A 72,089-nucleotide genomic window follows, 5' to 3' on the forward strand; every position below is an offset into this window, starting at 1 on the left:
CCGTATAGTGGACCTTAGTCCTATATAATATTTATGTACCTGACCGGTCTCTACCAGCCTGGTTAACAGCCGGTATGGTTCTCAGCCCACCCGACTGCCCGTATAGCCCGATTGATCTCAACCAAAACGGGGTAACATGCACACATAACACATAGCAAGCACATGCAACCCATATTAGCACATTGGGAAGGGGGAGAAAACGTATAACAAAACCTATGCGTGATCCTTCACATTTTAAGAATAGTCCTAAGGGGTTCATACTTCTTTCACCTAGGTCAACGGGATACCAATTCAACTAGCATGCAATATATAAGACTCATACGAACTACGAACGGTACCCGAAAATCAAACTAGACATAGGCACGATAGACGGAGTCCGTTGGGACACCACGGGGGTCGGGGGAACATCAAATAGGGAAGCCGGGGTCTCGAAGGGTGGGAATTTCCAATGGGTAGCCGGTGGGTGGGGGTTCACCCGCCGACTGCCCGCCGGTATTTACTGTTCCGGGCAGCGGGTGCCCGGCGGGCAGCTGCCCGCCCGCCGGCTGCCCGCTGCCGGAGCTCCTGTTTTTGGCCGCGGGTAGGTGGCGGGTCCCCTACCCCCACCTACCCCCCACTGACTCTTTTCACCAAAAACGCCCGAGAACCTTTGTGGAACCCGAAACCATGCTTAGACACTTTCAAACGCAATTGATAACACACGTAGACAATTAACGGATCAAAATCAAGAAACAAACGACACATAACCTATCATGCTTTTCTTAACATAATAAACACCCAATCATTCGAAATCCCACCCAATATACCAAGAATAATACCATACAAATTCCACGATATAACCTAGGGTTCTAATTATTTTTAAATCAACAAGAACACAATTCATCTTCCAAAATCAAGATTCGGTAGGAATATCATATAACTATCAAGAACCTCATATAATCATTAAGAACATCAAGGACACTATGTAATTATCAAGAACGTCATATAATCATCAAGATCACCATAATTATCAAGAACCTTTCATCATCAAGATCTCCCATGGAAATCATCCCACCAATCATTAATAATAATATCACAAATCATCAATACACAATAATATGGGGAAATCCTAAGAGGGGAATCATAACTAAGAAAATAGGTTTTGTTGAGACATGGGTTACCTCTTAGCCTTAATTAATTCCTTGGCTATGAAGGGTCTTTCTTTAAGCTTTCTTGCTTTCTTGATTTCTTCTAAGGGAATTCTTGGAGCTCTTTGGGTGGTGAGACGTTATTGTGGTGGGGGTTCTAGGTGTCTCTTAAGTCCCTTATTTATATAATTAGGAGTCCTAGTTAGGAACTAATATTATAGGCTTGCTAATTCTATTCCTTTTGGTACTAAGGATTGGGTTTGGGGATAAGGGCCCGTGGACTATGGTGGGCCTTTCCTAATTAATTATTGTGATTTAATTCTTTCTTTTGGGTAATTGATTAAATGATTTAATTGATTTTAGGGATCGTAACACGGGGTGTTACAATACCTACCATGGACCCTGTTCTAGAAAATGAAGATATATTTGCAGACAATTACACGAGAACAGAAGTCTTAGAAGAAGAGAATGGTGATCTCAATCAAGAAGCCGAATCACCTGAAGAAGAAGGGATGCAACTTATTGATACAGTTGTTCTCACAGATCCGAATAGAAGTCCATTCGGATCCCCTCAAAACTTTGTGCAGATGAATGATCAAGATGATGACATATTGTCATCTCTATTTACAAAAGTGGCCGAATCCAGTGATGTTGTTTGTCAAACAATTGGAGAAAAATTGGTTGAACAAAACCAAAAGCTAGAACAACAACACACGGATACACGAGTCAATCTGAAGGAATTAATGGAGCATCAAAATATTTTGAAGACTCAGATTGACAAAGCAGAAAGAATCTTGAAAGGGGAATTGACGAAAGGATTACTTGAAGTAATTCAACTCATGAAGAAAGAACGTGAAGCTGCCGAAAAGATTCACAACGAACGCCACTTGAGACAGATCAAGGCAATTCAAGATCAAGAAAGCCGAATCAACAAACTTGAAGTTGAGCTCGCAGTTACAACAAACAAGCTGGATAACGTACAAACCGTTTGCATTGAAACGCACAATAGTGTTGAAACTGTGAAGGCAAACCAAGACCGAGATTGTAAGACTCTTGCATTTTTGGTTGATAACGCCAAAAGGAGGGAAGAAATTCTCAGTCACTTGGCTTTGCAGCAACAAGAATTTATTCTTGGAAGCCAACAACAGCCAGTAATATCCACTCAAGGTAGAGGCCGAACCTGCGGACAATCCTCACAAGGACCATCTCAGATTGGTTTTGCTCAATTCGTGAATCCTAGTCTTGGTACGAGTACATCGAAAGTTGCTGAAACTCGTAGCTGGTTCGAATGCTCTAAGGGTACCGCCACTCAGACAACAATATGGACTAAGGAAAATCTACCAAGCATGATCAAGAAATGGCCTGCAGCGGATCAAGCCCAATGGATCTCGGAGAAGAATAAAGAAGAAGAAGGCAAAAGGAAAAGAACTGAGATGTGGTATGAACTTAGAGATTTCACTGGAAATATGGGCATGAATCTTGGAGAAGAAAGAAGCTTCGAAGAATGTGTCTTATGGTGGGAAGCCGGAGTTCTTCCGGGCAACAATATCAAAGAAGCTTTTGGACATTACATGGCCGGACAACTTACAAAGAAATTTCAGAATGCAAAGTTCAAAGATGATTTCTTCAAGCTCAGAGAACATGTCAAGGAAATTTTGAAGAAAGACTCTGGTGTGAAGAAACCCAGAAGGTAATCTGAAAATTCTCATAAACTGATATTTTCTATTTTCGAACCTCTGTTGCGTTTTTCTCAATATTTTCGAAATATATCAATAATAATTTCCCATGGTCTATTTTGAGTCTTTAATTTTGTTTGTTTAATGTAATTAGACTTTTGTGAATTAAAAGACAATAAATATGTCAAACGCATGACAAAATTAAAAATTGATGATGATCAAAATAAAAATAATTCAAGATGCGTTTAGGAGCTTGTCTAAAAATTAATTCACAAGTTTCTTTTGATTGTGTCTAGGAATAAAGTGTAATGGTTTTGATATTCCAAATATGTATTCGTAGATCCCCCAATTTTATTTCTTAGGTCTAGTAGAGTCTTAGTCCATGATCGGGAAATTATTTAAATTGGAAAAGAGAAAAACAGAGGAAGATGCATGAAAATAGAAGAAGAATATATTAAGCCTAAAATCAAGAATTTTTCTGGAGAAAATGACAAATTAAAGAAGAAGATGAATGATACAATATTCACGTCAATGCTACTTAAAGAAATATCCCAGAAGAATTTTCGTGAAAGAAAATTAAGATTGGAAGAATGCATGAAATTAACTTGGAGACCAAGCATCTATGGAAAGAAAGGAGTACATCAAAGAAGATTGGAGATTTAATCAGTAGTTGTACGGACGAAGTGGATGATGCTTGATATGTTATGCGAAATGGCTCAACTTTGAATCTCACCATCAACAATTTTACAAGGTAAAATTTGAGAAGCCAAAATTAATTATGTCTGCTGCAATTGCACTGGGGAGCCGATTTCATAGCATTGGGAGCTGATTTCATAGGAATTGAAATTGGGAGCTAGTTCGAAGCAATTGAAATTGGGAGCTAGTTGCCAATGTAGAATTGAAATTGAAATCAATTGCAATTGGGAGCCAATTGAAGTTGTAGTATGGGATACAAATTCAAATTTGGGACCGATTCGAAGAAGGGAGCCAATTGAAGTTGTAGTATGGGATACAAATTCAAATTGGGGACCGATTCGAAGAAAACATGGAGATCAAATTGAATTGAGATAAAATTCAATACCAGGAGAAGTCTGGAAGCCAATTTCGAAGGGAGCCAATTGAAGTTGTAGTATGGGATACAAATTCAAATTGGGGACCGATTCAAAGAAAACATGGAGATCAAATTGAATTGAGATAAAATTCAATACCAGGAGAAGTCTGGAAGCCAATTTCGAAGTCAAAGTCTAAAATTCAAATTGGGAAGCAATTGAAAGCACCAGGAGAAGTTTGGGAGCCAATTGCAAGTCAAAGTCAATTGGGAGCCAATTACAAAGGAGAAATTCAAATTGGGTGCCAATTACAAGTCAATTGAAATTGGGTGTCAATTACAATAGAGAAATTCAAATTGGGAGGATGTTCAAAGCCAGTTTGAAGTCTGAGAACACCCAGACGTGAGAATGAAGAAGATGAAGATGAACTTACAGTGAAAATATTCTCACAAGGAAAAATACTAGTTTAACTAGTATGGGATTAAATTGAAGAATATTTTTAAATCCCAAAGATACAAAAACCACTTCGGAGCTAATCAGAGAAGTCGTTCTACACCCAGATATTCTCACTCTACGTAAAACCATAGGAATATCAGATGAAGTTTGGGAAACCATTCGCATGAAGTTCAAGCTCTCAAACGGCTAGCTTATCCTTTCTAACATCTTTGCAGAAGATAAGATAAGATCTCTGACAAAAAGATACAAGATTTCAAAAATGAGAGCGTCTCTTTCCAATAAGAGCGTCTCTGATGAAGATATGAAGACTTGAAGATAACGAACTCACGAACAAGAGAGCAGAAAATACGAACTCATCAAGGAGATCGAATAGAGCAATTAAGCTTAAAAGAGAATAGAGCAAAAATCTCATTTGGTACAGAGCATACCAAAAATCTTCAAGTGAAAAGTGAGAAAAGAAAAAGAACTCAGAGAGCTTCAAGAGAAAAATATTCTGAGAGTTCTTAAAACAGAGCAAAACAGAGCAAAAATATCAAGTGCTTTACTTGATATATTCAAAGAGAGAAAACACTCAGAGCTATCAAGAGAAATCATTCCAGAGTGTTTACCTTCATCAAAGAGACCTGCGCATCATTGAAGATCATCTACAGAGTCTCAGAAGTTGGAAGCAAGACAACACTTGTTTTGGAGCAAAACAAGAGAAGGGAGGAAAGTAGCACGGAGCTGTGAAATCCTGGATTGTCACACGGAGCTGTGAGATCCGAAGCAGCAGTGTCGGAGGCACTGGGCGTGATTAGTGCGGGCTTTGTGATCAAAGCACTAGATCACGGGATACGTTTTTACCGGAGTGTGGAAGACGGGGGGAAAGTAACGCGGAGTCGTGAAATCCTGGGATAGTAGCGAGGCGACGTGAAACCCGAAGCAGCAGTGTGGTGTCACTGGGCGTGATTAGTGCGGGCTTTGTGATCAAAGCACTAGATCACAGAAATTCATTATATCTTGGAACCAAGGAGTGGTAGATATAGTGAATTGCTCTTGGAGATAAGAGCAAGTGGAGTAGGAGGATTACACCACCTCGCGAACCACTATAATTGTCTTGTGTTCTTTACTGCTTTCTTTACTTACTACTCTTTACATATTCGCTCTACACGAGATATACTGCTCACACAATCTCACACACACTTTATGTTTATTTATTTCCGCTGTGCACCATACTCTAACAATCTAGTTAAGAGTTTTGGTTTATCTCTGGCTTAGCAATTGTTGTGCTGTGCGAAAAAGTGTGAAAGTCTATTCACCCCCCCCCCCCTAGACTTTCACCTTACCTCTTTTGGGACCAACAGTGGGAGATGCATGCGGATGGAGCAGCGAGTTGCCAACACTGTAGCGGCGGAGTCATGCTGATCACACCCGAAGGGTTTAGGCTCTACTATGCTCTGAGTTATTTATTTCAGACGTCCAATAATGAGGCCGAGTACGAGGCAGTACTGGGAGGTCTGCGACTTGCCAAGATGTTGGGGGCGGATCACCTGCGGATCAAGACTGACTCGCGCTTGGTAGTGGGACAAGTGTTCGGATCCTGCGAAGCGAAAAATGCCCGGATGGCCCAATACAAAGAGAAGACAGTGGAATTATTGAAGGGATTTGTTGCCCACGAGATAGAGTACATCGCGCGGGCCGACAACACGGAGGCAGATATACTATCAAAGATCGCCTTGGAAGGTGTGCCAGACCATCTTGTGAGAATTTGCCAGAAGGAGGAACTACTTTAACCCAGCATAGAGGAAACAACCAGTGAGATTCAACAAGTGACGACCCCGGGATGGGATCGTGACAAGAACCTCGAGATGTTTTGGATAGAAGATATCCGTCGCTACAAGGAAAAAGGGGAACTGCCAGATGACCCCGCGGTCGCTGTTCGAGTTCGCCGCAAGGCTCCTTCATTTGAGATCATAGATGGGCAGTTGTATAAGCGATCATTTGGGGGTCCTCTCCTCAAATGTCTGCTCAGAACAGAGGCGGAAAGGATAATGGACTAGGCTCATCGCGGAATATGCACTGCCCATCAAGGCGCTCACACTCTCGCCCGAAAATTAGTCGTCCAGGGCTATTACTGGCCTACTATGATGAGGGATTGCATCGAATGGATAGCCAAGTGCGTGGTATGCCAAACATTCTCCCGGAAGGATACACGACCAGCTACCATTTACACGCCGGTCACCATGGTCATCCCATTCGCAAAATGGGGTATCGACCTGCTGGGTCCCCTGCCAGTCGCCCCTGGACGCTTAAAGTTTTGTGTAGTAGCTATTGATTACTTCACTAAATGGGTGGAAGCCGAGCCGCTGGCAACCATCACCGAGTATCAATGTCGACGTTTTTTATGGAAAAAGGTGATTTGTCGATTCGGGCTACCCGAACACATAGTAGTGACAACGGCTGACAGTTCGACTGTCGACCCTACGCCAATTTTTGCCGACGACACAGCATACATACGACACACCAAGGTGTCAGTTGCCTACCCCCAGGCTAACGGGCAGGTTGAAAACGCAAATCGCACGATTGACGATTGTATCCGAAAGAAGTTAGAAGAAGTCGGAGGAAACTGGGCGGATGAACTTGACCGAGTCCTATGGGCGTATCGAACTACCCAGTGACGAGCAACCGGTGAGAGCCCGTTCTCCTTAGCATATGGCTTCGAAGCCAAGGTACCCGTAGAGGTCGTCGAGCCAACTCACAGAATCCGCAACTATTCGGATGAAGGGAATGAAGAAAGCCTCCGAATCGAGAAGAACTTTTTGGAAGAACGGAGGGAGGCCGCGCATGCCCGCATGGTGGATTATCAGCAGGCTGTGAAGAGATACCGAGATCGGCGAATCCGGCCGCGAACCTTTCAGGTGGGCGACCTCGTGCTGCGCGATCGACAGGCTAGTCAACCCACGGAGGGAGGAAAGTTCGCTGCCAAGTGGGAGGGGCCCTACCACATTGCCGCTGTGGTCCAAGCTGGCACGTACAAGCTAGAAACCCTAGAAGGAAGGCCCGACGATCGGATCTGGAATGTAATCCACTTAAAGAAATACTACCAGTAATAGGTCAGTCGCGTGTATTCGTCTAAAATCCGACTTTGAATAAAAAGGCCTACGATTTTTGCATCTTGGTGGTAGTTTCTAGGCCTAAAAGAGTCGCCTCGACTGAGGGACTCGGTGAGAAGAGATAGGAAACAAGGGCACTGACCCTTAGACGTTTCCGAGAAAAAGCCTACAGGAGTCGCCTTGACTGAGGGACTCGGCGAGAAAAGAAAGAAATGACGGGGCACTGACCCTAAACAGTTTCTAAGTAAGAAAAAACCTAAAGGGTTGCCTCGACTGAGGGACTCGGCGAGAAGAGATAGGAAACAAGGGCACTGACCCTTAGACGTTTCCGAGAAAAAGCCTACAGGAGTCGCCTCGACTGAGGGACTCGGCGAGAAAAGAAAGAAACGACGGGGCACTAACTCTTAACAATTTCTAAGTAAGAAAAAGCCTAAAGGGTCGCCTCGACTAAGGGACTCGGCGAGAAGTGATAGGAAACAAGGGCATTGACCCTTAGACATTTCCAAGAAAAAGCCTACAAGAGTCGCCTCGACTGAGGGACTCGGCGAGAAAAGAAAGAAATGACGGGGCACTGACCCTAAACAGTTCTAAGTAAGAAAAAGCCTAAAGGGTCGCCTCGACTGAGGGACTCGGCGAGAAGAGATAGGAAACAAGGGCACTGACCCTTAGACGTTTCCGAGAAAAAGCCTACAAGAGTCGCCTCGACTGAGGGACCCGGCAAAAAAAGAAAGAAACAATGGGGCACTGACCCTAAACAGTTTCTATGTAAGAAAAAGCCTAAAGGGTCGCCTCGACTGAGGGACTCGGCGAGAAGAGATAGGAAACAAGGGCACTGACCCTTAGACGTTTCCGAGAAAAAGCTTGCAAGAGTCGCCTCGACGAAGGGACTCGACGAGAGGAGAAAGAAACGACGGGGCACTGACCCTAAACAGTTTCTAAGTAAGAAAGAGCCTCAACGGTCGCCTCGATTGAGGGGTTGGGCGAGTTAAAAGTAGAGAGAAGGCTAGGGTATTGACCCTTGAAACTTTTTCAAAGAGAAGCATACTAGGAGTCGCCTCTATACAAGGACTCGGCAAAGAAAATTCTAGCACATGAACAGAAACGGCATAAGTTAAAAAGAAAAGATACGAGAAGAGCACCAAATGAAGATTTCATTCATGAAAGTCCGAAGGGAGGAATAACCCTTACAAAAAGGTTTATTATAAAAAACCTAAACTACAGAAGAGGGTACATCAGCGTCTACTTCCTCGACTCGCTCCTCTACCGATGATCCAGTTGGAGGAGCAGGCGAAGGGTCTTCCGCTAAAGGCAGCGGCTCAGTCAACACAACCGGATCCACCACTGGAAGGGCCGCCAGAGAAGGATCAACGGTCGCAACAGCCGCCTCGGGGGCTGGTAAAAGGTCCAGCACCGGCTTGAAGCCCCAACCTCAGGAGTAAAAGTTAGATCCCGGGCCAGAAGAAGGCCATGTATCTCCAGCTGCGCCTCACGGAAGCCCAAGCGGTAGTCACGCTCGCCGAGATCCAACAAGAAGTCGTCTCCCTCTGGAGTCGCCAGCCACTCTTTTGCTAGCACCTCTCGACGACCCTCGACCGCCGACTTCACGTCCACCACAAAGGCGGCCGACTTCTTGTACTCAGCAACGGTGGCGGCAGTTGCGGCGGCAGCCTTGTCTCGCACCTCCTCCAACTGGCGGGTGACCCTTAAGAGCTCGGCTGTGTGGACCTCCCTCGCCTTGATGAAAGTGGCCTGTTCTTCTTGACGAGCCTCCTTCGATTGGCGCAGGCGATTGCCAAGGGTTTGCAACGTAAACTTAAGCGCCCGCATCCGCTTCCTCATCTCCAACTGGAAGGTGAGATTCTGGGAAAGAGACATGTTAGTAATAATTCAAAGTAAAAAGAAGAAGTTAAAAGGTAAAAACAATGAGAGCTCACCCGGTAGGACTGGCGCAGAGAAGCCTCCAGGATGTACTCATCCTGCATCTTGTTCGCCGCCTCCAAATCCTTGGGGAGGAGAACGTGCTCGGCCCATTTCTGAACCGAGTAGTCGCCCTGCCATATTCAGGCGTCCTCGTCGAGCTCCAAGCTCAGCCGGATTTTCTTCGGCGGGGGTGCGTCCGACTGCTCCAGCGGGCGCTTGGAGCTTGGGCTCTCCGTTGGGGCCGGAGGCGGAAGCCTGGAAGGAGAAGCAACAGGGGAAGGCGACAAGTCCACCACATTCCTTGGTGGAATCGGAGTCGCCCGGAGAGCTGGAGAAGGGAAAGAGGAGGAGGCTGCTGCAGTACCGGCCGAGCGCTGCGTCAGTCGACGCCTCATTTTCTCTGCACGGTCGGCCATGGCTGGAGTCGGAGCTTCAGCTTCGTCCAAGCTCGTGGAGTCGGAGTCGTAGGGACCTGCAAAGATTAGAAGAATTAGCTGTCGCATAGAGAAAAGAAGCGAAGAAAGAGAAGGATTTATGAAAGGCTACCTGTGGTGGCCGCCCCAGTTGGCAAGAGACCCCATTTCGCCATGGCCCGCACCCGGGACCAATACTTGGCGGAATAGGGCCCCATGCTCTTCAAGAACTCGGCGCCATGGATCGCGTCCGAGGAGAAGACAGCGCGCCGGGAGCAAGGCTTGAAGAGAGCAACCGGCCACATGGTTGGAAAGGTGAAGGTAGAGAAGGAAGGACAGACGAAGAAAAAATAGGGCTTTCAGTCCTTTATGGAATCTGGAATACCATCAAAAAATTGACGCCCAGGTCAGGCTGAAATTTGGACGAACCCTGGGGAGTGTAAGCCGACCTTGTTCACCGTGAACAAACACCGGAAAAGATCCAGATCGGGCTCACAAAGCCACCAGTGACAGAGGACGACGAAACAGACGAGGAGACGGTGCGAGTTGGGTACGAGTTGACCCGGGACCAAGTTGTAATGCGAAAGAAGAGGGAGAGAAATGGAGAAGGTGGCACTCGAAAGCCAAAGGCCACCGAGTGCAGATGGACGCCAACGCAACCCTCCGGCGGGTCATAAATCAACCGGCTTTCTGGTGGAAGAACGGTGGCTGATGGGCCCAAAAGGAAGCGGGCCATCTTGAGGTCCGCCTCAGTAATCAAAGACGGGGACCCCGCCGGGCGGGATATGGGGTCAAACTTACCCCTCGGCCGCTGGAGACTGTCTGGGAGGGCCGCCACTGTCGTAAGTGGGGCGGACTTAAAGGAGTAACCGCCCGAGAAGAAGAAGGGGCCGGTTGAGAAGAAGATGTCGAGGGAAGGTCAGAAGGAGCCTCCATACGACGAGGAGAAGAAGAAGAGGACGAAGTAGAAGAAGAAGAAGTCGAGGCGGAAGATCCAGCCGAGCGGCGGGAAGATGAAGAGGAAGAAGACATCACCAACCTAGGAAGTCTCCGGTGAAGACGAGAAGAAGAAAAAAGGAGTCGCAGCTGGTCTGAGTTCTTAGCAAGAGTTTTTGAGACGAAGTGCGTGAAAGAACAATAGAAGAGGTATTTAAACTTGGAAGAATTCCAAGAGGTAGCCACGTGTCAATCATCCATTGGGAGATAGAGAGGGTCGATGGGATGTGATGGGACGGCTGTATTAAATGCCCTCGAAAGATGGAACGACGGTTGAGGCTAGGGTTAGCCTAGGATGACGCGTCTGTAACCCTAGGTCTAGGACAAGTTGAGGTGACCCGGCCTACTTAAGTAAGGCCCATTCTCGGCCACGGCCTCTGGGCTGTCCGGGTACGGGTCAAGCCGACTAAGGGGCTGATCACTAGGCCGAGCCCATCAGTCGACCTAAATAGTTCTGGGCAAGTACAGGACCCGGTTCCAGCCGAGTCCATCCGTCGACATGGAGTAGACACCGACCTCAACCCGTAACAAAAAAAATGAAAATACAGTCGACCAAAGAGTAGTTTGGCGACAACGGTATATAATCCGCTTTCCAGAAAAACCGAGAAAGAAACAAGATGAAATAATTTATTGATTGCAGATAGATAAATGCCTACATCTCGGCCAAGTTACAAGTTAAAAAGAAAGCATGGAAAGGGAGCTCAGGGATTAGACTTCTCTTCTGCCAGACGAGCCGGAGGCGGACCCTCTATGAATAGCTGAGGGCGGAAAGGAGGCGGAGTCGGATCTGGTTCCGGCACGTCGTCCAGGTATACTGCCGGCTTCCCGTCGTCAATAATTTGAAGGGGCCTCTCAAGAGCACTGGGAGACATGGCCGCCCCAAAGAGAGGAGGAACCTCCCACACTTCTTCCTCGTCCAGCGCCGGTTCCTCTACGATTGGCTCCACTCACCGGCCAGTCGAGTCTACTGGAACCACATCCAGCATATCCGGGGGAACGACAACGGGGTCTGAATTGGAGTCACCCACCAAGTGGCCACCGTTGGCCAACCTTTGTTGCCTTAGCTTTTCCAGTCGAGCCTGCTCCTTCTGGCAGATAGAGAAACGCCGATCACCGATTCGATAACTCATGGCAAGAGAAGTGAGATGTGAGGAATTGCTAGAGCAGAAGATGATATGGGAGACGAATGAGAAAAAGCCCTTTTTATAGCCCAACAGGGATGAATATCAAGGAGTAAATCACGGAAGGGAATCTTAAACTGCCATCCTCGGGCAGGGTGAGATAAGGTGCAGGAATCTATGTCAGGGAAGGATCCCATCAAATCCGCTCGGGAAGAGCAAGATTCGCGTTTTGACTGAAAAAGTAAGATCTTCCAAGGATACTGGAAGATTGCGATTGTCAGATCTCGGGATAAGATATTGGCCGACTCGGAGACCGGCCGACTAGTAAGCCTAATCGAATAAAGCAAGGAAAGATAGTCGGCAATCAAAAACCACATCTCTTTTATTCATGGGAAGAGTAGTACATCACGGGGAAGGAACTTTATTACACGAAGACGGCTATATATATATATATATATATATATATATATATATATATATATATATATATATATATATATATATATATATATATATATATATATATATAGGCTTCGAATCCGGTGCACCCCCTCTAATAGATTAGACCATGAGGACTCCTAATATCCATTGATTCAATTTCCATCAATGGTTGAGATTATAAGAGATTAGGGTAGTAATTAATGACATTTTCCAATGTAAAGGATATATTAGTAATTGTAATTCTAATTTATTTATGGACATAATATTATTGGAATCTGTAGCATTAAATTAGGGAGTTTGTGGATGGAAATTAATACTTTGAATTACTACAAAGGCTGATGAGGTGAACTTGGCGTGAACAAGGCTTGAGGAGAAAACGAACGGGTAAGTGCATTTACTTGCCATCGTCTGTGCATACGCTGAATATTGGGGTTTTTTCCGCTGGGATGGTGGGAGGGGGGTGGGGGTTGGTGGACGAACTAGAATATCTGTTATGTGCGTAGCGTGTGCATGTTCAGTTGGTGAACAAACTATTTTTTTTTCTTCTTTTTTTAGGCGGGTGCACCAATGTTTTCGTGTTGATGCGTTTTTTGGGGGTTGCCTTGTTTGGTGTGGTTGTTTGTGCGTAGTAGTGTCTTACCGTGTGCAAGATAGGGTGTGGTTTAGTTGCTAATTGGCAATATTATTTATATTTTCCTGTCTTTCTCATTTAGTTTATTTGCGTTTATGTTGTTAGGTTGATGCGTGTGTGTTGTTTGGTTGGTGCGTGAGCCAAGCGATTCTTGAGCAAGAAGGTTTAATTAAAATTAGATGACCTAAAAATTGATTGAGAACTGGATCCGTGTGTAAATTAATTTAGTTCTAGATACAGACATTTGCTTTGGAACTTTGTGCATTTTTGGCAATGGAACTTTGCATCATGTGGTCCGTGTCATTTTTTTAGTTTTGTTATTTACACTGGTGTGTGCATTTTTATGGTACGGCGTGTGCAAATTTTTGGCAATGGAACTTTGCATCATGCAATGGAACTTTGTGCATATGTGTATTGGGGTGTGTGCGTGTCAAAACATGCAATCTGTACCATGTTAAGTCTAATGTTTGTTAAACTAATAAACAACCAAAATTGCTAGGGGTATGGTGGATGCATGTCGGTTGTATTACGTGTTTGTGTGTGTGTATACATTTTATACATTTTAATTTGTTTTTGTACGAAGGTTGGTGCATTAGATAGTTATGGCGTGTGCAACATCTTAGATTGGGACATGTGGTTGTGGGTGCTAATTTTGGTTTGAAAATGTGTTTTGAAATTTCGTTCTGTCATTGGAAGTGCAAGGAAGTTTGGTTTTTTAGAGTGGAAAAAAAAAATCCTAAAGCAGTAGGGATGTTGGTATTCGGCGGTGTGTGCATGTAGGTCTTTTAGCGCGTGCGAATCGTAAAATGTGAGCTTTACAATGTTAATTCTTTTATGTGGTAACAAGAAGCTATTATTAGGGGTGTTGGTAGATGCATGGTGTTTGTCCATTTTTGAAGTAAAACGAATGTATGCGGAGTATTTGTTTGATTGTTTTTCGTGTTTTTGGTGTGTGCATGTATTTGGTTGGGCTTGTGCGAAGTGTAGATTGGGAGGTGTACAATTTGTTTGTGTTTAGTTTGTTTGGAAAACAATTTTCGGCGGGGGGGGGGGGGGGGGGGGGTGGGGGGTGGGGGTGTTTGGCGGTGTGTGCATGGAATTGTGAGGGCTTGTGCGAATTGTAGTATATGAGCTTTACAATGTTATTTCTAGTGTTGAATAAAAAAAATTGATGGATATGGGTGGATGCATGTTGTTTGTCTGGTTTTGAAATAAATGAATGTATGTGTAGAATTTGTTTGTTTTTGTTGTGCATCAATGAATTTTTATGTGTATGTGTGTGTATATGTGTTATAGATTGTGCGAATTTGAGGATAGGGATATTTAATTTTTTTATTTTTGAAAATAAAGAAAGTGTTAATTAAAAATAGTCTTAGGAGCCAGTATGAATTCGTCTGTTGGATTTTGTTGTTTGTAACAACAAAAAGGATCACTATAATTTAAGATGTGGATTGTGTGTAGACGTTCAAAAGCGTGTACATGGTGCGTGGTGAAGTATAGCGAATGCACAAATAACTGGGTTTTTTTATTGATGTTTTTTCGTAGTTGTTTGTTGCAACCCATCACTTTTGCAGACGCTATAATGGAAAATGTAATCCATGTTAGTGTAGTCATCTATGAGATTTTATAGTAGAGAATAAGTGTGTTAGGGGGCATGTGCTTATATTGATTATGATATGTTTGTAAATGTGTGTTTCTGGTGGTGGGTGCGCATACGTATGAATGTCCGTGCATAGATTGGACCGGTGTATATTGCATGATGATGATGTTAGAATGTAATTGGTTTTGCATTTGTTTAAGAAATAGGTAAAAACACTTACTCAATCTAAGTAAAGAAAATTCCTAAACAAACGAAAACCCAAATTCATTAAAATACCATCGAAGGCAAAAATTACCATTACAGTACTATGCACAAACTGACGTTCAAATACGCACACATCAGTATGGTGCAATTGATGGCTTTGATGCGCATCAAAGTTCGGACAACTACGCACACACCATTGTCAAAAATCAAAACGATCAAATAAGTTGCATCCCCGAAAGAAATGGAATTAAGAAATAGGTAAAAACACTTACTCAGTCTAAGTAAAAACAATTCCTAAACAAATGAAAACCCAAATTTATTAAAATACCATCGAAGGCCAAAACCACCATTACAGTACTATGCCAAAACCACCAAAGCTGATGAATAAATCATATAGATCCATGGTTGAGAATTTTCTTAATCTGATATTGATTTTTACAGAGTTCATAACCTAACACTTTCAACTACATTACTCATCATTGCAATGCTTGAAAGGACCAACTTTAAGGCTGTGGAAATCTTGTTTGGAATGCAGGTGAGAGCAAAGTTGTTGAGTGAAATTAGCAACAGAAAAGAACACACAGTAGACGTCATTATATATTTACATGTACTGAGGGAAATGTGAAAGATAAAAATATAAACTAAAGTGACTTTATCTGCAGAGTAAGTTGAAGATGACAATACAATAGTAATACAGAAGATGCATTTTATTACATATAAATATGAGTAGAATAGAAGACGGGTTTTATTGCATACAAATATGTACTCATACCACTTAAACACTACTTGTACTTGCAGAATTTAGAACCAAGATGTGTGACTAAAAAAAGCTCCTCCTAAGATAAGTATGATTGTCGAATATTCATTAAAGGTTAAGAGAGAGAGAGAGAGAGAGAGAGAGAGAGAGAGAGAGAGAGAAATGCAGAGCATCTTAATAGAAGAAGGCACTATATTTTACCAAAGCAAGCTTGTGAACATAATGAGTCTGCCTAGCTTCTTTAGAAAGTGCATAGAAAGCCATACACAAAGCATTTATTTGCAAATGAATCGGCAAATTTAAGTTAATGTCCTTTCCTGACATATCATGTACAATCTCATAAATAAACGAGTGACAAATCATTAATGTAGCTTTTTGATCAAACAAGCAGGAGAAAGAAAAGACCAAAACAACAAAGAATAATTCTACGGCTTGCTTTTTATATTCCTTTTTGCCTTTAAAATGCACACACATATATGGATCTACAGAAATGATAACAACCCACAATATTTAATTTGTCCTGTTCCAAGGCAAGAATTGGAGAAGAGCCACATCTTGGACAGCATATGACCAAAACAAATAGTGAACAATGATCATAGTAAAGCCTTAAATCTTATATATGTTTCATCAATTCACTTATCGCAAACCACACATGCACAGACTCGATTCATCAAGAATTCTACCTAAGAGCATGCAAAATTCGCAGCATCCCCCCCCCCCCACCCCACCCACCAAACTAGGCTAACCCAAAAAAAACCCTAGAAGCAGTTAAAATCCGCCGCACCCCCCCCCCCCCCCCTCCACCCAAAGCAAAAACGCACACGCCGGAAAACGCAAAAAACCAACAAAAAAACAACAATAACAGCAAAAACTGAAGCAATCGAAGCTAAAAAACCAGAAATTCGAAATACCTGAATGGGAACCAGACGAAGCAGCTCTCTGTCGCTTCGAACGAGTGCTTATAGAACCAGCCATTGGACGGCGCAAGCAGACCGGCGCCGGAGACGCCTTCCCAACTGATTTCTTGCGGCCGCGGACGGAGAACGCAGCGACGGAGAAGAACTGATTTTATCGTCCAGCAAACGCGAGAATCCAAATATTCTTGAGACCTGCTACTTGCTTGCTTCGCTACTTGCTTCGCTTCCAAATATTCTTGAGACCTGCTACGCAAGATAAGGAGGAGAGAAAGCGCAAGGTATTACAGGAAACTGCGGCTGAGATGTGAGGGTTGAAGATGAAGAAAACGAAGGGTTGAAATACTCACGCAGATTCCCAGGCAAAATTAAATACATTCTATAATTAAAGCCATTGCGAAAAAGCCCAAATCATCTGGACCATTCATTTAAACTAATTAAGGGTCAGAAAAGGTGCTCACGAGCTCATCTGCCAAGGGGGTGTGCACCGGATCTATTATATATATATATATATATATATATATATATATATATATATATATATATATATATATATATATAATGTTCCTCTCACAGCTCTCCACTAGACTTTACTCAGCGCCACGCCCTGCCACTGACAGGCCTTGGATGGCATAATCACTTGTCGGGAGAAGAAGGCTCATCTCGAAAAAACATCTCCTCCGATGGGCCATTAGGAGATGGACAAAACGAGTCCCAAAAGGCCGGCGTAAGAGGTGGGGCGACGGGCGCCTCGTCATCCGGGTACAGCTCCAGGTAGCGAGAGAAGTCGGCATCAGTCATCAAGTCGGTCGCCGGCCCATCCAGGTCGTCAAGAGGAATAGTGAATACCATTTTAAAAGCAAGCTGCTCTGGAACTGCCACCTCAACAAATGACCCGTCCTGGGCAATGGCTCGAGCCTTAGTCTGAGATGGGGGGTCGGCCAGGGATGGAGAGTTTGTCACAAGGGGCGGAGCCTCAGTCGGCGGTCGAGAAACAGAGGAGGTAACACCAGAGTGATGCCTTCAGAAAGAAGGACGAGGAGCCTTCTTCTTGCCCTCTTTCTTCAGTCTCGATTGCTTGGAATAGGAGGGGCGAGACGGCGACCCGAAGTCAATCTTTTTCCCTTTTATGGGAGAGCGACCCATGATTGATCAAAAGCGGTGAGGAGAAACTCAACGGATCAGGGCGCCATTTATAGGATCTCAGGAAGGAAGGAAAGAATCTAAACGGACCCGGCGAATCAGGCAAATCACGTGGAATCCGGGCGTTACTCGGCTGTTAAGGGTATGAGATTGAGAGAGATCTACGAAATAAGAGAGTAAATGCTGCTACTTTCCGATATCCAAGTTGGAGGACTGGATATTGGAAAGTGAGGGACTAGTTGATGGGGAGAGGACCCCGGCCCAAGAAGAATGGGGAAGCCCAAAAAGAATAAGATGCGGCCCAAGGGAAAATGGGCGGAAGCCCAGAAGGTAATAAAGCTCGGAAGAAGATCAGACCAAGTCCAGGAGTCGAGCTGACTCCGAGGTCGGGATGAGGACTCGGCGATAGCGACAAAGAGCCGTTGAAGGGCATTTAAGGAAGCATTAAAGAAGCCGGTCAAAGAGACGTTGGGAGGCCCAGTAACGACAGCCCAACGGCCCCCCGGCATAATTAGCAATCAAAGCTCAATTTAATACATTTAAGTTCGATTAAAGGAGGGCCTACTATATAAAGGCCCCTCCAAGATGTAAAACAGGCGAGTCCATGCCCAGAGAATAGATAGACACATTTACTAAAATTATCCATTCCCTTCTATTTTGGATAGCTTTATTGAAAGGTGTATCCACCAACCAAGGTTGTGTTTGACCTCCCTGGGCCCAAAAACCCTAAAACCAACACTGACAATTGTTTCATACTCAACAAATTTTGTGTAATTCCGAAACATAGAACACATCGGATATAAAATTGTGAGTACCATCCTTCAACTGAATAGAGATTTTACCTTTTCCCAAAATTGGCACCTTTGACTTATTGCCAAATGTCACTTCAGACTGAACTGATTCATCCAGTTCAGAAAACAATTCTTTCTTCCCACACATATGGTTACTACACCCAATATCCAAGAACCATATGTTCTTATCTGCAGAAAAACTATCACTGGCCAAAAGTAAGGTTTCAGAATTCTCACCAGACTTTTCAGCAGTATTTTCAGTAATGTTTGCTTGATTTCCACAATTGTTGTCCTCATTATACCAACAATCTACAATCTTGTGCCCATACTTGCCACAATTGTAGCAATGAAATGGAAATTTACCTTGTTTGGTATTACCTCCATCTCTTCCTTGGTTGGAGTTACCACGTCCTCCTCCTTGGTTGAAGATACCACGACCTCTTCCACTAGAACCTCCTCTTCCTCTTCCACGACCTCTACCAGATCTTCCACCTCTTTGATTAGTGCCAGTCACATTAAGGGTGACTTGACTCTTCAAAGCTTCTTCTGCTAGTGGTTCCGATTTTGATGCAATTCTTTCAATATGACTTCTACCATACTTTTCAGCTCTGCAATTGATAAGAGCTTAGGTTTGTGTGACTCTGTGATCCAAGCAACCACATGGTCATACTTCATCGGCATAGTTTGAAGAAATTTTTCAACCACTGCACCATCTTCAATTGTATCTCAGTATAACCTCATCTTATTCACCATATCAATAAGACGAGTGAAATACGTATCTACTATTTCTGTAGAGGTCATCTCACAATTGTCGTACAACCTTCTTAACGACGGCAACTTAGACTTCTGTGCCCGATCGGCTCCTTTGTTAGACACCTTTAAGATGTCCCAAGCTTGCTTTTTTTTTTTTAATCAAATGGAATTTATTAAAGGCTAATAGCCCGAAGGGTAGCAAACCCCCTAAAGTCATACAAAAGAGCCAATTTAGCTTTGAAAGGCAAAGCTGTAAAGGAACTAAAAATTGCGGGCGAGCCTACAGCTAGTCCCTCCGCCGCAAGGGCGTCGGCTACCTGATTCGCTTCCCTATAAACATGATTTAATGAAGATCCCCCGGCAAAGAGGTAAGAGCGAATGTTTGAGACTGTCTCTTTAATCCTCCATGGGATTCGTGCTTCTGTAACGGAAGATAAACGCACCAGCTCAAGAGAGTCCACCTCAATGATGAAAGGGCGCAAGACCATTGTATCACACCACTGTAGTGACCTGCACAAAGCCATTGCTTCTGCCTCCAGGGCCGAAGTGGCTTCCAAGCTAAAAGTAAGACCGGCAAATAATAAACCACGCGAGTCCCGAAGGCAAGCTCCACCTGCAGCTCCAGCTGTCGTGAAAATAACGTCGGTGTTAAGCTTTAGTCTACTCGTTGGAGGAGCTAGCCACTTTACCCAGATCGTGTTTCTTCGTCGTTGCACTGCAAACCTGGCTACCAAACCATCCGAGAGTAGGACAACTCCCAGTATGCTCGCATAGCGAGGGAAAGCAAGGGAAACAAAATAGGATTCCCGTTTAACCCTTTTGATAACACCTTCAGGGGAGAATGCAGAACCATTATAAATGCAATTGTTATACTCAACCCATAAGAACCAGAGGATTAAGCATGGCAGGAAGCACGTAATGCTTCCCACCGCAGAACCTGGGGAAGCCAAAAGCCACCACGAATGGCAAGTCGCGCGAACCGAGTCGAGATTGCCAAACAACCCCGAGAGCCTGCCGAAGTGAATCCAGACCTCTTGAACTGCCGTGCAACTGACAAGGCAGTGTTCGAGGCTTGCACTAGCAGCGGTGTAGAATGGACACATGGACGGCAAGCAGAATCCAAAGCGCTCAACAACATCCAGAAATGGTAGAAATCTCTTCAGCAGCTTCCACATAAAGACTGAGACCTTAAACGGAATCTGTCTCCCCCAGATGCTTGAGGACGACAAACAGACTCCCTTCCTCTCACGTAAAGCATCGTAAGATGTTGAAAAAGTGAAATTACCGTATGAAGAGGGGGTCCAGATTAGCGAACCAGAAGATCGTATGGTGTTTTCTTCAACAAAGTCTTCCATCCCCCTCATGCGTCTGCGAGCGAGAGAGTCCGAGGGCCTAGCATCCGCATCTGAATAACGAGCATGCATGTAGTCGCTCCATAGCGAGCCACCCTGCAGAAAGCTAAAAGAAAGTTTGGCCGAGTAGGATCGCTGTATTGTCGACAAGCTTCGCATCCCCAGTCCATCCTCAGTTGTGGGAAAACAAATTTTCTCCCATGAAGACCAGTGTCTCTTTGGCCGTCCCTCTATTTTTCCCCAAAAAAAAGCAAGCAAATTTAGACTCCAGCGCTTTCTCGATTTGGCGAGGCAGTAACATAGAAGCCATAGTAAACAAATGGATCGCAGACAGAACATGCTTAATCAATGTTAGCCTGCCCCCTGGGGAGAGCATATGGCGCTGCCAACCTGCAAGCCTCCCCTTCACTAATTCCAGTAGATGCTGATAGTAGCAAGGTCTGTTGCGTCCTTTGAATAAACTCACTCCCATGTAACGAAACGGAAGGCTTGAGCGCTGCATTCCCAAAATGTGCGATATTGTTGCGGTCCTTTGGCTACTGCAATGTCGAGAGGTAACAAAAAAAATTTTGGAGTAGTTGATCTTATGGCCAGACCCTGCCTGATAAAGCTCCAATACTTCCAGTAAAGCCTTTAACGACCGCGAGGACCCATTTACAAGGATGATGATATCGTCGGCAAATGCTAAGTGAGAGACCACCGGGCAGTTCAGACCCATGATGTAGGGAGATAGCAATCCCGTGCCCATCTTAAGAATAAGAGAACGGGATAAAATTTCGGAGCCAAGGATGAAAAGAAGCGGGGACAACTGATCTCCTTACTTTACACCTCTAGTCGGTTGGAAAAATCCACAGCTAACCCCATTTACCAGGACAGATAATCTCGTGGCTTCTAGATTATTCAAGACCAAATTTATAAATGTGGCTGAGAAACCAAATCTGGATAGGGCTGCCCTTAGGGAGTTTAATGAGCACGTGCTAATTGCCCAAAAATAGAATAATTAACACCTTGGTGAATCTGTCCCAAGGCCAACTGATCTCGCCGTGTTTGGGCTGCATCAGCTCCTTCGGGTAGACCGGGATCAATAAAGCTCCAAAGATTTTGAGCTTTCAAATGTGTAGACATCATAATTTGCCAATAATTATAATCGAGTTTCCCGTCCAATTTGGGACCCAACCATACAATATTGAAATTTGCAGACATATTTAACTACGGAAAATATCTCGGGGTTGAAAAGTTGACTGGCTCTAATACCAAATGTAAGATATATTAAATATAATATATTTATTATATATATATATATATATATATATATATATATATATATATATATATATATATATGTATGTATGTATATATACATACATACATACATATATATATATATATATATATATATATATATATATATAATATATCTATAAGATATATTAAATATAATATATTTATATATTATATTTATATATATTGAGAGAAAGTGAGAGAGAGAGGAATACTTGCAATACAATTGATGATTAAAATGATTGAATACATAGCCTATTTATAGTAAGAGTTCTACTACATAGACTCCTAAAATTCTACTCCCTCATTAAACTCCCTGAGGTGGCAAATCAGGATTGGTTATTTTCATCATGTGGGTCCACAGAAAAATGTCTACATCAAGAGCATGTGAGAGGGAGTATAAGTTAGGAGTTTAAAATGGGAGTACACCAAGTATTTTCCTTATAGTAAACGTAAATAGGAATAATGCTAAAAACTAGGAAATGCATGTAAGCACTACTCCATGTACTAAGCAACTACATGCCACACACTACTTGATTTAATTAACAACCTAATTAAGCCTTGGTTTAACAACTATATAATAATAATATTATTATAACACAGGGCCATGAAGAATATCAAAAATAGCAATAATTCATCATATAAACCTAAAGACAAGCTCTAACAAGATACACATACAAAATCACACAATCAATCATTCAATCGGAGCCAATCAATAAACAATAGCAAGGAAAATAGGTTTTGTAAGACATGAGTTACTTCTTAGCCCTTAATCAAATTCCCTTGGCTACTAAGGTCCTTCTCTAAGATTTCCTTCCAATTGATTCTCCCTAGGCTCGGTAGAGGGAATTCTTTTGCTAGATTACCCGAGAGAATATTTCGGGTGGCAAAGCTATTCATGGTAGGGTTTCTTAATCCCATATATATATATATATATATATATATATATATATATATATATATATATATATATAGATTCAGGAATCCTAACTAGAATCTGAATAGTAAAGGCCCACTTTCCCTATTCCCAACGGGATTAAAGGTTGTGCTAGGGATAAGGGTCCATGCTCCATTGTGGATCATATTAATTAATTAAGAGAATTATATCCCAATTAAATCCTTTTTAATTATATATTAATAGAATTAATCCCATAATTAATTTAGATTAGGGGACCGTAACACGGGGTGTTACATAATGGCTGATGGAATGGAACACTGTTTTGGGGCAACAATTTTTGTTAAATAGATTTATTGAATGAAATTTTAAGGTCCTGAACTGTTTCTGCCTCTACATACGAATAATACAAAAGACTGAAAAATTCTTAATTGACATATTATTTAATCATCTAATAAAAATAAAAATAAAATAAAATAAAATAAAATAACAAGATAAACCTATAAGCGAAAACGCATGGTGAGTATTACTTCAACCAAATCTAACTTAACTTGCATCCAACAGAAGCTAAAGCATGTAATTATATAAGAACAAAACATGTAAAGGGATAGTTTAAGATTTTACGACGCATAACTGATTTCATATGTTCAAATAAAAGTTCACAAAACAACCACAGCAGTAACAACACATTTGATGCAAACAACTTGGCCAATAATTATAAGAGAAGATTTGTTGATCGCAAAAAATCTTCTCTTGAATTACTGCAACCAGAAACACACAACTGCACAAGTCAAACAGGAAAAAAAGCACAGGACAAAACATGCAAAGAACCACCCCAAACATAACAACAGCTGAATGGACTTTTAACTCAGCAGCTCAGGCTGGACAGACAAGAATTCAGTAAGATATCAAATCCTCGATTTTTTGCCTTTGTCAGCCAGCCCACAATCTTTCTCATCAGATTGCCCTTCAGGATCACAACTAAGGTCAACGCCGAGCTTCCTCTTCATAGGATTCCCAAGCAGCAATGGTTGTGGACTTAAAAGAGTAGCAGGTTCGTGATGCTTTTCTGCAGCAACTGCAGTGGTTTGCGAGGCAGCCGCTACAGCAGGGCAGATGCATGCAACTGCATAAGACACGCTGGATGTTTGGTCAGTGGTACCTAAATTCCTCCTTAAACCCAAGACAAATTCAAGAGAATCCAATTTTTGATGCAAGGTAGCAATTTCGCTTGCATTAGTGGGTGATGGGTGTCGAATCCAACAAATAATAAATTACTTACTCTTAGGAATTGAAATAGTGATGAGTAAGGTCGTACCCTCAGAAATTGGTTAGACTTATTTTTAATCAAAGATTTAATAAAGAATGAGATGAGAATTGGAAATTAAATAGCAACAATAAAAAGGCAAACAATACGAAATATTTAATAATCAATATCAGCTAGTATCCAACTCAAGGAATAATATCAATTTAATTCAAACAAGACAGATCATTGATTCTCAAGACTAAATTACTTTACTCTTTACCAAATTGGTTATGGTTATTAACATGCTCTAATAACCTATCTTTCCTTACTTTGTCGATAATCAAAACAAGCTCTTTGATTACTTCCCTAGCTAATAAACAATCCTAAACAGGCTCTTAGGATTTAATTTACTAACATCATTAAAAGAATTAGAAAGAATACCAATTCTAGCCAACAAACCCAAAAACATGGTTCATTTAAACTAGACTATACATCTTCATAACACGAAATTGAAAATCTATATACAATCAAATTGTGCTATTTGCTACCAATTTTAGAACACTTAAACAATTACGGATTCAAGGTTCTAATTAGCAACTTAATGACTTGACAATTGAACAATGGGCCCGTTGCAACAATTAATCAAGCAATAACTAAAATTCAGGAGATATATAAATAATAAAGTACAAAGAATAAAATTAAGCTAAATAAATCTCACTGGTCTTGTAGAATCAAACTTAAATAATCCTTGAATTGGAAAATTCGAACTCAGCAGTACATTGCAAAAGCGTTTACAGTAAAATAAAATTATTCTGAAAAACTGACTATCTTATACTGCTCATCCCTATTTATACTAGTTCAGGCTCCCTAATCAGCTCAAAATAGCCCTAATTTTCCTAACAACCACAAATTAAAATCAATTTCTTCAACCACATAAATCTTAGAAAATAAATAATATTTAATTTCCTAACCATAGAAAATTAGCAAAGTAGGCTATTGTTGCTCCAACCTCTAATTCAATTAACTAGTTCGTGGATGTAGCTCAATGAAGCCGTCTGCAGCTCGTGGTTTGCCAAAGAAGTCGCCGTTCGAGTTCCATTCGTAGAAGCCGTTCGAGGTTGCCGATGTCGTCGCCTGCAATTCACGGATGACTTTGAAGAAGTCTCGCAACTCTCTAAAGCCTACTGCCTAGCTACGTACAGAGGGTCAGAGCCCATAACATCAAAAGTAAAAGAAAGGAAACTTTAAATGAAACTTAAGCTTTATTAAATAATTAAAACATTTCATGTGGGCTCACTCAACAAAACAATAACTAAGTCCACCTCTTAATGACTTATACAATCTTAATAACCCAAAGAATGTTTAATCATAACCATTAAGCTTAATTATTAAATAATTAACATATAAGTCCAACATATAAAATAAAGTTCAAAAATAAATATAATGTTAAATAAATAAAATGAATTTATTATAAAAACTAATTTAATTAAATATAAAAATAGTACTTATCAGTGGGCATCATAGCAGACACCAATAGCAGTAGCCGGTGCATGTCATGATTTAACATGGTTGCATTAACAGTTGAAGGCCCATCAGAAATTGCAACATTCAGCCTGTACCTGTCCATTCAGATATAAAAAATAACAATGTCACTTAGTCAGAAATCAGAAACTGCAACATTCAGCCTTTGCCTGTACATTCAGATATAACAAAGAACAATGTCAGTTGGTCAGATCTTCAAACCCAGCAGACAGACTTGAACAACAATAACCATGCACAGGTGATTTAATACCTCTTCACAGTAAGACCATCTGTCTGTCCGCATTGTAAACACCTGAGATGTAATCCCTCAGCCGCATTAATTTTCTTGTTGCAGTAGTTACAACCAACATAATATTCAACGGGATGATCAGTCAGCAGTGTCAGCTTCCCTCTAACCCAGGCAACAAGTTTCTAAAAAAAATAAAAAAAAATGCAAACCAACAACGCACTTAGGAAAACAATGACATTTGTTTATGACAAATATAAAACACGTAACCAATACAAACAAAGACAAGATCGGTTGAAAAGGTACACAAAATAACCTGATTTAAGTGCACGTCAATAGCTAACAGAGGGGACTTGGGCTGAGCAACAGGGTCCGCTAACAGGACCAACGAATCCAGATAAGTTTTCCCAACAATCGCGTCATTGATCAGCTGGGCATTTTTCTCCTTCCTATAGTCATTCAATAACCGGCATTGCAACAAACACATAATCGTTCTTGAGAAGAACAAATAAACTGCAAATAATACCAACCAGTTGGATCCATCTCAATCGAGGAATCATATCGCGTCGCCAGTGATAGTCCTGTTTGAATAAAGACCAAGAGTCACAAATCGAATGTCTACACAACTAAATATGCACGTCTGTAAAGGCGTAGCCATAGTGCAGAATACCCTGAAAAGCATTGACTGTTAAGCCCTTTGCAAAGATAACAGGGAATCTGCGCTGCCGAAGTTCGGCTTCAATCTCAACTCCCTGAGTGGCCGCAAAGTCTTGCCACAAAGTTAAAACAACAGGTTTCAATCTGCAAGCAAACCATACCAAAAAAGATGAGACAAACAACACAATAGGTACGAATAAAATAGCAGTATATATTAACCAAAGAAACCAAAGCACAAGGTGAAATACTCAGTGTTCATCACAACAAAGTCATTGATTCTCTCCTGGCCATTTTTTGTGAGTATGAACTGCCTGGGTAACTTGTAAGCAACAATCGCAAGAATGTCTTCAGTTACACAGAGCGCACAACGAAATTAAAATAACTGTGTTAGAAAGCAAGCATGAATAACAAACTATAAACTAAGCAAGGCTAATAAAGCAAAGAAAGAACGGACACCGGTTGCACCATACTTATCATTTCAGGAGACAATAGGCAGTCAAAAAACCGCGAAAACGGGGTTAACTTTGGCACAACAACCTGGTCCATTTCAAGTTCTTCAGCACGATCAACATCTTGTATCATTGTACGTCTTGTTATGCTCCAAAGGTAGTTATATTTAGGGTCAAGCATATTCAAGAGGTCTCTCGATGGCCTCACAGACGCGTTTGAAATAACGTGGTGCCAAACAGTTTAAGCCTTTCATCAAGCACATCAATCTCGTTGTCATACGACATTGCCTGCACTTTATTCCCCTACAAAAAGAAATACAAGATAATTATCAAATATTTTCACTGAGCATGCAAGAGCCAAACAGAACTGTTGAACGGGACTTGGCATCAATAGGAGACAAACAATATGTGCTTGATAATATAATTGTGGCTTACTACAGTGTCCCAAAGAATAATGGGCATGTACTTTTTTCCAGGCGTTGACTTCGATTCTCGAGTATTATTTTTCTTCATGACTAAGACTTTACATCTCCAATTCATAAGTTGAGGAGTAACGTCTGGTATCAACACCAAACTGTCCATGGCCTAAAAAATCATAAACAGAATTATAAAGGAACAAAAAAAAAGAGTAGCTAAGTTGCTGAGGTCGCAGGCAAACTTACTTGTAATAAATGGCACGCACATGTCTATTGATGTCATGTAAGCGACGTATATTTCAAAGGGAGTTATTTTTATTATTTTTTGTTCATGGGTTAACAATAGGAGGAGTTGCGGTTATTCTCTCAGCAGGGGTCAACATTTCGAACCAAATTCAACTTCAGCAATGTACAATATTCCGTAGGAAACAACTGTTCAGGTCAAATACAGTGACAAATGCGTGCAGCGGAACCATACTTCGAACGAAGACATTAGCTCGACCAATCGAATTGACGCGCTATTAGAGTCACGCCGTTTTCACCAATCGATTTGCAGTCCATGACGAAACTGAGTCCACCGCGACGTGACCAAGAGATATGTACACAGACGTAAAAAAACGGACCTCAGTAGAAAGAGCTGGCTTCGTCAAGAGAAACTGACAAAAAGAAAAGCACTAACAGCAAAAAATAAACGCGATCGTAACGCCATCACGGTACCAAAAGTGGCGAGCAACGGAAAACGGACGCGGACAACCAGCAAAGAGTCGAAAAAAAATTGTCCCAGTAAAGAAAAATTTCGGCAAGGTAAACAAGCAACCGAAGGCGGAATAAAAAAGAGCAACGGCAAAAGCGGCGCACACGGGTCCGGATAACAGGAGGTTGTTCCGTACAAATGTCCGTAACATACGGCAAGCTAAAGAACAGGTCGCCGTTTCAGGGAAAAAAAAAACAACAAACGTTGTAAACCGTAAATATACAATGTCGAACGTATAAGTAACCGCCGGCAGCAATAACCACGTAATCAAATAGCGGCCAAAATATTTACACAACCAATCACGAAAGAGGCCAAATCAATTATTTATTCGAAAAAAACACAAACATAACAACGGGTACGTTTTGGTAAACAATTTAATTTGAACATAACGAATAACGGAAAATAAAGGCGCCAACGCACGCAAAGCAAACACTCCGACGGCACACACGAGCAAACCAACGGACAACAACAACTGTATGCTGCGCCGAAGAACCACCGGGCCAAAACGGCACAGCAAAAGGCACCCGCAAGTACCGAAACGTAGCAGTGCGAACAATCTGTAAAAAGTGCGATGACATAAGCAAGAAAGTGCCAGCCAAAACAGCCATGTATTAGTAAGATAGCACCGTTTATAACCATACCAATGCAGAAGTACACAAGCCAAATGCAAAATACTGGTGTACGCAAACGATTCATGTTTGTCTCACAACGGCAGCGCAACGACCATACAACGGGGTCAGAACGTGCACATAGCGTCGAAAAACGAACAATAACAGCTCACTAAACACGTAAGTAAGACGAAAAGTAAATGGAGTAACAGTAATCGTCACGAACGAAGAACACAGCTTGCGAATAGAACGACGGTATCCATGAGACGACAAGGACGGTTGAAGTACCAGGCACAATACATGGGAAAAAAAATGCATGCCATGAACGGCATAGACGAGCGTGCAGAAGCCATGTGAAGGAAAATTGAAAAGCGCGGACCGTATAACAAGCGAGCAGACGCCGACTGACAGAAGAAGAGACGCTCAGTTTGGAAAGATTAACGTAAACGTACACTGTACGTAAAAAAAAAAAAAAAAAAAAAAAAAAAAAAAAAAAAAAAGAGAAGCGAATATCTTTGAGCAAAAAAGAAAAAAGAAATACAGCAGAGTTTACGAGAACGACCAAAGTAAGGGCATATGCAGAACACATGTGATGGATTTAATTAACCCGGGGTAGACCTGAATTATAAACCCGATAAGTAATGGATAGGAAAAATGTGTGTCACGGGGACAACTCTGTATTGATAATATTCGTAAAGGGGTTACAAGACAAATGTGGTGATAATAATAGAAGTAGATGTCCTTAGGCAAGACACTAACTAATCCTTTTATACTAGCCAAGACTCCCAACCGCCCCCATATTCTCGCGGGGCAGTTGGATCACGCGTTGACCGGGTCCATGCGAGTGCCCGGGGCCATCTTGTGCCTCCAGGCCCACGTAGGCCTCTCTCGAGGTCGTAGGCCTTCGCGCCGGCCTTCCCGGGTCGGTTCGCCCCGAGCCCATACTCAATATATCCATCATCAGTTCCCCACTCTCCGAGTTGCGAGTCATCGTCAACGAAGGAGAGTAGCCTGAGTCGAAGGTTGAGCCCAAGCCCGCAAAGTATTGTCCATGCCGCGCCCCCGGGCACCCGCGTTGCGCTCGGGACTTCCTCCTCCCCGGGACACCCATGAGTCTTGGATTCCCCCCTTCCACCAATGCCTAGGGAAACCCACATGCCACACCCATCAACTCCCCTCAACTTTCCCACTTCCCAAAGTTTGACATTTTCTCTTCTTATCTTCTTATCCCATTTTCAAAATTCAAACTTTCCAACTACCCAAAATCTACTCCCATCCTCTCTCCACTTTCCTTACTTAAACCTTCTTCCCCTCCATCTCTCACACTCCTCACTCGCCACTCCCACACACCCTCTCCCCCGTCGGCCCTTCTCACACCGCCCCCTCGCCACGCCACCGTCCCCGTGCCACGCCAACCTCCTCATCGCGGCCCTCCGACTTCCCCAATCTTCCCAACTTTTCCAAACACCCACTCCACTCTTTCCCCCTCTCACCCCTACTTAGAATCTCTCCCTCTCTCACCGCCCACTCCACTCTCTCTCTACCCGCAGGCCTCACCCCCTTACCGTGCTACACCGGCGACCGCCCCAAGGCTCTCCGGCCTCCCCACTCTCCCCCCTTTAGCTCCGACTTCCTCCCCGTATGTCCGCCGAGTTCGACGCCGCCGAGTTTGACGCCATCGATTTTAGCGATCTCTTCGTGTCTTTAGGCGATACCAATCCCTCCATGGACCCTGAGGAGGACATTTTCGGCCCCCCATACGGCAACCGAGGCCCGCACTGGCCTACCCAACGATACCCCGGTCGAGGCTCGCCCCCTTCAAGCCGTGCCCGGGGCCACCGCCACCTCCACTCGTAAGTTAACTCGTTCCGAACTTGACCCCACTATTCCCCGTTCCGTGCGTCCTTATATTACCAAGGAAGACTTGGACCTCGTGCTGTTGTACGTGGGACCCGGCGTGGAAGTCCTCGCCCCCCTCCCGCACGAGAATGTCACCGAGCCCCCGGAGGGCCGATTCTTTGGCGTCCACGTTCTTTCTCTAGCCTCGGGCCTACGGTTCCCTCTCCACCCCTTCGTGGTCGAGTTGTTGAACCTCCATGGGGTCCCTCCGGGACAACTAGTCCCCCACTCTCACTCCATACCAATAGCATTCCTTCTCCGTTGTGAGGACGTCGGGGTCGCGCCCTCCCTCGATCTTTTCCACTCTATTTTTAAAGCCGGAAATTCCTCGGGGGTTAAAAGCAAAGGTTTCATGGCTTTTGCAGCCCGTGCCGGTATGAAAATTTTCAAAGACCCCAAAACTGTTGAATGGAAATCCAAGTTCGTTTATCTCTCCGTAGGCCCTGAGCTCCCCTTCCATGCCCCCGTGTGGAACACCCATTTCCTTAAATATTCCACCCCTCCGGGCACCCCTTCCTTAGCTGCTAGCGCCAAAAAATTCTTAGGAGACAAGGAGGAGCTTAGGATGGAGGCCTTGATGACCCCGGAGAGGTTGGCCGCCTTGGGCTTCATAGGTGGGGCTCCGCCGTCCCAGGCGTTATCGGCCTCCCGGGGCCAACCTGGGCACGAGGCCGCCCCTTCGGGGCATACCTCAGCCTCCTCGGACGAGCTTGAGGCCGAGGGTCACTATGGGGTCCCCTCGGGCGATGCCTTGGCCGAGGGGCCGGAGGACCATGAGTTCGTCTTCTCCGCCACCGAGTCCGAGATTGAGGTTGCCCCATCCGAGGTCGAGGTTGTCCTGCCCGAGGTCGAGGTTGGCGTCGAGCTCCGCCCCGCCATGCCAGGAGGTCGCTCTCGTCCCCTCTTTCTCGTCCTTATATATATTCAGCTGTATGTCTCTTGCTTTTCTTTTTATCACAAACTGCCATATCTGATAAACACTTTCTACTTGCAGGTGGGTCCTCCACGATGGTTTCTCGCGGGGAACTGATACGCCGTGCTGCCGCCACCCGGGGTCCTGCATCCAAGAGACAGAGAGTCGTCCCCGAGGGGACCAGCCGTGCCCCTCGGGTGCCGCCTGCCGACACACGAGCTAGGACTCGAGTTTCCGTTCCTCCTGGCGTCGTGGTTACTTCCGCGCCTCCCGCTTCTGCCCCTCCCAGCGGGCTGGCTTCTATCTCTCTTGGCAAGGCGGCCCGCCTTCGGGACACAGTCTTAGGCATGCTTGGGCCTGGAGCGACGGAGTCTTTTCGGGCAGATGGGTTGCCCCCCATACTTCATGATAGTCTCTCGGTACTCCCCGTTTCTTGACTTTTATGCATTTACTTTGAATGTTTGCACATCTCTTACCCCCTCCCTTTTCAGGTGTTTCTCCGCAGCTCCGTAGCGCTTGAGGAGGTCGAGTTCGCGAAGGCGTAGGCGCAGGAGGCCAATCAACAGGCCGATGACTTGAGGAAGGCTCTAGAGGCCAAGCAGGCAGAGTGCCGCAAGATAGCCCAGGACTTCGAGGCTGCCAAGAAGAGACACTCGGAGGAGATCATCCGCGTCGTTCGCAGCTACAAGAGATCTGATGGTTTTCGTTGTGATGTGAAGGCCTATGCCGACGAGCATTCGGAGGCCCTGGTGACCGCTTGGTTGGCTACGGCCCCGGGCCAGGAGAGACTAGCAGAGGAGGGTGCGTTCTCCTACAACTTGGGATGCTACTCGACGCAGCGTGATATCTATGCCCTTCTCCGTCAGCGAGATGAGAGCTTTACCCCCGAGACTTGGGGGCTACCCGCTGAGTTGGCAGACCCCGAGGCCGAGGAGCTGGGCCCGGACCCTCCGGAGGAGACGCGGGCAGAGATCGACGTCAACCTGGACCCCTCTCATACACAGACATCCTCCTTGGTGGCTGGTTCTTCCTGCGACGGGGTCGCCTCTGAAGCTTTGGAAGCGGAACATCCAGCCGCCGGTCGCCAGGAGGGCGCCCCTTAGGGAGTCGTAGATGATGGCCCTTAACTCTTTATTTTGCTATGTATTTTGGATTTCTAGACTTTATGTACGGAACTGTTGGTTTATAACTTGCCTTGCTTCGGATACCTTTCCGCGTTCGATCATATTTCTTATTATTAGTATTTATTTTTTTTACACTCTCAGGCCGGAGGTTAGCGAGGCCAGGCCTTGTGCCTCCTCAGGGCAGCCGTCGGCCCCAAGTCACCGGACTTGGGTCGCTAGGCTCTTCCGTCGGAGTTGGTACGCGAGGTCGGGCCTCGTGCCTCCTTAGGGCAGCCGTCGGCCCCAAGTCACCGGACTTGGGTCACTAGGCTCTTCCGTCGGAGTTGGTACGCGAGGTCGGGCCTCGTGCCTCCTTAGGGTAGCCGTCGGCCCCAAGTCATCGGACTTGGGCCGCTAAGCTCTTCCGTCGGAGTTGGTACGCGAGGCCGGGCCTCGTGCCTCCTTAGGGTAGCCGTCGGCCCCAAGTCACCGGACTTGGGCCGCTAGGCTCTTCCGTCGGAGTTGGTACGCGAGGTCGGGCCTAGTGCCTCCTTAGGGCAGCCGTCGGCCCCAAGTCATCGGACTTGGGCCTCTAAGCTCTTCCGTCGGAGTTGGTACGCGAGGCCGGGCCTCGTGCCTCCTTAGGGCAGCCGCCAGCCCCAAGTCGCCGGACTTGGGCCGCTAAGCTCTTCCGTCGGAGTTGGTGCGCGAGGTTGGGCCTCGTGCCTCCTTAGGGTTAGTCAGAGGTGTCATACGAGTGTAGCCACCCCCCGATGAGTGGGATGAGTCCTTGGCGAAGTACTATTACGTTTTATTGAAATCAGAAAGGGGTGGATCACCTTACAGGAAAAGAAATAAAACGGAAATCATCACTGAAAGTATTTGAGCAGGTGCTCAGAGTTCCACACCCTATCTATCGTCTTGCCTTTCGGGGTTTTGAGTTTGTAGCTGCCGGGACGGACCACGGCTGTGACTATGTACGGGCCTTCACACCTCTTAGCAAATTTGCCTCCCTCGAGGGGCTGACTTTCTTCGCGCCTCCTCAGAACGTAGTCGCCGACCTGGAAGTAACGGGGTCGGACTCGCTTGTCATGGTAGGCTTTGGCCTGGCGCTGGTAATTTTCTGCCCGGGTGGTCGCGGTCTCCCTCTTCTCGTCGATAAGGTGGAGCTCGATCTTGTGGTTGTCCTCGTTCATGTCGGGGTCGTACACTTGGGCCCGATAGGGGGGGATGGCGACCTCCGCGGGGGCCCGGGCTTCAAAGCCATAAGATAATGAGAATGGGGTCTCCCCGGTGGCCCTCCTCAGGATGGTGCGGTAGGTCCAGAGGACGACATCCAACTCCTCCACCCATGCGCCTTTGGCAGATTCTAGATTCTTCTAGAGTCCATCCACGATAGTGCGGTTGACATTTTCGACTTGGCCGTTAGCCTGGGGATAGGAGACGGCTACACGGGTATGCGTTATGCGCCATTGGGCACAAAACTCACTGAACTCCTTGCTCTCGAACTGGCGCCTGTTGTCCGTGATGATCTGCATTGGGACCCCGAAGCGGAACAGGATGTTCTTGTAGATGAACTGTTTGCACCGGGCACTTGTGATGCTGGCTAGGGGTTCGGCTTCTACCCACTTAGTGAAGTAGTCCACTGCTACTACTATCAGGTACTTCCTCTTGCCCGATCCCATTGGGAGGGCCCCGACCAGGTCGACCCCCCACCGGGAGAACGGGATGACTGAACTGATCGGGGTGTAGTTAGTGGCTGGGCGACCTGGGCCCACCTGGAATTGCTGACAGGTTGGGTAGCTCCTCGCATAGTCTGCGCACTCCTTGGCCATCCGAGGCCAAAAGTAGCCCTGTAAGATGGCCTTCCGGGCCATGGTATAGGCCCCCTGGTGGGCGGAGCAGGTCCCCTCGTGGATTTCCTCCATGACCGCCCTTACTTCCTCGGGGTACAGGCAGCGCAACAAGGTGCCGTTGTAGGATCGTTTGTAGAGTGTGTCCCCGATGAGTAGGTAGGTTGGGGCCCTCCGCTGAACGAGCTTGGCGTCTGCTTCGTCGGGTGGCAGGGCGCCCAACTCCTTGTACACTTTGAGGTGGTCCAGCCAGCAGGCGGAACGAACTTGCACGGGAAGGACCGGGTAGGCCTCGAGGCTGGACCTCGCGAGGTCTTCCACCCGGGCGATCTTGGAGACATGTTCGGGGGTGCCTTGTCCGAGTTTGGAGAGCATGTCCGCGTCTATGTTCTGTTCCCTTGGCACCTGCAGGACTTCGTGGTGGGCTAGCTGTCCCAAGAGTTGTAGCACTACGTCACGGTACCTCCTCATCCTGTCCTCGTTGGCCTCGAACTCCCCCGTAACTTGCCCCACCACGAGCCTGGAATCACATCTTATATTCAGCTTCTCGGCCCTCATGCTCAGCGCGAGCCGGAGACCCCCGAGGAGGGCCTCGTACTCGGCCTCGTTGTTTGACAATTTGAAATGGAAACAGAGCGCGTAGTAGGCCCTGAAACCCTCGGGGGTTACGAGGACGACCCCGCCTCCGCACCCCTTGGCACTCGAGGATCCGTCTGTTGATAGGGTCCACCACTCTTCCTCCTCGCTTCGGGCCTGTTCGGTGGCCTCCCGGGCGGTGCATTCGACTATGAAATCGGCAAGTGCTTGTCCTTTTATAGCAGGTCTTGGCTTGAACTGGATGTTGTACTGGCTTAAGCGCATGGACCACCTTACCAACCTGCTGGCCGACCCCGAGGCCCTTAACACCGACTCCAGGGGCTGGTTTGTTAAGACCTGAATGGGGTGCGCCTGAAAATAGTGATTGAGTTTCTTTGCGGTTACGTCTACTGCGAATATGGCTTTCTCGGTGGGAAAGTACCTGAGCTTGGCTCCCCGGAGGGCACGACTCGTAGAGTAGATGGGGCGTTGCACACCCGCGTCGTCCCGGACCAGCACGGAGCTGATCGCGGCTTGTGATATACCCAAGTACAGGTACAAGGTCTCCCCTCTCACGGGCTTGGCGAGCGGGAGTAACGACATCATGTAGGCCTTGAGGTCGTCGAAGGCCTTCTGGCACTCGAGGGACCACTCGAACCCCGAACTCTTCTTGAGGACCGCGAAGAAGGGCAAGGACTTCTCGGCCGACCTCAAGAGGAACCGGCCGAGGGCCGCTAGCTTGCCGTTCAGGCGTTGGACCTCCCGGAGGGACCGCGGAGGCTCCATGTCCAGGATAGCCCTCACCTTGTCAGGGTTGGGCTCAATGCCCCTCTTGGAGACCATGTAGCCCAGAAACTTGCCCCCGTGCACCCCGAAAGTGCATTTCTTGGGGTTCAACCTTAAATCATAACGCTGCATAATGGAAAATACCTCGTCTAAGTCGCTGACATGGGTATCGGCCTCTGCGCTTTTGACTATCATGTCGTCCACGTAGGCCTCCATGTTGTGGCCGAGGACCTGCTTGAAGACCTTGGCGACCATCCTGGTGTAGGTGGCCCCGGAGTTTTTGAGCCCAAAGGCCATGACTCTATAGCAGAAGACCCCTTCTGGGGTTGTGAAAGCCGTCTTCTCCTCGTCGTCCTCATGCATGAAGATCTGGTGGTACCCCCGGAAGGCGTCCAGGAAGCTCATGAGGGCGCAGCCTGCCGTTTCGTCCACCAGCTGATCGATATTTGGTAACGGGAAGGGGTCCATGGGGCAGGCTTTGTTGAGGTCGGTGTAGTCCACGCATATCCTCCAGGTGGGGGGTTTGGGGCCGAGGACTACGTTGGCCAGCCATTTGGGGTATAGGACCTCCCGGACGTGCCCTATCTCGAGGAGGGTATTGACTTCCGTCCTCACGAACTCCCGCCTCTCTGCGGAGAGGTACCTCTTGCGCTGCTGCACCGGCTTGGCTGTGGGGTCGACGGCGAGCTTATGGGTGATGACATCCCTACTGAGGCCCGGCATGTCCTCGGGTCCCCACGCGAACACCCCTTTGTAAGCCCTGATTACGCCAATGATGCGGGCCCGGAGCTCAAGGGCGAGCCCGGTTCCCACCTCCACCACGCGATCGGGGCGGCTAAGGTCGAGGACGACCTCCTCAGTCTCCACTACGGGCTCAGCTCGAGGGCGGCCCTCCTCCTCTTTCAGCGCCTTCTCTGCTATGGTGTGCACCTGGAGGTCCCGCTTGCCTATCTGTCGGCATGCTCGAAGGTAGCAACTCCGGCTGATCCTTTGGTCTCCCCGGGCGACCCCGACCCCGGTTGGCGTGGGGAACTTGAGGCGTAGGTGTTCCATAGAAATTATACACCTAAGGTCCTCCAGGGCGGGTCGACCTAGGATTACATTGTGAGCGCAGCTGATTCTGACCACCACGAATTCTACCTCCAACCTCTTGGTGTGTGGCGGGGCGCCTATCTCGACCTCGAGGTTGATTGACCCTTCTGTCTCTATGGAATCCCCTGTGAACCCGGACAAAGGGGTTCTCACTTGTCCCAGCTGTTTCCTCGATAGCCCCAACTGGGTGAATGTGTCATGGTACATCACGTTCACCGAGCTGCCTGTGTCCACCAATACTCTGTGCACGACCACCTCGTTGATCTCCCTCCTGGGCCTCTTCTCGTGCGGTGGTCGCACGACCTCGCCCACGTAGAGGCTCCGTGCCCATTTCTTCCTCTCTGCGGGCGTTTCTCCCCCCTCGGCTCCCCCGAAGATCACATGGATGGCCTGTTTCTTCTGGGGGTGGGGGTTGTCTAGTTCTCTTTCCTCCTCATCAGTGAGCTGGCCGAGCTCCCTTTTGCGTGGCGCGGAGGCGGAGGGCTCGGAGCTGCCTCCCTTCCTCCACACGCGGCCCTGATGCTAACCTTGGCCCTGCCCAGGCCACTGCACGAACTGACCCAAGTAGCCTCTCTGGATGAGCTCCTCAATCTGGCGTTTGAGGAGGATGCATTCGTCCGTGTCATGCCCTGATTGTCGGTGGAATTTGCAGTATTTGTTGTGGTCGACCTTCGGGGATATCTTCATGCACTCCCCCGGGTACTCTACGATCCCCTGGCCTTCCGCATGCTCCAGGATTGTGCTGACGAGCTGCGTCAGCGGGGTGAGAAATCGTGTTGGGGTCAACCTGGGCCCCTCAACGTACTCGCGGCGGGGAGGCCTGGGTGCCCGGCGGTCTTCTTGGGGGCCTCGCGCCGGGGCGGCCGCGTTGCTTGGTGCTCCTCCCAGGGTACCTTGCCTTTACGGTCTTTCCCCTCCTCCTCCTCCTTCTTCCTCTTCTCGGCTACCTCCGCGTCAGCAAACCTAGAGGCACAGTCCATCAACTCGGTGTAGGTCTTGGGGGGGTACCGGATGAGGTCCTGGTGGAAGGCGCCAGATCTAAGGTTGCTTCTGAAGATGGGTATGGCCGCTTTGTCGTCAAAATTGGAGACCCCTATCGACTCCTTCTTCCACTTGCTGAGGAAGTCGGCCAGGGACTCCGAACTCCTTTGTTTCAAAAAACATAAGTCAGCGAACTGCTTCTTTTTCCGCATATGGCCAGCGAAGTAAGACAGGAAACGTCTCGTGAGGGTGGCGAAGGTCGAGATGGATCCTTCCGGCAGGGACCCGCACCAGTCCTGTGCGTGGCCGTCTAGGGTCGAGAGGAAGCCTCGGCACATGATAGCGTCGCTAGCCCTAGTCATTAGCATGGTAGCTCGGTACCTGTTCAGGTGTTCACGCGGGTCAGTCGTCCCGGAGTACGCTTGAATAGTGGGGAAACGGAAGTTCGCGGGGAGGGGCTCCTCCATGATGTCCCGCGTGAAGGGGGGCGGTCAAGACGTCCAGAGGCTCCGGGGACCCGTTCCTGTCATTGATTTGCTTTTGCATTTCGTCCATCCGCCTGCGGAGTTGTTCGACCTCCCCGCGATGGGAGCTCGGAGCTCGACCATTCGACTCTACCGATCGCTCGACCCGGGAGTGTTGCTCTTGCCGCGCCGGGGCACGGGGCCCCTAGCTTGCCGATCGTCTCGCCTGTGACTCCTGCTGCGGCGGGGCTCGGGGCCTCCTGTTGGGCGAGTTTCGCGAACATGACCCTGCGGCGGGCAGCCCGTCGGCGGCGGGCCTTGGGCCCAACCTGTCCCGGGCAGACACGCGAACGCCCAACCTCTCCAGGGCGGGCCTGGCTGGGGCCGACCTCCCTCGGACTCTCCCACCATCTTGATGTTGATCCAGGCGGATGTTGCCGCCCCCCCGCCTGTCCGAGGGCCGGGGCGAGTTAACCTCCCCCTCCGTCTGGGCAGCATGGGCGCGGGGTGGCCGGCTCGGGCCGCTACGCCCCCTCGTGGGGGCCGGAGGCGGAGTCGGGGCACTTCGGGCGGCCTCCGAGCCGACCGGAATACCTTCCTGGAGCCCCCGTGCGAGGCGGTTCAATGTCACTGAAGCTTGTTAGAGGGCGGCCGCACCTTTCCCGGAAGAGGGCAGCATCCGGGGGAGGGTGGGCGGCCACCGCACCGTTGCAGTGGTTGTTGAGGCGATCTCTGAGGTCACCCGCCGACCTCAAAGAAGGGACTTGTGGCTGACTAGTGGTCCCGTTGGGGCCACCCCTAGGAGGGGTGGCACGGGTGTTACGGGAGCCGCGAGAGTTGGACCTCGACCATGCCATCGTGGGATATGGAGCACGCTCGAGCTTGTACGTCAACTCTCACCAAGCTCTAGCGTGCTCTCCTTAATCAAACTTTTTTTTTTTTACAAAAACAACACCTCAAGAATGATGAGATCCGTCTCCACCGATCACAGCGATCCCTCTTCAGTTACCTTACACCATCTCACCTCGCATGTTAGCCTTACACACCCCCAAAATGATCTCATCTCCCATGTTGGCTTTAGGCAATGATTCAGGTGCCGAAACTAATTCCCTCCAGTTCCCTAACATCATTAACTATATATCCCTCTCTGAAACCTCCCATCTTCTTCCCATACCCATATACACAACATACATGCATGCACATGCATATGTCTTAGATTAGATACATACATACAAATATATTTTGCATGCAGTAGTAGAAGGACGTACGAAGGGCGAAAACCCCAGAACTGCTGCACTATTTATTACCAGTGAAACACAATTCTTCGTTGCCGGGCTACGATGACTCCGCCGCGCTTTCTGTCCCTGAGAATCCAAAGCCCCAATCCAAAAGCCCACGAGTTATCTTTGCCATTCTACATATTTCAGGGAGCTTTTATTTGCAATCATTGTTTTGAAAAAAAAAAAAAAAAAAAAAAAAAAAAAAAGATTGCAATGGCAACGACCCTGTGCATCGATCCGTAGAGACCGCGACTCCACCACATCCAATGCAAGCCCCATGAGCGTTATAAGTGTGGAGTTGAAGATTGCGATTCCGAAGGTCCGTCGGCTTGGGCTCTTCCCTGTGCGGTCTCCATGCAAGATTGGCCTGAGCCGTTGGTTATGAGCGGCTTCCCGATGATCAACTTGCTGCTCTAGAAAATGGCGGCCGCGTTCCCGAACATGAAGTTGATGGTTCCGGTGATGGTGCGGTCGCGGTAGAACTGCCGGTGGACATGCACGTAGAGGGTGGTGACTGTCCACTTGACAGTTGTAGAAGATGATCTTGTACACCTCCAAAAAGGCCTCTGATCTTACTTCAGCTTTGATGAATGCTATTGGAGGTTGAGGGCAGTGACAATAATCATCAAATTCGACTGCAAATTTTAACCACCGCCGCCGGCAGAGCAGGAAAGATGCAGTAAATGGCTTCTAGAAATCCATGCGTGTGTTTGTGCATACGTGAAAGAGGGCAGTTACTGATAGTTTGTGGATCCCCTTTCTCTCTATCCCTCACCTCTGCCAAGCACGTGAAGAATGTCAATTGGCCAAAGATAAGCATTTGTTATTATTATTTTTATTATTATTATTATTATTATTATTAGTCGATTTGTGAATGTGACCAATTGCTAATTTATTCGAAAATTACTGTTGTCACTTATATAACTTAATATGGTAAGCTCTGTGCTACCAATTATATTGCGAGGCAAGCTCTGCACTGTCACCACCGAAATTTTACGGTAAGCTCAGCGCTACCTCTTAAATTTCACGGTAGCTTCGCGCTACCTCTTACAACAACAATTCCGAAGAATAAGTTTGGTGTTGGTCACATTAAATTAAAGGAAGATATATAGGGATTTCCGAACCTATCTTCACTTTTAATTTCATATTTAAATCGATAAGGGAATTCCCCGCTGATCATTTGTCATATATGTCAATTACAGGAAATGACCGTCATGAACTCCTTGGTGCTCCGTGTACCTAAGTGTGACTCTAATATGGTATTCAATGCTCTAAGAAGGGAAGTCAGAACTTTGGTGCTCCGTGCACAAACATACTTTAATCTGGTGCTCCGCGTACAAACATACATTGGTGCTCTGCGCACAAACAAGCAGTCCAGACTACACTGCTCATTAAGGATGCACTCCGAGTGTTATCATTTTCATTCGGTGAACATTTGTTTTCCTACTTTCTTATACCGAAAAATACTTGCGGTTAAGAAAGTGGGGGACTCATGATGGAATAATATAATATGCCTGCCTTATTATTATTATTATTATTATTATTATTATTATTATTATTATTATGTATAATAATAATGATATTAATTAGTTAAAGAGAAGAGGTCATCATGGCAAGAAAATAGGGAAGGCTACGGGAAGTTACAACTGATGACATTATATAAAGATTCCGGGATGCAGACAAAGGGGGGGGCCAGTCTCAAATATTAAACTTCTCTTCTACATATACTCTCCTTTCTTCTTCCATATATTTCAGGGCCATGGCCTACATACCTGTGTACATGTATTACACCTACAAACTAGTGGATTTCGGCTTGGCTTAGCCCAAAAAGGCTCGTGGTTTTCACCATATTGGTTTCCACGTTAAATATCTTTGTGTCCTGCATATTTGTTTCTTATTTATTGATTCCCTGCAATCCTTTTATCATTTATATTTTCTCCATGGAGATGTTTATTCATTAATTGGATTAATTAACACGGACCCCCGGGTTAATTAATTCCATCAACATGTCAACAGAGAGTAGCGATACGAAGTGAAAACCTTCCCCATTTAATACACATCATCACTGAAACACAGAAACACGAAGCCTGAATACAACAATAAATGAAGCCAAATACAATACATAGAAGAATAGAAGAAAAAAACAAGAAAACGAAGGGCGAAAGAGTACCAGACAGGATTAAAGCAGGAGCAGCTGGCCGCGTATCACAAAACACAATAAATGAACGAATTCATCGCGAAGGGCCAAATAAATATTCTCAACATCATAATCAATATACCATCAATAAATATAACACGAATAAATATCGTCAACATCATCATAAATATCATCACCAATAATCAATAAATTTAACGGATAAGGGACCAAAAGAAAGGGTAAAAAAGAAGGAGGGTAAACATACATTGCTCTGTTAATTGTAGACCGGTACAATGAGAGAAGCAGCCATGCACTGAAACCTTATCTCACAGTGCATATATATATATATATATATATATATATATATATATATATATATATATATATATATATATATATATATATTTACCATAAATAAAGAATAAAGAATTATAAAGAAAAAGTCGTCAACCACTCCCCACGATAAGCAAACGATGGACAAGCAGGCTGGATAAGCAAACGTAAAGAACTGAACGTTCACGTGGAGATACGACAACCAAATTCCCCGAATTCTCGGGATTTCGCGGGAAGTAAGTACGAGAGCCAGAAGATGAGTATGGCAGAAGCTGCCTAACGCCGATAGAAGAGCCCGAATTAGCCAAATCAAATGTTATAAGCAAAAAAAAAAAAAAAAAAAAAACAATAATTGTTTGCAAAAGGTACAGACGCATAGAAGGTCAGTATGGTGCAAACTGATAAACGGCGGTAAAAGGACGCAAAACATAAATAAATATTATTGTTCGCCTATTGTTCGCCGAAATGATCTCATTTATGGACCAGTGTCCCCCGGAAAACAAAACAAATGTGCCGGTCCTATTAACCGCTGATGCATCGGTAAGGGTAAAAGAGTCAAAGCAAATGAATCGATAAGGGCAAAACCGCGATAGATTTTCTCGGGTACCACATGGAAAGCACAGAGTACAAGGAAAACCGCTTGAAAATGTCATGGGCAAAATTCACTGAGCTTTTATGCGTATTTATAGATATATTGGAGTGTGTTTCTTTTTGTCAATTTTTTTATCAGTTTGCTGAGTTAGAGTGTACATATTTGATAAAGTCTACAATAGATTTGATGATATATCTATGATTGTGTGTATAAATACAATGTTTGGGTTTTTTTTTTTTTTTTTTTTGGTTGGGCAGTTTAAGTACATAACCTTCAGATCAGAAAGACTTGTGCAGAGAAGATACAAATATTCATCTTACCAGTTCGTCATGGAGAAGACAACGCAGAGAATATACAAACATTCATCTTAACAGTTCGTCATGGAGAAAACATTCCTTACTCTTGCTTATTGCCCCTCCTTGCATTTCAGGTCCGGACTCCAATTTCCAAGTGTGGAGAGGGCTAACCTGAGAGACAAGAAATTACTGTGAGGGCATTTTTTCAGTAGATTCCGCGGAGTAAATTTCAAAAGCCTTTCGTTTGTGGTGTACAATGCCTGATTACATCACTATTTATAATACATTTTCAAAATTGCATATCTTTAGATAATTAAATGCTCGTTATTAATTACATTGGAGATTGAAGAGACCATCAGTCATAATTAATTTGTGAGAATGTGGGTATTCATCAAGAAACGGAAAGATTTTTTTTTTATTTTTTTATTTTGAAATAAGATCTTAACAGATGTGCGGATTCCAATAATAGACACATGTTTTCACTTTTCATGAATGTGAAAACAATTAATAGACACATGGAAAGTCGCATGAATAGTGATCAAACGGCTTCATTGAGATAATTAAATACAGCCAAAATGATGCAATATCATTTAGGCGGGAATCTGATGTGGCAAAAAAAATTTTGCTATTATATAGAGTAAGATAAGATAAGATTATATAGAGTAAGATAAGATTGGCACGAGAGTTATATAGTGCAAAACAAATTAAACAGAAACTGCAAACTTTCTCGTATATAAAAAATTCATACAACCCATTTGGTTCGCCGAAAAATATTTGAATGGAAATGGAATTTAAATTTTAAAATGTAATTCAAATTTCATGAAAAACAAATTATCAGGAAAATAAATTCTATTATTTGGTTAGTGAAACAAAAATTACTGGGAATATGAATTCCATTGTTTGATTGGATTTGAAATGGTAAGAAATTATATAAAAATAAAGGCCAATATGCACTTAACAATAATGGTGATAATAAATTATATTATTATAATTACATTTTATTATAATAATGTAATAGATATTATTATAAATATTTGGCCTTGTATATGATTTTGGAACTCATAAAACATTATATATTTATATAATATGCATTACATTCATACAACTCATTAGAAGGTTATTGTCCAAATATAAATTCACCCAATTCAGAATTATATTGGCATATTTTTACTATTTTAATACTCTGCACTAGTTCTCTAATTTGAAATGTCAAAACTTTAGAAATTCTCAATCATCGTAAAATAATGAATGATAATATAACCAAAAAAATGAGATTAAATAATTAAAAGTATAAAATACTTTTAACATTAATATTTAATACATTGCGTCTCCTTGGTAAATAAGTTTTTTTTTAAAAAAAAAAGTCTCTTCTTTTTGTTGTACATTCTTCCCACCCCTAAACAACAAACAAACATGAAACATAAGAAAGAAGTTCCAACATCTAATTGTAAAGGAGGAAACCATATTGACCAAAATGGCTTGCTAGTTGCTACTGGTCAATTTGTTTAAAAGCATATTTGAACTTGAAAACTCACGGGTTATGGTAGTGAACTAGAAATCTGAATGATATAGGCACACTAAGCTAGAATGTGTTGCCGGAGAGCGACAAAGAGGGCATTCGGGCTTCTCGTTGCACCACTCCATTATGCAGTTCCTACAATTAGGGCATAGCAGATCAATAAAGGCAAAAACGAAAGCGAAAAGGAGCCTCGGGGATATTAATTTGAGGATAAGAAAAGAAAGACACATCAATACCAACAAAATACATGGCCACAAGGTGTGGCAGTGGGGTGCTGCCGACTGCTCAGGCAAAGACTGCATTTGCTTAGTCCACTTGCTTGAGACTGTTTTCAAGTAAGAAAAAAGGCAATTGCACTTTATTAGAATTTAGATTAGAAGGGTACAGTACAGTTTAGCTCACAACTAAAAAATTCCTGATTTCTTTATGACAGGCAAGCCAGCACAAATAAATAGGGGAAAATACTCACGTACAATGCAATTTAATTTCCATTTTTCTTTTCAATATGGTATAGATGGCTAGAAAAGGTGAAAATCGAAGGTAGAGCAGAAACTACCTCTGAAGTTGATGAGGGTTCAGAAACAAAACTACCCTTTTCAGAGACTGCAGTAATTAAATTGCCTTCTTCGTTCAAAACAGGCACACCACGCCCTGTAATACCGATATGCAAGGGTTAGCATGAGTTAAATTAGCAGACACGCATCCTAGATTTACATAAAAACCAACAGAAGCCTGTATGGATAAATGAAGGTAACTCTGAGATAATGGTAAAATAGTTATTTGGCTATTCAGATCAATTTCACTTGAAAGAACAATTAAGCAGCAAAACTTAACCAGTTCTCTGTTTCTTTAATCCCCCCTTTCAGGTGTGATTTTGAACCAATGAAAAGTAACATGCATAGAGAATGTGATTATAAAATCTCCCAGGAAGAAAACAAATCCACCTTTGTCAAAACCAATCATTAATATTAAAGAAACATAAAATTCAAAGTTCTGGTGTTAGCCTAGCGGTAGACAAGCCACTTTCCAGACATTTGGACCATTTGGTTTTAAGTCCAAATCCTATCTACTCATCCCCCTCAAGTGTACCCAACAAGAAAATTGTGAAAGTCAACCGAGAGGTATCCAGCTGTGATGCTAAGAAACATTTATCTAATGCAACAAGAAAAAGAATGTGGAAGGATGACGATGATGGCTATATAATAACAAATATATGACCTGATGAAGTTTGGTAGGTTCCAAAAGGTGTTTGTTGAGCAGAGGCTGCAATTGATGATAAACTACTACGCCGCCGCAGTCCTTCAGCAGCAAGGATGCATAGCTGAACGAGAAGGAAAAACCCTAGTATTTGATATCTGCACCACATAAATACATGATACATTAAGAATGAGAAAGCACAGGAACATTACAAAGTTGTCCAATTCAGATTTTATGATCATAATGAAAATTTATATTCACTGAGATGACTACACTGTGAGTCAGTGACAATAGGATACACAAATAGGAGCATGGTTTGTAAAGATGAAAGGGATTATATCAAAGGTAAACCTAGTTTGTATGCCTATCTCTACTTAATAATAAAAGGGATTATATCAAATGTAGTGATAAGCTGACAACATAATATAGTACAAATATTCACAATAATAGAAAAGTTGAGCAAAGAGCATGGCTCAGATACATAAAGACAGAAGTGCTTTCCCAAGGGTTTTCTGAAGCATTTATATACCTGGGCCTTTGGTTTGTTGGTTTCCCAATGAACACATAACGAATGCCTGACGCTCGTTTTGATAAGTGATAGTAAAGCCCTGTCACAATGACAATAAAAAAGACACTAGGAATTTATTTTTAAAAACTATTAAGTGTTCACTATATATGAGTTATGTTCCAAAAAACCACCTTCAAAATAGAAGAACATGAGGTTAGCGCGGATAACCAATTGCAGAATCTCACGAGCTAAAGGAAGCACCTAGATAAAAGAGCAGAGATGGATAGGTTAGTTGAGGAAAAATACTGCAGTGATTCCCATTGTTCTCCAATAGCAAAAGATTTCAAATGTAGTAATACAAAATAAGAAATTCAAGATAAGTTCTATATACAGGACTTTAAGATTAAGAAGATAGAAGACACATCAGAATTTAAAGTTTTTCCAAGAAAAAACACATTATCAAGTTTAATAAATCTATGCTATATTTATGTAACAAGCAATTTACATGGAAGGGAGCATACTGAGGGCCACCTCTGAACGGCATGTAGCCAACACTCCCTTATCTTTGTTTTAAATCTTGATAAAACTGATGGGTGTGCTCTTGATGTCGAAGAAGATGCAATCTCAGAAGCTGTGGATGCCTCAACTCGGCTGCTCGACTCAGAAGCAACACTGAATGGATAACTATCATCAAATGGGTCATCCAGGGTGATGCCTTGGGAAGCAATCCTAGAGCTACAAACAGACAAATAAGCAACTCTTATTTTGGTTAACCAAACAGCATTTTCCACTGATAGGATAAAAAGAAAGAATAACCCAATAACATCAACAAAAGTTGAAGAACATAGCACCTGACTCTTTCAGCAAGGTATGGAACTGCAGTCTGATAAAAGATAAAAAGAGCCCGTCTTGCCGGTGTTGGAGGAAGGCCATATGGTCCTGCAACCTGTAAACTCAATCATGATCGGACATTCATATTCAAAAAATAGTTATAAATTACACAATATAAAGGCTTATATGAGTGACATACAGATACTAAAATAGCTAAAACCCCTAGGATAAATGTTGTGGAGAACCTACTTTTTTTTTTTTAAACACTCATGATTCATTACAAGGTAGTATATGTTCTATACTTTCTCAATCTTTTTTCCAGCCCAAAGAATCAATGCCCCCACCACCCCGTGGTTCAATCCTGTGACCACCCATTTGGAATGATAACAAAGGTGCCAACACACTACATAGTAGTTGGCACAAAGAACCTGCTTTAATAACTCAGAACAAAGCATAAATATTTGTGCCCAAGGAACTATACCTTGCTTGGGTTTATAAATGTGTTTGGCAACAATTCAAAACGGAACCAGAAAAGAAATCGATAATCAAATTTGGTGTCTCCAGTTACTTGCCTCATAACTAGTACATACAAAATATGGATCTAGGTAAAGACAAAAGGCCTTGTTTGGTAAAATAGTTAGCCTATCAGTCAATTTTGGCTTGTTTGACCACTATTAGTTGTTTGACTTGTTAAACAAACAATATGAGTATTTGATTAATTAGTTTTTTGTAACATTTTATTGTTCTAAAACACTATAAATTCAAAAAGCTGTTTTTCTATCAGCTAATATTATCAACTAGTCAAACTCACTAACCCAATCAGCTAAAAACTATAAGCTATTTACCAAACACCCCTAAACTCAAATGCTTAAGGTCTAAAATGATCCACACACCTGAGTAGTGTCGCAGTATTCTTCTCCTAATGTTTGCTTTCCAGCACCTGTTGTGAGTAAAAAGTAAAGCATTTGGCCAAGAAGTTTTGTCTGCAGAGCATGAAAACCCCATAGAAGCCAAATGTCAGAAAAAGTGGAGTAAATAAACATAACTCTGGATAGCATTCTAAAGTGTAAAATTGACTAGCGAGTTAGTAGTAAATAAGTGAAGGCTTTACCTCATTCTGGTATGCTACAGCAACCCGTGTACCTGAGGAAGAGGAACAGGAAAGTAAAAGAAGGCCATAGCTTCGCAAAAAAGAATAAATTAATTGAGAAATACGAACCGAAGAGGTGGCGAAAAGCATCGCGGCAGGCCTCATATACGAAGAAAGTGTACTGCTCATCCTTCTCAGCTGCTCTCATAATCTCCGGTTGCTGAGCCAGCGGAAAGCTCCTAACTCCGCCACCACCGCCGCCACTAGATCCTACATCTTCACTGCTCGCCGTAGCATTTCCAGACTCCCTTGACGGTTCTCCCAATCCCATCTCTCAGCCTGTGTGAATTGTGATTCCCTCCTGAGCGTCCAGTGATTATCAATTTCTCCCCCCTAAAAAAAAAAAAAATGTTTGTTGCCTGGTTCACATCGCCACTTGACGACGTCGTTTTGAAGGAAGGTAAAGTAGGATGAAAAAGAATAACGCCGTTGCCGGGGATCGAACTCGGGTCACACGCGTGACAGGCAGGAATACACACAACTATACTACAAACAAGATCATGGGTTAAGATTTTATTTATATTGTAAGAAAAAATTGTTGATGTAAAATATTTTAAGACATGTTAATGCAGCTTTCGAGTAAATAAATAAGTTGTCATTGACATTTATGTATTTCATTACATGTTAAAATGATAATAAGTGGTGTTATAAGATATTCATTAAATAAAGATTTATTTATCTCAAAAATCTTATATTGCTTTCTATTTTACGAAGATTTGTATTTGTCCCTACTAAAATACTCATATTGAGAGTTAATATAAAACTAAGGCACTATGTTCATATAGAATTAAAGTCCAAATTAACTTCATCTTAGTTGAATATGGATGCGGCTTTTGATCCGACTCATAATGTTGTGGGGCTGGGGTGGATATTACAAGATGATGCAAGTCTATTTTTGGTGGCACGAAGCCTTTACGTACCCGGGCAGCACATGGTTGCGGAGGCTGAGATGCGCTGCATACGGGAGGCACTGACTTGGCTAAGCAGCACGGGGATGGGCGATGTAGACGTTGAAACCGATTCCCAATTTTGTTATCATGCTTTAAATTTTGCTTCGTTTTGTTATGTTTTTGGTTATCTAGTAGACGATGTAAAACAGGTAGCCTCTATGATTAATGGGGTTAGCTTTGGGTTTTCCAAGCGATCTGTGAATCGCGCGGCCCATGATTTAGCATGAAAAGCCGTTTCTATGTCAGGTCCGGGAGAGTGGTTCGACACGCCACCTAGTTTTCTTGTAGCGATTCTCGCTTCTGATTTAATGAATTAGTTTTCATTCTTCAAAAAAAAAAAAATAACTTCATCTTTTTTTTTTTTTTTGAAACAACTTCATCTTTTAGTTTTTAGTTTTTAGTTTTTACATGGTGTTAAAGTGAGTTTTTTTTTTCTCCTTGTAAATTGTTGTACCGTATTGATAATTCAAACAAACTCAAATTACGGTCATAAGAACACTTCTAGTAGTCTTTTCAACATTTACAGCTTTGGTCCACAAAGATATATGTCCAACATCCTCCAATGTATGTTTTCTCCGATGGAACAAATGAACAACGTTACAGTGACCATACCAAGCCTAGAAATTCAAGGCATTTCTCATGTCCCGCCTCTTAATTTGATTTTGTTTTGTTGTTTATTCCTTTTATTTTTTCAAATTTCATTTTGGATTTTTAGAATAAGGATGTCAATGTTTATCCGAACATGATGGGCTGGCCCGATAAAATTAAAATCAAAACTGATAAACTCGAAATATTTTAATTCAATAAAATGTTAAGCCCAATAAACCTGAAACTGATAAGTCCGGTGGGTCGAATAGGCTAGCCCAATAAGGTTATTCTTTATTATAGACGTGATGTAGAACATAACATACATGAAGTTTATAAGTAAGCTTATCTTTAATATTTTTTGATTAAATTCTAAATAAAATTTTAATAAATATTTTGCAAAATAAATTATTTTTTATAGAAATAAATAATTAAATATTATATATATATATATATATATATATATATATATATATATATATATATATATATATATATATATATATTTGGATCATGTGAGAGGGGGATACTGATATAAACCTAATCCAAGATTCAAATAAGATGGAGTATTGTCCCAAGAATGCTCTCAATGTAAAGATAGAGATGGATCGAAATACCTTAAACCTCACGAGAAACCCTTTGTCTCGAATCCTCAAAGACTTGGAAGAATCCCATGTAGCTTCAAGTACCTCGATGTTGCAATCTTCAATCAACTAGAGTCGGATCTAGTTTCCTTCGATTCAAGAACGAGTCCACGAACCTAAATCTAAGGTTGAAGAAAGTAAGATTGATTCGAGTCCACGAATCAATTTGCTAGTCGAGTCCACGACTAACCACTAATTGAGTCCACAATTAGTCATAAGGTTTCTTACACAAGTGTAAAGAAAAACTTAAGAATTTTATTGAATTAAAGCCTTGAGTTCTTCGCCATCATTTGCAATTGGGCTTGAATTGGATTTCCACCATTTTTGAACATAACAAATAAAGAGTTGTCTTAATTGTTTGGACTTAGACCTTGTGATTGGCCCAACTTGTACTCTTAATGGATCTTCATATGTTGGGCCGCATCATCCTCCCCTTCTTGAAAATGATTCGACCTCGAATCTTGTAAGCATTGTCTTCGATCCATGATATCACTTGAAATTGGCCACTATAATATTTTCCTCTATCGAATGGACTTATTATTGGTCTTTGTTGTTTCTTCCACCAATGATGTTTTAAGGTCGTAGTTATGGGCCTTGTGATGAGCCCACTATTTACCCTTACTGGATTCCATGTGTACTGGTTCCTATTATTCTCCCATTCTTGAAAAGGATTCGTCCTCGAATCCAAATCTTCAGTGAAAGACAAAGTAGCAAGCTCATTTTCTGTTTTATCATGCTCATGGAACTTTTTCTTGGGATGCTTGACACGAGTCGCTCCAATCATCATCCTACAATCAACAAGTAAGGCAATTAAGTCACATGACACATCAGGGAATTTAAACATTCTGGATGGTAATAATTCAACAAAATAAGACATATTAAATTTATGCATCTTGTTTGAATTGTCAACAAGCATAAAATCTTTCCTCCTAGAGCTTAAGGTAAAATCAAATAGAAAATTCATGGAAATATCAATTAATGATTTAGATGTATTATGGTGGTAAGTAGCACAATTCTGAACATAAGATTCTATATCTTTTTTCTTCTTTGGCCAATGAAAATATCCATGCAAAACATCATTAGTCTTTGGAAAATCAAAATGTCCCTTATGTGAATCAACAATTAAATCATTGTCCAAAACAAAGCAAAAAGTGCCAATCCCATTGATTTTGAACCAAAACCCCTTGTGCAAGTAGTATTTGCCATAAGAAGTTTTCAAAAGTGCCTTATAACTTCCAAGTGATTCCTTATCTCTATCAAATAATGTTTTAGTAAAATCAAAATTAAGGAATCTTGGATGTATGGAGGCAAACAAATTTCTAACACATCTAGCAAGTAGGTCATTAATAGAAACATGGCAAACAAATCTAGAGAATTTTAATGCATGCTTTTGAAATAAAAGTGAGTAAATAGTTACTCCCCTTCTTTTCTCTTGCTTATTATCTTTTTTTGTTAGCAAGCGAGGCTGCACTTTGATAGCTCTGGCTGGTTCTTTCCACTGTACCACTGATAGCGGTTCCTTTGTTTGGCTACAATCTAAATTAGAGGACTGGAGTGGTGACTCCAATTCTAAACATGGAGGTTCCACTTTTCTCTCTTTGATTTCTACCTTCATTGAGGCTAGTTTGAGAGCTTGCATCAATGTCAATTGAATTTCTTCTACTTGTTCAGGATACAAACGAGGCAAGACATATGTAACTCCATTCATGTGAAACACACAAGTGTTCCTCATTCCATAAGAACTTATTTTTCTATCAAATTGCCATGGTCTACCTAACAAGATATGAGCAGCCTGCATTCGAATATTATCACACAAGATTTTATCAGAGTAACTATTAATAGATAAAGGAATAAGAGCCTGATTGGTTATTCTAGCTTCTCCTGCATGAGTTAACCATTGAAAACGATAGGGAGTTGGGTGATCAAACAAAGGTAGCTGAACAAATTTAACCATAGCTGCTCTAGCCACATTTGTGCAACTTCCAGAATCTATTACCACAGTACAAGCATTCCTTTTAATTGAACCTTTAGCAAAAAATATATTTTCTCTTTGAGACTCATCTTCTTTTAAAGGGTGAACATTCAAAACCTTCTTAACAACAACAGTATGACAAGACTCACTATCAACATATTTAGAATCAGAATCTAAAGGTATGAATGGTTCTCTCTCAACATGTTCATTGGGGGTTTCAAAATGGTCACAAACCTCATCCTCAGATTTATATTCAAGACAAGAAGTAAAATTTTCAGATTGTGTTGTTATCTTAACTACCCTCTTGTTAGGGCAATCACGAGCTATGTGGCCTCTCCCATTACATCTATAACAAATCAATTCTCTATCACGTTGAGGCTTCACTGCCTCACTTACCTTTTCTTTACCTTTGTCTCGTGAATCATCTCTTGGAAGAGGACGTTCATCACGCCTTTGAGAGGTGGAACAAGTGTTGTTCCATTTTGATGCACCATTGTTGGCCTTGTACATTTTCATCTCTTTGATTTTTGCCTCAGATTCACGTGCAGCATACAAGGCATCATAAAGGGTGTCATATCTCTAAATACTCATTCCACATCGAATTTCTAAGTTCAATCCATGTACGAAACGAGCAATAGTTTTTGCCTCTTCTTCATGTATGTTGCCCTGTTCAAGCAAAATATTTATAGTTTGGTGGTACTCATCAACTGACATTGTTCCTTGCACGGTTCCCTGCAATTTTCTTTCAAGATCATAGAAACAAGATTTAGGACGAAAGGTTAGATGCATATCTTCCCTCACTTGAACCCAAGATTCATAGGGAATAAAATTAGCAACTCTCTCTCTATTTTTTTTTCGCCACCAAGATAATGCATACCCCTTAAAAGATGTAGAAACTAGCCTAATTTTTGTAAGATCAGAATATTGCTTTAAATAAAAAAGAGTTTCAACAGCATTCTCCCATTCTATGTATTCGGTAGGTCCTTTCTCACCGGTGAAGTTAGGAATTTCATGTTTAATGTTTCCTAACTCCGTATTACGCTGTTGGATTCTTTGACATCTAAAATCCACTCTTCCTACTGGTGGCAGGTGCCGCTCATCATTGTGTGGTGGTTGCACTTGCTGTGAGCGTTGCTCCAAATTATTCATTCGTTTGAGTAACCTGTCTATTTTTTCTTCTAATTTCTGCGGCAAGTTTGGAACTTGTTGAGCCATCTGTAAACGAAAAAAAATATCTAAAAACAAGAAGATGTGTGAGTAGTCACGTTTAGTGAAACCAAAAAGTTGGCTCGCTCCCTCACTATTCTCAGCTCGCAAGTAAGGGGTGGATTATATGGCTTTTGGGGGTGCACTACACACTCTTACAAACACACACTCCACTCGTGTATCGCTCAAGGTGGTAGATACTCTCACAATCCTTTTTCCAAAAAGGAAAATTCTATTCCGGTACTCCAGTTGATATGGATTCAACCTCAAAGTTCAAGAAAACGTACCTTGGAAGACTTCACAAGCCTTTGAGAGTAAGGTATATCGCGAGGTAGGTAATAAAATTGAGAGCAAGAAGCAAAGAAAAAGGATAATACAAGCAAAGAAACTAAGCAAGATTTGAAAGAAAAAAAGGAAACCAAAGAAGGAAGTATGGCAGAAAGATATGCAAGACCAATATCAAAAGATAGAGACAAATAGAATATAAAAGAGGTTCACGTGTACCACAACCAATTAGGAATCTATCAAGAACTCCTTCCAACCTTATACTTTTCCCCTTCCTTGTCCCTCCAAAATTCTCCTACCAGCCAAATTCTTTCCCCAACCTTATTCTTCTTCTTTATAGCTTTCTCTTTTTTTTTTTGCTTTTTTTTTTTTTCAACTTTCTTGATTTTTTTTTGATTTTTTTTTATAAGTAACCTCCAAATAACTACTGTAAATATCAAAAAAAAAATTCGGACCAAGAGGATCCACACAACCCCTTCAAAACAGAACCAAGAATTTCAAGAATCACCCAGAAAAACAGAAACGCTGCCCTTACTTAGAAGATCAATATCTCAATGTCCGTAAGGAATTAGAAAGTGTATAATATATAAATAGAACGCCACAGAAGAGATCTAAAACATATCAAAATTTCAGATAAAACTAACCAGTGGATCTCGAGATATAGGTCATTCTTTGAAACTGGTCACAGAACGCGGAAATCTGGACAGGGTGTGATTGCGACGTGATTGCGCGTAAATGCGCTTTGGATATAGATAAGGGTGATATGGGGTTGTTTTCCTGACAGAATTTTTGATAATATGGTGCTTAGGAGGTGTGAGGTCTCGTTGATATTGGATGGTAAAAAAGGAAAACGTTTTCGGGATTGTTTTTCAAGAAACTGGACAACATGTATCAAGATTCAAGAACACAATCAAGAATGCAAAGGAAAATTTTTTTGGGGGTTTTTAATGAATAAGACACGAATAAAAGTAGTATGTAAGATAAGAACGAGATAAACCTAGGGAACCAAAGAAACCAAATTTCTAATGATAATGAGATAAACCTAGGCTCTGAATACCAAATTGATATGAACCTAATCCAAGATTCAAATAAGATGGAGTATTGTCCCAAGAATGCTCTCAATGTAAAGATAGAGATGGTTCGAAATACCTTAAACCTCACGAGAAACCCTTTGTCTCGAATCCTCAAAGACTTGGAAGAATCCCATGTAGCTTCAAGTACCTCGATGTTGCAATCTTCAATCAACTAGAGTCGGATCTAGTTTCCTTCGATTCAAGAACGAGTCCACGAACCTAAATCTAAGGTTGAAGAAAGTAAGATTGATTCGAGTCCACGAATCAATTTGCTAGTCGAGTCCACGACTAACCACTAATTGAGTCCACAATTAGCCATAAGGTTTCTTACACAAGTGTAAAGAAAAACTTAAGAATTTTATTGAATTAAAGCCTTGAGTTCTTCGCCATCATTTGCAATTGGGCTTGAATTGGATTTCCACCATTTTTGAACATAACCAATAAAGAGTTGTCTTAATTGTTTGGACTTAGACCTTGTGATTGGCCCAACTTGTACTCTTAATGGATCTTCATATGTTGGGCCGCATCAGATACCCAAAGAGCTAAATTACATCACATCCCCAAGTGGTGGCATGTGGGATTTGCCGTGGCAGCGACGCTCCAACACTATCAAGGTGGAACACCTCCACGATCTCCGGTGGGAGTGCCTCCCAGTAAAGACACCCGTTTTGGTGTGCGTTCGTCATTGAAACCAGCTTGTCTGCTAGACGGTTTTGTTCCCTGTAGACGTGCTTGTAGATTACCTCGCTAAAGTTCGCCGCTTCTCTTGCACAAAGCCGGATGATATTGTTTCTTCGACCTTGCTCCTCAGTTTTTCTGCTCAAGCTTCCCACCATAGTTCTAAAGTCACACTCAAGTATAACCCTGGGTACACCATACTCTTTCGCCCTGTGCAACCCTTGAAGAACCGCCCAAGCTTCGGCTTCATCTATCGAGCATATGCCAATGTGATAGGTGAACCCTCGACGCCACGCCCCATGCATGTCCCTCAAGACTCCGCCGCAACCTGCCATTCCCGATCGTTTGACACAGCGATCAACGTTCAATTTAAGCCACCCTTTTGTCGGCCTCATCCAAGCGACTTGAACTGCACCGCTCGTCGTGCTTCTACTTAAAACTCCCTGCCTCGCCGCAAACGCCGCCTTCACCTCAGTGTCGTATCTTATCAGCTAGTCCATCTTCTGTTTAGATGGCAAAGAAACGTTGTTAAAAACCTCATCATTCCGCCTGCTCCACAGCCACCATAGTCGAATTCTAAACTTTTCCGGTCATCCTTCATCGAACCCCTTCTTCACGTCTCCATGTATGTTCACCGTGAACCAGTCGTTCCAGCTTAGGTGGTTGATGGCATCTCTCACTTGCCGGTGTAAAGATGACTTCCAGATGTGTCTCGCCTCCGCACAAGCTCTGAACAGGTGATTTAAATCCTCTTGTTGCCCTGCACATCAAAAGCAAGATTAGTTGGGTGTGAGATGTCTTCTGGAACGCTCATAATTGGTTAGGATTTTTCCATGCTTCACTAGCCACAGAAACATGCTGATCTTGGCCGGCACCCATAGCCTCTATATTCTGTTCCATTCCTCGTCTGGCTTGGCATTTTGGTCATCGACAATCATGCCATAGGCAGATGAAACCGTGAACTTGCCATGGCTGTCCGCCCCCCCAACCCATCTCGTCTTGCATGCTCTCTTCAGTCAGGATATAACCTGCTAGTTTCTCCTTGGAAGTCTAAGGTAGAGCCGGTTCCAACGTCTCCCACTTCCACCCACAGTCGCTATCCCAATAATCCGCTACATTTGAATACAACTCAGGTAGGCTTAATAGAATGAGGAACTGACCATAAAGGGGTTATTGTGTGAGCCATTTATCCATCCAAAATCTCATAGTCTTGTCATTGTGCACGACTCGAGTGAGACCTCTATCTAGATAATCCTTTGCTGCAATTATACCCCGCCAGGCGTTTCTTTCTTTCCGCCTGATGTTCCTGCTTGCGCAGATCTGCCCATCCGAGTGTACTTTGTCATAAGACTTTGCATAGGCTTTGTGCTTCCGTGTTAAGTCTCCAGGCCAGTTTCATCATGCAAGCTATATTCATTTCATGAATTCGCCTAAGCCTTAGGCTACCATTCTTCCTCTTCGACGGCACTAAGTCCAACTTGCAAGATTTATTTTGATTCCTCCAGCTGCGCCAGCTCCTCCCCAAATAAACCTTCTGGTTCTCTTTTCGATCTCTAGACAAATTCCTTTAGGTAAGGCCGCCGTTTGCATGGTATACACCGGAATGGCATTCAAGACTTACTTGGCCAAAACGACTCTTCCGGTTAGAGAATGGGTTTTTGCTTTCCATCCTTCGAGCCATGCCGATATACGGTCCAACATACCTGAAAATGTGTTGCCTACGACCCTGCCGTGAAGGGAAGGCACGTCAAGGTACTGCCCTAGGTCATCAGTCGTGGAGATGCCAAGCTTAGTTGCGATCTTCTCCGTAACTCCGGGGCCGTACATTTGGAGAAGTAGACCAGAGACTTGCTCAGGCTGATCTTTTGGCCCGACGCTGCACAAAACCTGTTTAAACACTCTTGGACGACTTCCACCTGTTCGACAGAAGCCTCCGTAAAGAGGACCATGTCGTCTGCAAAACAAAGGTGAGATAAAATTGACCCGTTAGTAACAAGATTCAAACCTTTCCAACACGCATGTTCTACTTCAGTAACGATGAGCTGGCTGAGCCGCTCCATGCAGAGAACAAAGATGGCGGGGGACATGGCATCCCCCTGGCGAATGCCTCTTTCCGGCTTAATTGGGTCCATTCGCTCCACATTCCATATGATAGACAGGCTGGGGGTTCTGATACACGTCATTATGATAGATGTTCACGTGTCATTGAATCCAGCTTGCTCAAGGGTATCTTGGATGAAGTCCTAAGACAAACGGTCATACACTTTCTCTAAGTCCAACTTGATAGCCATATATCCTGTCTTCCCCCGTTTTTCCCGCATAGTGTGCAAAACTTCTTGGTAGATGATTACTGTAACAATCCAAAATTTCATTTTATAAATCCAGTATTAAGAAATCCCAAAGTAGCTTTTTCACTCCATTAAAAATTTTTTGCGATCAATCGGTGGTTGAATAAAATAATTTCGTCGCATTTTTAAAATTAATTCAACACCGAAGAAATGAATTCTATTCGAAAATTTCTAAGTTTTTGGTACATCGCATACCAAGATTTAAATCGAGAATTTTATCTGAGTGAGACTAGGAGAATTCAAAAAGAATTTTGAACAAGTGTTCATTCAAATAGCTTTTGGGAAAATTCACTTTCAACCCCAATGTAATAAAAGATAGCACTTTTAGCTTATGGTTCATGTTGCACGGTGGACCACATGACAGCCAATCTTTTAGCTTGTAGAATTACCCCTTTGCCCTCAACCAATCATTGTGAATCATCCTAGGGTTTTGAACCCTATATAAACCACATTATTCCATCTTGATTCCCTGATCTCATTCTTTGCCTCTTCCTCACCATTTTGTCTGCCAAGAACAAGAAGAGAAACAACATCACAGTAAGCTTGTTCATCCTTCATTTCTAGCCTCTTTTCTCTTCTAGTTTCCTTTAGTCTTTGAGGTTCTAGGCTAAGGTTATATGGTGTGTTTGGGAAGTATAGGTGGTGAAGGAGGCTCAAGCTAGGTAAGGAGGAAGAAGAGATCCAAGCAAGAAGATTAGACTACAAGAGGTATAACCCCATGGATTCTTCTTTAAGTTTTGGTTTTGTGAAGCCTTAGTTATGAATAGAAATGAGTAGAAACTATGAGTTTTTTATGTGTTCACGCTTAGAAGTGATTTAGTATGTGTTTGTGAGTTGTTGAGATTGTTTTGGACTTGTTTGGATGAGTTTTTGCAGGAGAAATATCATCTGGTGCACAACACAGTGTGCACCAGATCAGAGGGACGGCCCTAGCCACGACCCATCAGGAGGGCTGGCGGCTAGAGCCCTGGTAGCACGGGGCTAGGACACAGCCCTAGAGGAGGGCCGTTGCCTAGTCCCGGCGCTTTAACGGGGCTCATAGGGCGAACCATGAGGAGTCCCGCCCCAAGTCCCTGAGTTTGTTTTGTGAAGGATTTTGTGCAGTGGTCGGGCCCTTATGGCTTAGCTACGTGTCATTTCAAGCAGAGTGTTACGGGCCCTTGTGGCTCGGCTCTTCGGGATCGTCTCGACGCACGATTTGGCTTTGATTTCGTTGAATTTGGATAAAAAATGAATAAGATATGAATGATTTATTGAAGAATTGCTACACAGTGTATATGTGCTAGTTTACTGTGTGTGAAGAATTATTTGATTATTGTGATATGATGATATTTTATTAAGTAAAGAAGCATGCTCATTTGAGAATATGTTTTATTATGAAAGCATGACTAAATTGTGATATTTGATCAATGAGAAACGAAGCATATTTTGTTGAGTGAATTATATAGAAATTGCTATGTTGCAAACCGAGCATAATGATATAATCTTGAATACTTCATGTTAGTTTATACATGATTTAGAAGCATGTTGTAGAGCATTTTGACATGTCACCTTAGTCATATTTCAAAAATACATAAGGGGCCAACGTGAGCCCAAGAATACTTTCAAAAACCACAAGCATGTGGTATATCATTCTTTGATGCATTGAGAAGTAATAGAATTGTTGCATGCATGTGATTGATGCATGAGCGATATATTTATGTATTATCTATATCGGTGAGGTTTTGGAGGATACCGTTTGGACTATGTTCCTCTCGGGAGATATTTATGGACATTGCGGTCCCAGTATATGTAACACGGCGTATTCCCACGTTACGAGGTTGGAAACTTCCCTCCAGGCTTGGAATCCTGGTTAGGGGGTGTGCACACTAATAGTTCGATACCTGATTCCACAGAGTTTGAACCACGAGATTGGTTCCATAGACGGTAGGAGATATTGGGTCGGAATTATGCCGTTCCCGATGGGGTAATTCACATTTCTGTGAAACCCTAAGCCGTGTACGAGTATAAGAGAGAAAAAGAGAGTCAATAGAGACTCAAGAAAGAGAGTCAACAGAGACTCAAGAAAGAGAGTCAATAAAGACTCGAGAGGAAGAAAGAGAGTCAAGAGAGACTCGAGAATGTAACAAAGAGACCTCCACAGAAAGTACTCTAATTTATAAAAGAGTGTATGAGTATATTATTGCACTAGATTGCATATGAGTATGAGTATATTATTGCACTAGATTGCATATGAGTATGAGTATATTATTGCACTAGATTGCATATGTGTATGAGTATATTATTGCACTAGATTGCATATGTGTATGAGTATATTATTGCACTAGATTGCATATGAGTATGAGTATATTGTTGCACTAGATTGCATATGAGTATGATTATATTGTTGCATTAGATTGCATAAGAGTATGATTATATCGTTGCACGAGATTGCATATGAGTATGAGTATATTGTTGCACTAGATTGCATAAGAGTATGATTTTATTGTTGCACGAGATCGCATATGAGTTTGAGTATATTGTCGCACTAGATTGCATAAGAGTATGATTATATTGTTGCACTAGATTGCACATGAGTATGAATATATTATTACATTAGATTGCATGAGAAGTATGATCATAATGTTATACGTGATTGCATGCGAATAGAGCATCGTAAGAGGTTGTATAACGAGGAGTTTGACTTAAGATATTCCTTGAGCATGATTATTGTGTTGTATTAGAAGCTCTACTTATCAAGTTATGTGATAAGAATGTGGAAACATGTAAACATCTGTTATATGGTCTTTTAACATGATCAAATCTGTAAGCATGAGTTGCTTGTTAAGTTATTTGAGAAGTTTATAAGCTGTTGAACCTATGTGAACAGTCTTGTACATACATGAGCATGCCAGCTGATATTATAGGGTGCAAGCATCTAGAAAGAATGTGATAAATCTTAAGATGATTTGAGATTAGCTTATTGCTATAAAGATATCAAATGTTTTCAATGTATATGCTAGAATGCTTTACATGGTTGAGTGTGGTTATACTTAGCTTCGTGCTAACGGGTGTTTTCCTATTTGTCTGTGTTGCTTGCAAAACCCCTTTCAGGTGGGCCCAGCTGTGCGAAGAAGTCGAGTTAGATTAGTCCCGTAGATAGAGAAATCTAAACTCTAGTTCGGTTGATGATTATGTTATGGATTTAGACTTATGACTTTATACTCTTTGATGATGTTGTAGACTTTGGGGGTGATGTTTTTCCCCCTTACGTTCCAGTATTCATATCTAGTTCCCAGACTTAATCTTATTTCTAGTTTTAACCCTTTTAGCCTGTGCAATCACCCAAGAGTGGTGGTTGTGGCGGTGACACTCCCACTATATATCTTTTAGTTTTTCCGCTGCTTTGTTTGTTAATGACTGTTTAGAGTTATAATTAAGAGTTAGAAAAGTGGGGTGTTACAAATTGGTATCAGAGCGGTACGAACCACGGGAAACTTAGGAAGTTTGACCCTTAAGATTGAGTATAGAAACTCTAAGTGAAAGTCCTAGGAAGGACAAGTTAAGGAAATACCTTTAAGTTGAAGTCTTAAGAAAGACAAGATAAGAGAAGAATGTTCAGTGGAAATTCTAAGAAGGATAAGAATAGGGAAAGAGCCCTAAGTTATGAAAATTGAGATGAGAAAGACTCTAAGTCCAGTGACTAAGTATGAGAATCAGAGTTAAGAGAAACTCTAAGTATCAGTTAGGAACGCGGTGAGATCGTGAGTTCCTTTGTGTTTGCTTATATGTTTTGTGCTTTATCAATGTGTTTAAAGTGCTCGTTTATATCCTTTGAATGTGAAACAGAGAAGTTTTTCGGTGAGAAGCTAGAGTGAAAGTTAAAAGTTGAGATTATGAATGCTAAAGTTTGAAAGTGGAAGTTTTGTGCAAAGTGCTAATGTAGAAGTATAAGAGTTTATACTTTGCCTCGTTTATATGATTTATCAATTTGCTTGTTATGCCTTTGTTAACTGCTTCGAGTAAAGTAGAGAAGTAAAGAGGGTAGTTGAAAGAGAAAAACCAAGAGTTTGAAAGTTTAAGCTTAGAAGAGGAGCTGTTCTTGCTAAGTTGTTAAAGTAGAAGAGATGCCTCTGCTTGCTTTTATTGTAACACCCCCGATTTTCATGCTAGTTTAAAACTTAAATACGTAAGGTAAGGTAGCTAACATATATCATAAAACGTAAGCACAACGGAAGTCTAATATAAAAACAGGGAAAGCCAATGAGTGTTATGCCACATTCACCTCAACGTGAATGCACATGCAAGTCTAAAACCACCAAACTATTTTGTTCAACAACTGTGGCACACAGGACAAAACACTAACTACATTGTTCAAGGGAGCTAACTACCCTATTTCAACGGAATACAGTATATATAAATTCAAAGTCAAAGAGAGAAGTTCACTGCAAAGACTCTATTTCACTCTTAGAAGAACAAGGGAAATCAACATCCGAAGACAACGTCAAGACAAGACAACAACATCACAACTCAACATGGCTCAAGATGTAATCTACTGATCACAAAGTAGAAAACATCGGGGTAAAGACAACAACAATAAACAAGTACAACTCGAGGCGTATTCTACTGATCACAAAGTAGAATACCACTCGACATGCTCATCAGAAAAGAATAAACATTACTCATTGGCACTACATGCCACCGTGACACTTCATGTCACAAGTCCCAAGCTTATGCCCTGTTCCAACCTTATGGCTACCCCCGCCCTTATTACAGTTCCAACCATTACCTCCAGGACCCCTGTTGTAACACCCCGTGTTACGATCATCAATCCCGGATTAATTATTTAAATAATTCCGTTAATAATAATTAAAAAGGATTGTATTTGGTTAGGATTCCTTTTAATTAATTAATATGGTCCACCATGGATTGTGGACCCTTGCCTAAACTAGAGTCTTAAGCCTATTATAAATAAAGAGAGTAAACATTTTACTAGTCAGATTCTAATTAGGAATCCTAGACCTATATATCTATTAGGAATAAAGAAAGTAGGCCTTTATTATTCAGATTATGATTAGGATTCTTGATTCTATAAATAAGGGATTAGAAAGTAATCAGAACCCTTACTACCCATAGTTATATTACACGAAAATATTCCCGGGAGATTCCCCACCACCAAGCCTAGGGAGATCAATCGGATGGAAATCTTAGAGAAGAACCTTAATAGCCAAGGGATGATTAATTAAGGCTAAGAGGTAACCCATGTCTCAACAAAACCTATTTTCCTTGCTATAATCTTCTTCTTTGGTTCCTTCGATATGCAATTCCATGCTTGTGTCTTGATAAGGCTTTTATGATGATTATGAGATAATCTTGATGTTGATGAGATGATCTTGATATTTGTGTGATCTTGATAATCTTGATGTTTATGAGGTGATCTTGATATTTATGTGTTGATCTTGATAATCTTGATGTTCTTGATTTTAATATAACTAGAGCCCTAGGGTTAAATCGTGGATTTCGTATCGTGATATTCCTGGTATGTTTGGGCGGGATTTTGCATGTTCGGGTATTGAGTCTTGATTATGTTTAGAAGTCATGTTAGGATGTATTTAATGTGATTCTTGATTTTAATCCATTACTTGATTACGTGGTGTCGTCGTTTGTGTTTAAATGTGTCTGGATGGTTTCAGGTTCCACGAAAGATCCCGGGACCGAATTATTACATAAGAGTCAGTGGGGGGTAGGTGGGAGCATGGGTACCCGCCACCTCCCCACTGCCCCAATAGGCCGCACGGCAACGGGCAGGCGACTGCCCGCCGGGCACCCGCTGCCTTGTATTGCGCCGCCGGCCACTCGCTGGAAATTCCAATGTGGAATATGGTGGTTTTTCCCATTTGATGTTTCCCCGTGTCCCGTGGTGTCCCATTGGGCCTCGTTTATCGTGCCTGAGTCTAGTTTGATGTTTCGGGTACCGTTCGTAGGATAAAATAGTCTTGTGTATTGCATGCTAGTCGAGTTGGTATCCCGTTGGCCTAGGTGAAAAATTTATGAATCCCTTAGGCATATCTCTAGTAATGTGGTAGACCACGCATAAGTTTTATATATATGTTTTCCCCCTCCCTATGTGTTAATGTGGGTTGCATGTGCTTGGCTATGTGTTACGTGTGCATGATACACCAATTGGTTGCGATCAATTGGCTATACAAGCAGTTGGATGGTTTGAGAACCATCGGTTGTTAACCAGGCCGGTTGCGATTGGTTAGGTATATAAATATATATATAGGTCTGCGGTCCATAATCTAGTTGCAATCAGATATACACATACTATTTGGGCTGCGGTCCATCGTTTGGTTGCGATCAAACGTTACTATATGAGCTGCGGTTCATCGATTGGTTGTGATCAATCCCCTTGTGCTGCCGTACAAGGCAGGGTGCTTCGGGGCCGTGTCAGAGCTATATGCGCTGACCCTCATGTATGGGCATGTGATTGGTCCTGTGGCACCACCAAAGTGTATTTACGTGTTGAGATAATGATTGAATACTGATATAGTTGATGTGAAATAATCTGGTGACCTTAGGGTATATGCTAGTATCTTGATATGCGTGATTATATCTGCTGAATGTGCCTACCCTTATTTGCTGAGTCTATTCTCGGTTTTAAAATAGATTTTCATAAGTATATATCTCTTCCGGCTTCAAAATGGTTTTCCTTATATATATATATATATATATATATATATATATATATATATATATATATATATATATATATATATATATATATATATACACCTATATTGTATTTTAACGCTTTAGAGTGGGTTACCAGCATTATTCGCTGAACAGATATATTTTGGCTTTCAGGCACAGATGAGTAGCTCCGGAGCGCGCTAGTTGGACCCGAGGCTTAGCTAGTTTAGTTCCTTATCGACCTGTGTGCCATGATGATGTATTTGACATTGATTTGAGGATTTATGATGTTTCGATAGTTTAACCTGTGCATCTGAGTTCTCCAGCTCAGATGTGGCATAGCACCACAACAATTATGTTTAGTTATGCTCTGTTTTGGGATTTAATGATAGTATTACCTTTATTTCATAAGCATTCAAAGTTTAAAATTTTAGGGGTGTTACAGTTGGTATCAGAGCCTAAGTTTGACCCTAGGATATGACTCTTAAGATAAGACCTTAGGACATTAAGCTTGAACTCTAGATATTTATGTACTTAGGACTTAAGAATCTTAGGACGCGCGGTGAGGTTGTGAGTTCATTTATTGCTTTCCATTAATTTTCCTATACCTGTTCCTTGCTCAACTTTAGTCCTTTTTGTTAAAACACCAGGTAAGTAGGAAAGTTTACCTCCGTAACCGAGTAGTGTACACTTACTCGGTAAAATCCCTCGTTTTGGTTCCCTCTAAAGACCTGACCAAGACTTAGTAAAGACTGTGACTAAGAAGAAGGAAGACTCGGATGTCTGTTAAAGCAAAGTGGTTAAGATGTGGTGTTTACATCTGGACATGCGGTCAACCCGAAGAAAGATAGACTTCTTCCCTTACAACCTGAATTCAATCACCACGACCCTCGATTCGAGTAAGCAGCATACATCCCACGGTAAGCTGATTTATCTCGATACAAAGAGATTACGACAGAGATGAAAAGGGAAAAGAGAACGAGGACGTCTGTTGATACAAGGAAATGAAGCAGTGGACGAACAGACGTTGTTGGTTAATCCTTGGAGTAAGTTGAGCCAATTCCGTCCCTTACCTCGTTTGAACTATTAATCTCCGAATCCCATTTGCCTGATATTTCTATTTCATTAGAATCGTGTCTTATGACCCTTGGTTATTCTTGGGAACGACCGACATCCATCATGCCTTTGCTTACCCTTCGTTGTACCCAACTTGAATTCTTGGGAACCCAAAATCATTAGGAGCATCGAAATCATTGCCGTTGCCCTAATCTTATACCCCTCCCCCTTGGAATCCTTATTAAAATCCCATGAATGGTGTAAACCCAGAACCTACAATAGTTGAATCGGGTCGCCTAGACATTGAGCAACGCCATCCTTGATAACAACAACCGATCACCCCAAACGGGAACCCAGACGTGGCTCGCCAAGTCTCGAACCATCACCCGCCTATCTTCGCAGGGGAGAAGATCCTACGACCCTCGATTAGGCGTGTACTAGCACCGCCGACCTTCACCGAATCCAACTTCTACAACGGGGAATTCAGGAACAGATCCGGGAAAAGAAGTAACGGAAGTGGGAGACCACCTGTAAAGAGAACTAGAACGCCAATTAAGTGCAAGGAAGAGAAGTAGTGCTTGAACAACACCTTTTCTTAAATCTTTCGTGCGAGGTAAGTATGCCATGTTGACTTGTGAACCCTTTGCCTCAGCTTAAAATATCATTCGCCCTTGAATCTCAGCCTCTCGATATTCCTAATTGTTGAAACCCTTGCCTCAAATCCTTGACTATCCTTGAAAGCAATTAAACACCTGTAATGCCTTTACTCACTCTTTGCTGTACCTAATTTATCCTTGGAAAACCTTAAATCGTTATGAGCCTGGAATCATTGTCATGGCTCTAAACCTGTATCCCTCCCTTGCGAACGCTTGCTAAAACCCTATAAGTAGTATAAACCCCTTGCCTCGTCTAAGTGGCATGAGGGTTGATGCTTATTAGGTTGGTGTTAGGATAGTTGTTAAAAAGGACTCGGAGTGTCAAGTAGCGGCGACGGACGCGTGGAAAGTGTTGTGCACTAAGCTTCCCTACAATAAAGATCTTACTTCGTAATGAGGACCTTGATGGTTTTAAAGCACCATAAGAAGTACATGTGACACACAAAATCGCCAAACGCCATGCGACGTCGAGAGCAGTCAACCAAATGCAATCCAAGGAAGAGAAAGGCATCACTAAGCATTTGGTCACTAAAGGATTAAATAGGGGTCGGGTGACAAGCCGAACTTCAAGAAAAACCAAGAGGGCTTGCCATTAATCAAGGCAAGGAAAAAATAAGGTTGGTTTATAACCGACTACCCTGTAAAGGTTACGAGGTTGCTAGTTGGAAACTAGACCAGACCTACTAAGCAACAATGAAGGACATGCGAGAGTCTTAACTCATCTAGAACTCGTGTTTAGGGTTCAAAAACATTGTTCGATGAGTCATTCTATGTATTCAAGTCCCTTTTGTTGTTCACGGGAACATGGGATTGTTGGGACTTGAACCTGTGTGTTCTTGGGACTTTTCCCGAAGTAATCCCTTCTTCATAGTCACGTTCCAGTGGGGCCTTGGCAGGAGGTCGACCTCCCACCACGTGCCCACTGCCACATTCCAGTGGGACCTTGGCAGGCGGTTGACATCCCACCTCGTGCCCACTGGTACGGTATGATGATTTCTTGACTTCTCATTTTATTAATCCATTGCGCACTTGTGTGCCTCGATTGATGAACGCAAGTCTTGGGTAAGGAATCAGGGGTTGCCTAAAAGTGGTGACCTTGGGAAAAGACCTTGACCCGCGAGACGCCTTCGAAAAGACACAACCAATTGCATTACACATGGAAGTTGTAGTTGGACTCTACGATGTAACCGACTAGGTCAAGACTTTTGGCCATTTTGGGAGAGTACGCACGGGATTCATCACGAGAATTCCTTCAAAATCGGTAAGAATGGATGAGACTTTAGCTTGGAAAGAAAAGATCAACGGAAATCTTAGAGTCAAGCAGAGCCAAAACTAAAGAAAAAGGATCGTCAGTTCGTCTTTACGTCATAATCAAGCCTCAAACAGGAACAATCGCTCGAAGTCGAGAATCCTTAACCCTATTCTAGCCAAACTCCTTTCCTTCCCTTGTCTATCGAATACCATTTCATTGGGAAATCCACTCTACCGTTCCAAACGTCATTCTTGATTCCTTATTTCAAATGATACCATACAAGGTGGCAACCTTATTTCCTAAATTGCAACTTTGAAAACCTTGATCCTACTTCCCAAATTACCTTGTCCGCATGTTTAAAAGCCGAATCGTCCACTCTCTTTATCCTTTTAACTCAATCGTTCCAAAAAACTCAGTATACATAGATATATAATTATATATTTCCCTGTAGAACACTTTCTCTATATGACCACCGTACTAGTTTTGACTCGTTATCCCCGTAATGATTTCTAAGCTTCGGGGACGAAGCTTCCTGTAAGGGGGGGGAGGGTGTAACACCCCGTGTTACGGCCTTCAATCCCGGATTAATTATTTAATTAATTCCATTAATAATAATTGAAAAGGATTTTATTTGGTTAGGATTCCCTTTAATTAATTAATGTGGTCCACCATGGATTGTGGACCCTTGCCTAAACTAGAGTCTTTAGCCTATTAGAAATAAAAGAGTAAACCTTTTACTAGTCAGATCCTAATTAGGAATCTTAGACCTATATATCTATTAGGAATAAAGAAAGTATGCCATTATTATTCAGATTATGATTAGGATTCCTGATTCTATAAATAGGGGATTAGAAAGCAATCAAAACCCTTACCACCCATAGTTATATTACACGAAAATATTCCCAGGAGATTCCCCATCACCAAGCCTAGGGAGATCAATCGGATAGAAATCTTAGAGAAGAACCTTAATAGCCAAGGGATGATTAATTAAGGCTAAGAGGTAACCCATGTCTCAACAAAACCTATTTTCCTTGCTATAATCTTCTTCTTTGGATCCTTCGATATGCAATTCCATGCTTGTGTCTTGATAAGGCTTTTATGATGATTATGAGATAATCTTGATGTTGATGAGATGATCTTAATTGATATTTATGTGATCTTGATAATCTTGATGTTTATGAGGTGATCTTGATATTTATGTGTTGATCTTGAGAATCTTGATGTTCTTGATTTTAATATAACTAGAGCCCTAGGGTTAAATCGTGGATTTCGTATCGTGATATTCCTGGTATGTTTGGGCAGGATTTTGCATGTTCGGGTATTGATTCTTGATTATGTTTTGAAATCGTGTTAGAATGTATTTAATGTGATTCTTGATTTTAATCCATTACTTGATTCTGTGGTGTCGTCGTTTGTGTTTAAATGTGTCTGGACATGATTTCGGGTTTGACGAAAGATCTCGGGACCGAATTATTATATAAGAGTCAGTGGGGGGTAGGTGGGGGCAGGGGTACCCTCCACCTACCCGCTGCCCCAATAGGCCGCCCGACAGCGGGCATTCGTGTGCCTGCCGGGCACCCGCAGCCTTGTGTTGCGCTGCCGGCGGGCAGCCGACGGATGGTCCTCCACCCGCCGGCCACCCGCTGAAAATTTCAATGTGGAATATGGTGGTTTTCCCTGTTTGATGTTTCCCTATGTCCCGTGGTGTCCCATTGGACCCCGTTTGTCGTGCCTGAGTCTAGTTTGATGTTTCGGGTACCGTTCGTAGGATAAAAGAGTCTTGTGTAATGCATGCTAGTCAAATTGGTATCCCGTTGGCCTAGGTGAAAGATGTATGAACCCCTTAGGCATATTTCTAGTAATGTGGTGGACCACGCATAAGTTTTATATATATGTTTTCCCCCTCCCTATGTGTTAATGTGGGTTGCATGTGCTTGGCTATGTGTTACGTTTGCATGATACACCAATTGGTTGTGATCAATTGGCTATACAGGCAGTTGGATGGGTTGAGAACCATCGGTTGTTAACCAGGGCAGTTGCGATCGGTCAGGTATATAAATATATATATAGGGCTACGGTCCATAATCTGGTTGCGATCAGATATACACATACTATTCAGGTTGCGGTCCACTGTTTGGTTGCGATCAAACGTTACTATATGAGCTGCGGTTCATCGATTGGTTGTGATCAATCCCCTTGTGCTGCCGTACAAGGAAGGGTGCTTCGGGGCCATGTCAGAGCTATATGCGCTGACCCTCATGTATGGGCATGCGATTGGTCCTGCGGCACCACCAAAGTATGTTTACGTGTTGAGATAATGATTGAATACTGATATAGTTGATGTGAAATAATCTGGTGACCTTAGGGTATATGCTAGTATCTTGATATGCGTGATTATATCTGTTGAATGTGCCTACCCTTACTTGCTGAGTCTATTGCCGATTTTAAAATAGAGTTTCATAAGTATATATATCTCTTTCGGCTTCAAAATGGTTTTCCTTTTATATATATATATATATATATATATATATATATATATATATATATATATATATATATAAGAGCGCTCATATGCGGCAGGGTCTTACGGTGCGGCGGTGCAGTCAAATTCTAGAATACACCAACAGTGTTAACAATATGCACCAACAGTGTAATAAAAACACACCCAATGAAATGTAATAAAACATCACAAAATACACCACAGACTCAAAAAAACACACCATATAACTCACCACCCCCAATGGTGTATTTCCGAACAGTGTATGGTGTTTTTACTCACACCTAATGGTGTGTGTTTGGTGATGCAGGGCTCTGTTTACTCTGTTTTCTGTGGTGTATTTCCTAACGTTGATGGTGCATATTTGGTGAACTATTGGTGTTGCCGCACCGTAAGAAATAACCGCACCGTAAGACACTGCCGCACCTGAACCCGCCTATATATATATATATGTATATATATATATATATATATATATATATATATATGTATGTATGTATGTATATATATATATATACATATATATATATATATATGTATGTATATATATATATATATATACATATATATATATACATATATATGTATGTATATATATATATATATATGTATATATATATATATATATATATATACATACATATATATGTATATATATATATGTATATATATATATATATATACATACATATATATATATATATATATATATATATATATATATATATGTATATATATATATATATATATATATACATACATATATATGTATATATATGTATGTATATATATATATATATGTATATATATATATATATATATATATATATTGTATTTTAACGCGTTAGAGTGGGTTACCAGCATTATTCGCTGAACATATATATTTGGCTTTCAGGCACAGATGAGTAGCTCCGGAGCGTGCTAGTTGGACCCGAGGCTTAGCTAGTTTAGTTCCTTATCGGCATGCGGGCCATGATGATGTATTTGACATTGATTTGAGGATTTATGATGTTTAGATAGTTTAGCATGTGCATCTGAGTTCTCCAGCTCAGATGTGGCATAGCACCCCAACAATTATGATTAGTTATGCTCTGTTTTGGGATTTAATGATAGTATTACCTTTATTTCTTAAGCATTCAAAGTTTAAAATTTTAGGGGTGTTACACCTGTACTCCAAAGTCCAACCTTATGCCTCCGAGGACTGTCATCACAACTCCGACAAACTCCAACATTTCCACCAACACATAGTACATGAGGGTACCGTTCATTTCAGTCACACAACCACCAATCACATGAGCCTGAAGCCCAGTTTACAACTCCAATATCATTTCATGGCCACCACGAGGACCACATCTATACCTTGGTGATTAATGTCCCATACCATTAACCGTGCAATCAAGGTATAGCCAAAACGCACACATTCATCACAGGAATCAATGAATGGATCACAACAACGATATGAAACCATACTCAACAAGGAAGGATTACAATCCAACTCCAAACGATGATCAACACAAGTTGTCATCCTCAAAAGGAAAGAACAAACTAGCATTTCAACATCAAACTAGCATGCTTATCAAACGGGTAAACCAAACATTGTTCCGAAGAACATACAGGACTCATCATGGTTCAATGAATCACAAGGTTGAACACTTAGCACGATTCAAGACACCAAATCCTACATGGATTCCTAACATACCGTTCTAGACATACGAAACATCAAGAAAACACTCAAATAGCCCAACAAAACAACATCGGGAAGTCAAAACATCAATTACCGAGTCAAAAGAATCACGGGGAACAAATTCCCAAACAACACCAGAGTGTACCCCGCGGGTGGGGCCACGGGTGGACCTCCACCCGTGGTTTCGCCCGCGGGTAGCATACCCACAAACCACATGTACCCTGCGGGTGGTGCACTACCCGCCGTTCCGCCCGCGGGTACACTGCTGTACCAAAAATAATCCCTTCTGGGATTTTCAACAAGAAGTCCAAATTCAAGTCCAAAACACCCAAAATCTCACAAAATACAACAATATGACTTGAATCAAAGGAATAGCCAAGCAATGGCATACAAGAACCCTAATAACAAGCTCTAGATATGCATTCTCACAAGACAATGCATCAAATCTCACATTTCATAGCAAAATCACAAGTAGAAGTCAAGAAATCATCATATAGATAGGAAAATAGAT

The 72,089-nt window shown here is 42.7% G+C and overlaps 3 protein-coding genes across 6 annotated transcripts; all 3 read right to left on the reverse strand.

Annotated features, from left to right (window-relative positions):
• Positions 1-19,257: 19,257 nt before the first annotated feature.
• LOC109191252 lies at positions 19,258-20,595 on the reverse strand. The gene has a single exon (XM_019341838.1). It carries the CDS (start codon positions 20,593-20,595, stop codon positions 19,258-19,260), a length of 1,338 nt encoding a protein of 445 aa, XP_019197383.1.
• Positions 20,596-23,668: 3,073 nt separating this feature from the next.
• LOC109190871 (peroxisome biogenesis factor 10) lies at positions 23,669-48,356 on the reverse strand. 4 transcript variants are annotated; one of them, XR_002055807.1, is made up of 13 exons: positions 48,090-48,355; positions 47,982-48,013; positions 47,764-47,853; positions 46,891-46,985; positions 46,561-46,774; positions 46,231-46,300; positions 46,061-46,139; positions 45,553-45,689; positions 44,891-44,985; positions 44,571-44,659; positions 44,277-44,469; positions 25,537-25,543; positions 23,669-23,681 (listed from the first exon to the last, which is right to left on the reverse strand). XR_002055807.1 is itself a non-coding variant. In XM_019341485.1 (12 exons), exons 1-11 carry the CDS (start codon positions 48,289-48,291, stop codon positions 44,367-44,369), a joined length of 1,206 nt encoding a protein of 401 aa, XP_019197030.1. In that variant the 5' UTR covers positions 48,292-48,355; the 3' UTR covers positions 44,171-44,211; positions 44,351-44,366. The 4 variants fall into 4 exon arrangements, 3 of the variants coding, with proteins under 3 accessions (XP_019197030.1, XP_019197034.1, XP_019197023.1); XM_019341485.1 differs by lacking the exons at positions 23,669-23,681; positions 25,537-25,543 and adding an exon at positions 44,171-44,211 and having other exon boundaries at positions 44,351-44,469; XM_019341489.1 differs by lacking the exons at positions 23,669-23,681; positions 25,537-25,543 and having other exon boundaries at positions 44,198-44,469; positions 46,231-46,253; positions 46,291-46,300; positions 46,545-46,774; positions 48,090-48,356.
• LOC109191268 lies at positions 33,805-38,180 on the reverse strand. Its single transcript, XM_019341860.1, has 2 exons — positions 37,626-38,180; positions 33,805-37,248 (listed from the first exon to the last, which is right to left on the reverse strand). Exons 1-2 carry the CDS (start codon positions 38,178-38,180, stop codon positions 33,805-33,807), a joined length of 3,999 nt encoding a protein of 1,332 aa, XP_019197405.1.
• Positions 48,357-72,089: the final 23,733 nt, after the last annotated feature.

This window comes from Ipomoea nil, unplaced genomic scaffold, assembly GCF_001879475.1.
Source record: "Ipomoea nil cultivar Tokyo-kokei standard unplaced genomic scaffold, Asagao_1.1 scaffold0205, whole genome shotgun sequence".
NCBI lineage: Eukaryota > Viridiplantae > Streptophyta > Magnoliopsida > Solanales > Convolvulaceae > Ipomoea > Ipomoea nil.

Bases quoted from the DNA above. Each gene is read 5' to 3' on its own strand.
- LOC109191252 (XM_019341838.1), bottom strand. From the start codon at position 20,595: ATGCGAAGCTTGTCGACAATACAGCGATCCTACTCGGCCAAACTTTCT.
- LOC109191268 (XM_019341860.1), bottom strand. From the start codon at position 38,180: ATGGAGGAGCCCCTCCCCGCGAACTTCCGTTTCCCCACTATTCAAGCG. The intron at 37,249-37,625 runs GTACCCTGGGAG...GGTTAGCATCAG, and splicing joins GGAAAGACCGTAAAGGCAAG to GGCCGCGTGTGGAGGAAGGG.
- LOC109190871 (XM_019341485.1), bottom strand. From the start codon at position 48,291: ATGGGATTGGGAGAACCGTCAAGGGAGTCTGGAAATGCTACGGCGAGC. The intron at 46,301-46,560 runs GTATGCTCCCTT...TCTTTTATCTAG, and splicing joins CCGTTCAGAGGTGGCCCTCA to GTGCTTCCTTTAGCTCGTGA. The intron at 45,690-46,060 runs GTATATAAATGC...TATGTGGTGCAG, and splicing joins CCAACAAACCAAAGGCCCAG to ATATCAAATACTAGGGTTTT.